Consider the following 60,948-nt stretch of genomic DNA (forward strand, 5'->3'; position numbering starts at 1 on the left):
ACTGTCACCCACTAAACTATGTCCCTAAGTACCACATCCAACCTTTCCTTGAACACCCCCAGGGACGGTGACTCCACCACCTCCCTGGGAAACCCATTCCAATGCCTCACTACTTTTTCTGAGAAGAAATGTCTCCTAATTTCCAACTTAAACCTCCCAGACTAGAACAGTAAGACAACCTAAAAACACCCATCCACCCTTTCCTACATCCTCTCCTACCTCCTCTCCCCCAAGTGGCACAGGAGAACAGAGAATGGGGGCTGTGGTCAGTCTGTAGCACTTCGTCTCCACCACTCCTTCACAGTCACTCTCTTTCCCTGCTCCACATGGGGTCCCTCCCACGGGATGCCATCCTTCCCAAACTGATCCTGCAGGGGCTTCCTGCAGGCAGCAGCTCTTCAAGAACTGCTCCCACATGACTCCGTACCACAGGGTTCATCCCCCAGGAGAAAACTGCTCCAGCACAGGTCCCCCACGGGCGGCAGCTCCCCCCAGACCCCCTGCTCCTGTGTGGGCTCCTCTCCACGGGCTGCAGCTCCGGCCCGGGGCCTGCTCCTGCGGGGGCTCTGCATGGGCCGCAGCCTCCTCCAGGCCACATCCACCTGCTCCACCGGGGGCTCCTCCACGGGCTGCAGCGTGGAGATCTGCTCCATGTGGGACCCATGGGCTGCAGGGGGACAGCCTGCTCCACCAGGGGCCTCTCCACGGGCCACAGGGGAACTTTTGCTCTGGTGCTTGGAGCACCTCCTGCCCTCCCTCTTCAATGACCTTGGTGTCTGCTGTTTCTTACTCCTCTCTCTCACATCTGCTGTTGCACAGCACTTTTTTCCTTTTCTTAAATTTGCTCTCACAGAGAGCTTATTGGCTTGGCCCTGGACAGCAGCAGGTCGCTTTGAAGCCGACTGAAACTGGCCCTTATCCAACATGGGGCAGCTTCTGGACTCCTCAGAGAGGCTACCCCTATAGGACCCTGCTACCAAAATTTTGCCACATAAACCCAATACACCAATATTATCTGTATTTAATGCATTCCATGGTTTTCTTTGTTTCCCTTTAGCTTTTAGTGGGATCTCTCTCCATTTCATGTAAGCATAGTTCTTTTTTTATTTTTCCAGAATAAAATATATTATGGTAGTGTGTATCTGTTAACAAGCTATAGCAATGCCCAGGTGTTGGGGCCAAGTCAACAGGATGATGAGCTTAGACACTAAAAATTATTGTGGAAAAACATACTTGAGGCCTACTATGTTACTCTTGACTGTGTCTAAACACTGTCTGAAAATTGTGTCCTGCTTGTATACATTGGTAATGGCACTTCCTTTGTCAGGAAGTGACCTTATACAGCTTTCTCCCATGTGTTTTTTCATTTCATAAGTGCATTTTTTCACTTCACAAAAACCTATAAGAAGCCTAAGTGATTTTTTTTTCTTTTTTTGTTCCCTTCCAAGGTAATTTCTGGAAGATTCAGAGTAGTCAAACACAGCTGAGGATAATTCTCTGTCTAAATAGATCCATCATTTTAGTCAGTTTTGTTTGCTTGTGTTTTTTTTTTTTAAATCACGATCATTCTTGACTTTGCCACTAGATAAGATGGAAGTAGACATTTAGTTTCAAATGTATGATTTCATCTGAGACAACCAAGCCCTCATGATGCTAAATCTACATGGATGAGATGTACTGGTTTTCAGTAATGGCTTCACAGACCATTCAAAAGGTTTTTGGTATTTGTAAAGAACTTCTGGGCACTTCATATCGTTTGTATGGTATATCCCAACTCCTGCAGATCCACATAGCAAGCTTCCTGGAAGCACTTGTCCACTGTTTGTAAACAGCCACAATCTATTCTGTTTGCAAATTGCTTTCTGTAAAATAAGAATCTTCAACAGCAACCTCCACAATAAATATTTTCAGAAACACTTCAGTGTGTTTACATGGAATATGTGAATGCAAAAGACTGTTTTCATTTAGCAGCCACCACCACAGATTTAAGCAGGGCAATGAAGTTCATTACAAGTCAGTGTGTTCACTGTTAACATGTCTATTGCAACTTCAGCTAGGAAGCAGCTTGATAATAAAGTTTTATTTCTAAGCTCCCTTGACTGGAATTCCATTTAAAGATTGTGTTTTATTATATCTAATTCTTGTCAACTCTCCTGCCATTCCTGCTCTCATACAAAAAGGAGGATGACAGCTTTGCAAATAACAAATGACTAGAACTAGACTTTTAACTGAATATTTTAAATATAAAGTGGTAATAAATACTTTTATTTCTTACAGAACTCTGCTGAAAACATAATTACATTGGGAAGGCTTAGTCAATACAAAGACTTCCTCTACTGTAAATCAAGAAACCTTCTCCTTTTGATAACACTGTAGCATGGGGACAGTAGTATGGGGCTCTTGCTTTCTAGAAGTCAGCTGAGTGTACAATGAAGACTTAGGCAAATTAAAACAGGATGAAAAAATGTAGACCTTGTTAACTCTGTGACACATCTGATGGCCTAAAAGGGTTAATGAAATCCATGAAGCTGCTAGGCTTCCTGCAGTCAGGTAGTAGTAGTCTGTTAATATTTTATTAACTGATCTTTGCAATGTGTGTGCAGAGTTTTGTGTCATATAAAATGTTGAGCCAGTCATTACAACTTGATAAGGAAAATGTGTAAATCTATGGTCTTTCTGGGGACATTTTTGTATGCAGTTTCTTTGTAAATGCCACAAGTATATTCTTGTTTCTTTTTAATTGTTTTGAGCTTTTCTTCTCATGCGTCCAGATATAGCTGCTTGGAAGATTCACTTTCACAACTGTCTCAAAACACTTGCAATCCCACTGCAAAGGTACTTAATCATGAGGCACCCAATGATTTTGGTGGGGTTTAGCTGCATTGTTCCTTCTAATAGGTACATTCACATCAATGCATAAATTCAGAAATAACACCTCTCTTTACATTTCCTGTAAATGTAGGTGTTTTTTTTTTTTTACCCCAGAAAAAAAAATAATAATTGAACAAAAATATCCCAGATGCGTGGACAGAAGGCAATACTCATAAGTCAGCATCAGAGAGGCATGTGTTAACAGAGGGATTTGGCATGAGCGGGAAGGACGCAGAGTTGTGCTGCCTATTCAACTAGAAAAGGTATGTGAGGAAAATAAACTGCTAATCTCAACATGAATGCAAAGTATATGAAGGGCTGGGGAATGCATTTAGTGATAACTTGGTTGGTATAGGTGAGGAAATGAAAATGCAAACTTCAAAGTAAATTGGATGGGCTCGTCAAAGCCAAACCAGACCAAATGTTGCCATGGTTATTGAATCACCCAAATAAAGAGAACACCACTCACTCTAAAGTACAAAGGCTCAGGATGTCTTTGTGGTCCCTCACAGGAACTGTGGGTAGAGATGAACATTCAGATTTGCTGCCTGCTATTATTAGGGAATGCAAATCAGACAACGAAAATGAAAGTATAGGGGTGACAAAGTACCTTAGGAATGACCTTTCCTGGTTGTTTCTGAAAAAGTTCTCATGGGAGTTCAGACTGATTAATTTATCATTGTCTATTCTGCATAATGGCTTCAGATTTTATTGATCTTCAGTTATTTTTCAATATTATGTGCTTCATTAGTCCAGGCAGCCAATGTACAGAGCCACAGGCCCATGAATAAGCCTCAAGGGCCAATGCAAACCTATATGCATGGTAAAGAATCTGTACTTTGTTTTTTAACAACAGACAAAGTCCAGTGTACTCAGTTTTAATACATCTGTGGAAAGATTTTGATGGATTATTGCACAGAATAAAATTGTATAGGGTACATTTATTATGTTTTTTAAAGTTTTTTCTTCCGTATTTTAAATAATATGAGAATAAGCTTCAGTGCTATTTTGAATTAAGGAAATGATTTTTCTGTGTGTTACAGCTACAGACGTGGCTTTAATCAGAATTCTTACGCTACTACTAATGAATCTGGAGTTGAGAGAGAGAGAAAAAAAAAGGGGGGGGGGGAGAGGGAGAGGGAGAGAGGGAGGAAGGAAGGGAGGATGGGAGGCAGAGAAGGAGAGAAGGAGAGAGGAAAGAAAACCAATACCATGACCTAGAAAGTTTCTGGCTCTTGGGGGAAAAATAGTGCCTATGAAGATGAGGAGCCAGCTTGAACGATTTAGTGGCAAGAGAAGCAAGGGCAAAGAAAGTTACATTAAAACAGAGATGCAATCTCTGGTGGGTCATTTGAATTTCATCTGCAGAGTAATTTTCATGCCATTTAGCCATAGCTGTAGCAGGAATAAAGAAGACTAAACACATTAAAATGACAAAATCATACAAGGGGGATTGCGGCACGTGGTCATTATGTTTGATAAAATTCAATGATATGGAAGGCTGAGTTAGTGCCATACCAAGGACTTTGAGTATTTACAGAAAAATATGGTATGCAACAGGAGAAAGGCCTGTAGCATACTCACTCAGGGTTCATGGTATATTGAGAATCCGTCGGGCATGAAAGCAAAAGGATTTCTGGCCTCAGAAAAAAATCTAAAAGAAAAATACAAGCAATAGCAAAACATTCCAACCTGTTAACGAGATTTGCAGTTGACCTTTATTACAGTGGCTCTATTTATCTCAGATCCTTTAAGGAAACATAGGATATTTTGTATGATTAATTATGTGCTGCAGGATCCATTAACAATTAATTAGTGGATTTAAGGCTTCAGAAAATAGGCTTTTATCTAAAGTTTTCATCTCCCTTGAAATTTTGATAAGTCTTTCAGAACAGAAAATGAGACTCTGACATGTAACCAACTAGCTAATGTAGGCAAAGAAATGATAAGAGGCTTTCTTTCAGATAACAGTGTTCAGAGAAAAAAGAAATGCAATAGGAAAACTTGGCCTGCAGTACGCTGTATCCGTTTCCCTAGGTCAAATAGACTTCATATTCCACAGCAGGATTAAACCAACATTAGAGCAGATGGTAAAATCACTGTTTGCCCTCCCTTGGGTTCTCCAGCATTTAAGAACAGTGTTAAATCTGAGGTCATGTTATGCATGATATGCTGCTGGTGTTTGCTGTTACAGGACACTTTGAATAACTTCCCTTCCCAACAAGATAAGCAACTCCACAGCTCAGCATAAGTTGAATCCTGGACACTGGCCTGGGCTCAAGCAGCTGGGCAGGAGGAGTCCTGGGCTAGGGCTGCTGGTCAAGGTGGCTGCTCTTAATATCCCTTAAGAATGAAGAATTAGTCTACCATCTAACAGTGAAAATATTTAATAAACTCAATGGGGGGGAAGGGGAGGGGGGGAACACAGAGAGAGAGCACTACAGTATATGTTCTTTTGTTTGACTTTACTGTAAAATTTTACTAGGACATAATTCCCAATTCATATACATTAGTAGTAGCATTTTGCTAGAATAAGTATGTAAAATTCAGTCATCTTATTTTTATCCACATGTATGTTCAAGCTGTTACTTTATGAGACAATGTGATCCACTATTGCATACAGGCAGTCATATGTGAAAATGTTGTTTTTTTATTGTATTGAGCCTTGGAAATCACATTTTGGATTATGCAGACCAAAGTTCATTTTATCTTGCCTTAACAGTTTGTGAATATGATGTAGAAACAAATAAAATCATAGATTTATAGAGTTCAAACTTGGAAAGGACTATTATGATTATCTCATTTAACATTTTGTACCTTATAGGCCAAAGTTTGTACAGCAAAATGTGCGTGAAGCCCATATAATCATGCTTACTCAAAAAAATGTCACCTAAGGAAAATCTCTCTGTGGTTCAAATGCTTCAAGCAATAGAAAGAGTCCACCAAATCCATTGTAATGTTTTTGCCATGACTAATTATATTCACTGGCAAAAATGACCACCTTATTTCTGATTTGAGTATATAAATATGCAACTTCTAAGTATTCCCTGTTTTATTTCTGCTAGACAAAAAAAAAAAAAGTACAGTTTGTTATCATACTGATTACATACAAAATTTTGCAATTGGATTCTCAAGGTATGTGGTCGATAACGTCAGGCAAAATGAAAAAAAAAAATATTTTTTTCCAAACAATATATACATGACTATCACTTGATACAATGAGCTACACAGTAACCCAACATCTGAATCATCAAATCTATCCATCACTTAGGCGTGCACTCAGGTTGTAAAGTGATCATCAACACCAGCTTTGATTTTTCTTGAGAACTGATTATCAGCTTCCTTGTGTAAGTATATTTATGCAATGTAAATGTAGAAAATAATTGTATTTGTGTTTCCCACTCATAGAAGGAGGATGCTTACTTCTCCCCTGTCCCCAGCCTGTGGACTCTTTATAGATGTGTACATGCTACACACAAGCAACTTGGAGGATCAGACACTTCAAATGCCAATGCCATTGCTTTGGTTACTTTCAGAAACTTATCGATGTGAAAGAAATGAAGTTTTTAAAGGCAAAGATAAATTTATATGCCAGTTGTTTCATTTGATGATTACTTTATACATTTATGAGTGGCTTAGGTACGATACAACAAGTAACCACTAAAGGTAGTGACTGGTGGATACTTGGCTGGTATAGAGCCAGCTGCCAGTCTCAGCCAGACTTCTTGACCATAATTTAATTCTAATAAAGCATTTCCAGTAATTACTCTGTCAGTGTACTTGTTGCTATTAATATTTTCAGCCTGAAAACTAAGTTTGTCTATTCCATCGATGACCAGATAGCCAGAGGCACGGGGACTAAATGATTCAATGGTATATTCAAAAACATACACCCCAAGATATGGAACATGGAACTTCCCACTTGCTGGGGCAAATGAAGCTCCGTAGTTGACATCCAGATTGTTAAATCTGATGGGTCCTGGAGTTGTCATCCCATATGTATGAGAGGCAAAAAAAGCTACCATAGGTGCATATCTGTATGATCCCTTTGAAAAATCTGGAAAGGAATAAAGAACAATTTCAGGTAACGTCCCTGGCATTTCCCTCTCATTCTTCCTGTTGTATTGTAGACAGAAAACTTGGATTAGTGAGAAGATCAGAAAAAGCTTTTCTGAAGTCACATAACTGAGTAATTTGAGCAACTAAAACAGTATTTCTACATAACCATGCAGTTTTTCTGTATTGTATAGAAAAACATTTTTCTTCACAATTAGGGGTACGTGTAACCACAAAAGAAGAAATTTAGAAAAAGCAAGGTAACTCTGTGATGGACTATACTAAATTAACAAGAAGAGAGATGCTATTTTTCTTTTCTTTCTTCTTTTCCCCTCTCTACCTCCAATTTATTCCCCACACCAGGATATCTTTCATTGTTCATCTGTGTGTGCTGAAGCCAAGAATTTTCTCCACAAATCTTAGACAAATAGCGGAGAGTTTTAGTACTCCTGACGTTAAATGAGGGAGTAAAAGTATATGTGTTTCTCTTCCAGCTGAGCATGCACACTGTGATTCCCTGCCACTGTAAAAATGATTTTATTCACTATTCATATGCTGTCATGAATGAGAATCAGCCAAATGGCTGCTGAAAGCTGCATTAAATTCTCATTCCATGCAGCCTGGATGTAAATTATTTATTTGTTTTCTGGGCTGAATAAGCACAGTTTGCACTTTTCTTCTTTGAAATATCTTTCAAGGGATGTATGGTTTGCTTCTGAAAATCAGGGGTATGCCTAAAATGACTCATCCAGGCTATAGTCCCATATATTATGGTAGCTAGTGTTATTTATAGGGCGTTTCGTGCAGTGTTGAAGCTAGTATTCCCAAGTGATGTGATTTCACCTCCCCCCTTGAATTCCATGATGTCATGTTCAACTACATCTATTGCATACCCTCCTTCAGCAGCCTTCTGCACAAGTCAGCAGGGAGCTTTCCAGCTATTATGGCTGGTCCCAGCCCAATTTAATCCTATTGTCTGGTCATATTAAAGAAAGAGATCAAGAGTCACCCACAGGAATTGATATCTTCAGCACCAAAACACAGGACATTACTTCTTGAGTTGGTACTCATTAAAGTGAAATGTGAGACCTTTGACCAGCAAATGCTCTCTAACTAGACCTTGGGGCAAATGCCCGTGCTGCTAGCATATTGCACTACTAAATTCTTTACTTGCCAACACTCAGAGAATTGTCGTTCACCAGCTTCGTACTGCAGTTGACTCCTCCAAAGGGGTGGCGACAAGCACAAATAAAATTCTCTCTGTCATTGATACAGGTTCCTCCATTCTGGCATGGGGAGCTGACACAAGCTGAATACTGCCCTGTAATAGAGAGGGAGGGAAACCAACAACCTTAAGTTTCAATGGCATGTACATACCCAAACAGTCGTTACAGTGACATTGCCCAAATTTTCAATATTTTGGATTTTGGATGGTCTCTTCATCAACTCATAAAGCTGGTGGCATTTCTGCTGAGGTTCTGTGTGAAAGCTAACTTCAGATCCTGTCCAGGTTGTTCAGCATCTCTGCTAATTCAGCCTGCCTCCTTGCCTGAACATAGCATATCCTGAGCTAGTTTCCAAATTATTCAGAAATATCTATAAAAGCTTAGTTCTGCTTGTCTCTGGGGGTCAGATACATGTAATAAGATGAAAGATATTACAAATCTACCTTCTTTGGAGCATCTTGCATGCTACACATGAGAAGCATTAAAAGACTGAGATACCTGAACAGCTGTGATTGTATAGTCCAAGAGAGTCCTGTCAAGAAATAGCAACCTTTCCTTGCTCATTTCTCCCCATTCCTTCCTCCTTAAATTTAATGACCTCCCTCCTTGTAATAAAAGTTTAAAGCCAGCAAAGCCTGGTTACAGCCGAGCATTAGGAAATGTTCCTTCTGCTGTTCCTGACACAAGTCTTTCTATAACAATTTAAGGCAGGGTGGACCTACAGATGGTCCTCGGGACAGGTTCAGTTTGGAAGATATTCATTCCCATAAGGAGGTGGAAGTGCTGAGAATCCACCCCTCCTGACACAGAGACTTGCAGTCTATTCAGCATCAACTGTCAGTTGACTTTCTCTGCTGACTATCACACAGCTGGCTCAGTCCTCATCCTCTCTTACTGTATTGTAGCTCTTAGACACTGCAGCAAAACAAGACACGGTGAAACTCAGGCAGTCTGTGATCGTGTGATTAAAGAAGTAGGCTGGATAAGCTTATTAATGGGAATGTGCCGAGAGGTTTGGAGCTGACTGCAGGAGCCCCTCAGAAACAAACAGCAAAACTTGGAGAGGCAATTTTATTTCCTTCGTTTGGTAAGACAAAGGAAATGATTATTTTTTTCTGTTGCTTCAAGCAAATCTGTGTCGTGATTTGGTTTCACTAGTGCAAGCACAGAAGGTTGTTCTCAAAGGGCAGATTCAATTCATTGTTGGGCATAGCAAAACACAGATTTTGTACTTCTGGTATAGAGGATAGGCTATCCTGTCTATGACATTATTCATCCAAATGTGTCACAACCACTGGGGGTGAGCAGCTACTGGAGATGAAAGATCTTAAAAGTTATCTAAACCACTTCCAGTACTGGTTCTTTGTCCATAAATAAACTCAGTTCCAGAATATCCACCAAAATTGCTGTAAAAAATTTATATTGCAAGCAATAAGAATTATACCAACCAGGTGATTTTGCAGAGCATCTTCACTGAGGATGTCCTTACCTCTCTTTCTATGTATGTGCTGGCCAAATCATGCACAACTGATATAGAGAAATCTGTAATTCCAGTGCTTCTGAGCTCTGAGGCAGTAATTACTGTGTGCAATTATATAACGTTTTGTCATAGCAGTTTGGAGGAACAATATTCAGGCTATGTTAAAAATTAAACATCACTATGAAAAATTTGGAACACAAAGTATTCCCAAACAATACATTTTTCTTTTCCTTTGCTTTGGTCAAATAAAAGTCAGATGTTTTAGAAAATGAAACTTTTCTTTGCCAGCAACTACCAGTAGAGCTGTGGAAAGAGACCTCCATATAGTCATCTGATAAATCTAGATTGTTAGGTGGGAACTGAAAAATCTTTTCATGAAAGGGTTTACTTATTGCCAAGGAAGTATTAAACTGGATCTTCACATACGTATTCCAGTAATGCCCACAGTTAGCTAAGATTCCTATCGAACTGTTTCATAGACTACTGCATTAAGGCAACTAAATTCCTTGGGAAATTTTAGTTCAGAGCGTAGAATGCTAAAGCACACTGTACTGTGCCACTTGAACTTGCACTGATGAACCATATAGACCTAAAAACACAAAAGTAATTTTTTTCACAGAAAATGATGTTCACCCTATAATGCCTAAAATAAAGTAATTCAGGTCTGTCATGACGGAGGTCACAGCACAGGCAACTGGACATGAGGAAATTACGTTTTTTCTTCCTAGATTATAGTTTTGCTGCAAATTTAATTGAAGTTATTTTTCACTCATATTTGCCAAGTATCCACAATGGTTTAGAAGTTGTGTGAAAGGAAAGCAGGAAAGGAAGGAAAACAGCTGATTGTGTCGACTGTATCATATTCCCAAAATACCACAGAATGCTTTGTATAGGAATACAGCAGATTCTCTGCTAATTGTCCTCCGCTTATCATAAGCAAGTATATCCAAGAAACAGGAAAAATATCACACAAAAGGAAATGATAATGAGATTGAGACCAATGTTTTAACAGTCTGCAGAGGGGTGATTTTGCCTGAATTTAACCTTGGAGTTAAACCAAATTCAGACATAGCTTTACCTTTGTAAATTAACCCTCATGGAGCAGCATTGCTGGGGCTTATGCTTTACTTTCTACAAGCTAGGAGAATCTGTGAAGACTCGAGTCAAATAAGTTTTAGAGTAAAAGGCCAATGCCCTAGACCTCCAAGGAATAAGCAATCTATATGTAACATCTGTGTGTTTTACAACAGCATATTTTTGCTGTCACTTCTGGCTGATGCTGCTCATCTCCCTTGCATTTTCTTTTTGTTCCTTGCTGAAGGGCATCCTGGAACACTATGTCCATGTGACATATACTCTAGTTGGGGTAAAGATGCCAAAAGTTTCAGATTAGGAAAAGATTTCTTACTATTGTACACATCCTATTTTTAATTAATCTTTCACAACTTAGTAGTGTAGATGAGGAAGAAGAAACACTTTAGAAATTAAATGAAAAACTTTAATTGCAGCTATGAATAGCGGAGAACAAATGAAATGCAGTTGTTATTTACACTTAGAACAGTATGAGTGGAGATAGCCTATTAATGCCAAGTTTTTCTACTCTTTGGGAGGGCAAGCAGCCAGAAACTCTTTTGGGAAATAGGCTGCCAATGCTGTACAAACAACTCTTCAAACAAATAATGAAGATTTGCCAGTACCTACTGCAGCATTGTTTAAAAGTAAATCAAATATTTAGCAATCTAATAGTCTCCCTATGGAAAGAAGTGACTCCAGTGGTTCAGTTTGGAAGTGTCTGAACAAGAAGTGACTTTCCAGTGCTTTCTCAATATTTAGTTATCTGTAACTGTCTCTGTGGAAGCCTTAAGAGATTGGAAATCTGAGAGTGATAAAAGCAGTGAACATCCTCAGTAGCCTGGAGGCAAGGAGTGACACGGGGCTGCAGGTGAGGGGCTGCCCACCAGGGCAGGCAGGCACGAGCAGAGGGTGACAGCAGAGCTAGAGCGTTACCTGGAGAGTTGACGAGCAGAGTGAGGCAGGTCGATCACATCAACCAGGATCAGCCACAGCCCAGCATGACTCACAAAAGACCAGATCATTAATCCTGGCCTGAGCTGGAATGGGGCTCCCAGGCACATGGGCAGGGGGTGCAGTGTGAGGGACAGGTCAGACTGCCTGGGGCAATCAAGGCTATTGGTGTCCTCGGGGCCTTGGTAGGGAATTCGGGTGCAAGTGCTCTATGAAGTGTCCATGTTACAAAAAGGCACACTCACCACACGATGATCTTGGACAAAAAGTGAGGACGACAGGAGGCCTTTTCCTCACTGCAGCTGTTCTCCCCAGCTTTAAGTAGAGGCAGTTTGTCAAACTTGACCTGAACTACTTAGACTCTGGCAACTCTGTTGAGGTGCTTCTTTGTTAAACAGAGATGTCTAAGACTTCAACCATGATGTTTTTCAGGTTTACTAAATTAAAAACAACAAAGCAGTTTCATCCACCTGTTAGTCTGAAGTATAATTATGCAAAATGGAGGTGCGTGTCATCAAACTGAACTAGAATAATCATCAAACTAGTGGAATTAAAACACAAGATCAGAATATTTAAATTGTGTAAATTCACTGCAGGATTTAATGAGAGAGTGGCAATGGAGGCTTGCATTTATGTCAGGAGTCAGAAATCATGAGAAACTAAAATCTGACAGAAAAAAAAATCCAAAATGATTTCCACATATACAACTGCAAACACTCTGACTTAGCCCTCAGTTTCAGTGTGTAGTCCCTGCTGAAACAAATGGGAGCTTGGATTAAAACTAAAAGGTAGAATGTAGCCTATTGAAAGTTAGGAGCATTGACCATTGTTTCAGTACAGTGAGTTGTCTTGCTTTGGTGAGTTTTTGACAGAAGCCAGAAGATAGGAGATAAAACATAACTATTATTGAAATCTTAAATACACTTTAACTCCTTTGGTACTCCATTCTCCAGTGTACTGAGAACACTGATTTTGGTCATTCCCATGTGAGTATACTAAGATATGTAAAATGAGTGTACTAAGATGAGTGTATTAAGATGTACTAAGAGTGTACTAGGATCAGGAACAAGATAAAAAGAAGATGAATGAAAAGAAATGACCTTTATCTTACAATGATGCACTGTTTTAAATACATAAATATAACACAGTTGCACTCTCAGTTATTCATGTTGATGGGAGGGCAGAATAATTTGAACAAGGCATAACCACAACTAACACAAGACATGCCACAAGAGTGCATTCAACTTTGAAAACTGTGACAGCCTCTAGGTTCTCTAGAGAACAAAACCAACACTAAATGGCAATGGGCAAATTGGAATTTAGCTAAGCTGCCCTTGCTCTGCATCGTGCATTTTTGCAGTAGAACAGTGTACTGGAGGGTAGGACCAGACATAATCCATAACCAAGGCTAATGAAGAGTTTACTACTTTTTTTTTTCTTTAAAGGATGTCTTTGCCCCTGTGTTAGATACTTGAAGATATCTTAAGATCCTAATTGCTTTTTTATCCATTCCACATAGCTATTAAGTTATTATCAGGTGAGAGAGATATTCTGTATTCCTCACACGTATTCCACCCTCTACCTGACAAAAAGCTTTTCTTTTGTTCAATCCACAACTTGAGAAGTCTTCAAACTTGCATGTACCTGCATACATAGTGGAAACTCACATTGTTTCTCCTTGACGTCAAATGATTGTTGTGGAAAGAGTTACCTCAGGGCCAAATCCTGAACACATTAAAGCCAATGAAAAATTTCAGTCTGTTAGAGTAGAATAGAATATTGAACATGTTAGAATCAATGAGAATTGACTTTCACCTTTGTACTGTTTATAGAATATGTTTCTAATCTTTGTGGATTAAAATGATGGTCTAAGAGCTAATGCATTTTATAATTAGCTGATTGTACCTTAGGATATCTTCTAGACACTTTAGTAGGGTCAGCACATATCTCTGGATGGTCTCCTGGAACTTAGAGAGAAAAAGCTTTCCTGGAGAAGTAAAATCTACTGATGTAGAAGATGGATATTTGTTAATTAAGACAATGGTCTTACTTTAACTTATGGAAATGTAATGTATGACTTTGCTAGGCAACAAACTTCACTGAGTGCAAAAGTTCATTACTGCTGGAAAACTGCATAAACACTGCTATGTAAAGACTTTGCTTAAAAATAGGGCTTTGCTATGTCTGCAAAGATCTGCACTTTTTGTAAGTGCAAACACATAGTTAATGTTATCAAGTAAGCTATTTGATAAATTTGACATGAGATAAATAATAAATAGGAAAGACAGTAATTCACTAATGCATGTGGCAGTTTCCTGTGCTCCAGGCAGGTGGCACTGGTGACAGTTTCCAAAACAGTAGAAGACTCAGGAGGGATCAAAGACATCAGATCTCATTTTCCCCTAGTTTTAATTGTAATCAAGGGTTTTGAATTTCCATCCTGTGCAGTGGTACGAACAGGCAGAAAACAAAAATGACCGAGAAAGAATTGCTGTTTCAATATATTAAAATAATCAAATTACTTTCTTGGTAGAAAGTGCACTTTTAAGGTGACTGCCTGTTGGAATAGCTGTGTGTTCCCTCTAAATGAAGTGTGTTAATCCTTCAGTGGGGATGGATTTCATCATAAAGCAGATACTTGTGGGATTAGGGCTTTAATGAGCATCCTTTCCATTGATTACTGAAAAGTGCTGTATATAGGACAGGAGGAAAAAAGGAGGGATGGAGGGCAAGACTGCACCATAACAAGAGCCGTAGCTCTTTCTACCACTACATCTGCTTACAATAGGGATGAAATATGCTTTCAGAAATGTTCATACATTTAAGAATGCTGTATAGAAAAGATTTAAGTCTGGACGTTCAAAAGTATCTGGACATTCACTTGTCATTTAGGAGTCTGTCTCACTTGTTTTAATGTGAATTAGTCTCCTCTAGGATTTCTAGTCATTTAGCCACTTTTTTTTTTTTCCAGAAACTATATTTCCATAAAACATCAGTTTGTGCTATTGATTTTCACTCAGATATGATGCCAAAAGGCATAACTTTTGTATTTCTATGAATTCATCCATATAAATTAATTTCATGTGATGATGTTTGAATTTAAGTAAGGAAGCCAATCACACTCAAAATGTCCTTTTTAAGAATGGCAGATTCTACTCAGCTGAGCCATTCTCTAGATGAATTCAAGAGTCAGACACACTTTATTAGCTGGACTACTGATTCTTCAAGAACACTGTTATTATTGTAACTAATCTCAGTGAATTCATGTAGGAGCTGGCAAAAGCTTCTTTGCAATCATTTGGTGTATTCACTTGCTTAGGTTTTTAATACCTTTCATCCCCATTGATGCTGCAAAGCACGGATGCAACTCCAGATATCTCTCCCAAGTTGCGCATTTCTAGTGAAATTGCTAATTGAGATGCAAGCACAAAATTATTGTAGTTTAGATTTTCTCTAAATTGACGGTTAGGTTTGAAAGGTCAGGTCCTCAGCTGAGTGTGTGCATACACATATATCTTAAACTGATTAGATGTGAATTTATTAAGGGAAAATTACATGGAGCTTCTGGGATGCCTTAATGCAAAGTCTCCTCACAAGAAAAATAAACCTTGTTGGAAGAGTAACCTCAAGTTCCTCCAAAACACTGTGGCATTCTTTGAGTTTTTATTCTCCTCCTTAAGTTCTTATGCCACCTGTTAAGTGTACACTCTGACTCAGTTCATCACACTGATTACATAACACCCTTTATTACAAAAGAGCCTAATTTTTCTTAGACTAAAACATGTTACCTGAATCTATAGTATTATCTGTGTTTCTCTGACTTCGGCTTGCCAGGCTCATGGTGATGTTTGTTGTCCCTTTTTTCACTGGAGCTGGTTTCTTTATAGTTGGTTTCACTTGCTTCTGAAGTTTGGTGATGTTGTTCATTGCACTTGCCACCAATACGTCAACATGCTCAGTTAAATTTGTCAGGATAGTCCCTGCTTTTATTTCAAGCACAGATTCAATGAGCTCTTTGAGGCCTCTTTGCAGTAGGGGAATATCTGGCTGAGCAAGTTTAATCAGTACAGGTATACTTGCATTCACTTTTTGGATGCTGCTGTTGGCATCCTGACACAGCCCCCAGACTTCATGAGCAGTCCTGTTCAGAAGTGGAATGCTGTTTGAGAAGCGGATTGACTTGGCTTCCAGGGCCTTAATCCTGGAATTCAGTGCCTGGAGCTGAAGTGAGATCATTTGTTCTTTCTCTGTTGAGGCAGCCTTGTTTTTCTTCAGTGAGACACAGTTATTTGCCAAAAACTTAGAAATTTTTGACTCCACACCCAGGAGGCGAACCTCATGGTCCCTAGATTCCTCCACAGAGTCATATAGTTTTTCTTCCAGTCGGGTGATATCTTTTTGTTGATTGTTCACTTTTGATGACGTTTCATTTAAAATATAGTAAATTCTTCTGAAATTGTGGAGCATAATCTTGTCAGACTCTACATACGGAAGATCAGAAATGGATGTAACTACTTGTGAAGTGAATTCCTGTTTCTTGCCAGTAAGCAGTGTCCAGAGGGTTTCATTCAACTGTTGCAACTGGGAAATGAAAGCCAGCAGGCTGTCCAGCTTCTCTGCTCTGCCACAGCAGACTTCAGTCTCATTTTTCAGGGCATGTAGCGTATGTTTCAGTACATAGTTATCTTGAATAGAATCAATAGCACTGTTTATTACCGTCATGGTCTTGTTTAATCCATCCTCTATTTCCATAGAGCATTCATTAATACGACTCTCAAAGAGTTCCTGATAAGCCTGAGATTCATTTTTAAGTCCTTCCTGAGTTTTAGAAAGTCCCTTAATTGTAGAACTCATTCTGTTAATGGCAGTTGTAAGGTTTTCAAGCTTTTCATTGATTGCTTCAGCTTGAATTTGGTGTTCATACTCTGAAGTCAGACTAAAAGGTGCCCCTTGTTCAATCAAGGGTTGCAGGATCTCCATGTCATAGCACAAATCATTAATTTGCTCATTCATTTTATCAATCTTACTGTCCAATGGAAGGACCATGTCAGAGAGACTTCTGTTTAGGATAAGCACATTCTCTTGGGTTGCTGCCAGCTGCATTTGGAAATCTTTTCTGCTCTCTGACAACATGCCATCACAGACTCTCAGAACAGAATCTCTCTGAATTTCCAGTTCAACACTGAGATTGCTGATTTTGCTGTCCTGGATTCTTAAGTCATCGTAAATCTGCAGCACCATCAGGCCCTGTTTCTTTACTTTCTCATTTAGTGTGAACATGTACTCTGTAATGTTGTACTCTGTGACTTGATCCGTTGAAGGGATGTTTTGATTTGAAGACTGTTCAACTGATAACAGTTGTTCATGAGCATCTTTCATTTCAGTAAGGGTCCTATTTAAAGATTCATAATAAATGACATTTCTTGACCGCTGATGTTCCAAGTTGTCTTCCAAGGATTTCTGCTTTTCCTGTAAAGCTTTCACGGGTTTGTCACAAATTAGGGTCATTTCCTCTTTCATCTGCACCATATGACTTTTTAGCTCCAGAATGTCAAGCTTTGTTGGCCCACTGTCTTTCTCTTGAGCAATTTTTTGTTGGGTTTCATTCAGATGTTTGACTAATTCTTTTGTATTTTCAAGATCTTCTGATAAACTAGACACAGTCTTGAAAATTTGAGCAATGCTCTCTTGCATTTCTCTTCGAAATCCTTCTAACTGTTCTCTGACAATGTCTTTGACTAACATATTAATACTCTTGGATTTGAGACCTTTGGGAGAAAGGATAAATATGGAAACAATCAAAACAATAGTCAGCAATATCTTTTTTTTTTTTTCTTTCCCCACAATGTGAGCACAGTGCTATAAGGAAGTGAAATGCCCACTTTGGTTACCCACCCCCAGAGGAAAATGTGCAGCTAAGGACCACAGAAGATGGCTACTTGTATTAAGTCTCATCCCTGCTTCTAGTGAAATCAGAGAGAATTTTGCCTAGATAAGCTGTCTCTGAGCACTGAAATTAGGAGAGTTATGTGTGCTTTTGTGGCTTGCTCAGAAGAAAACAAGGTGTCCTTTTTCCATTTGGAATGTAAGAAAAAAAAGTGGCTTTAACAACATTATGGTCAAGGAGAAGTAATAGCAGAGGTTATTATTACCTTCCTATTCTATCATGTATGATAAGTGATCATATGACACGCTATAGTGAGAAAGAAGAAAATAAAAATAATAGCCTTATTACATATCTAAAATTAAGGTATGATAAAAATGCTGCAAAAGACAGACTTTTAAGGTACACATTTTAAGTTAGTCTTGCATATGATAACTTTTTAAATAGCTCCTACGAATGCTGATCCTGAAAAGCAATGGTTAAAGGTAATTATGTGGGAATTCTGCTCCTGTGTAAAACATCAAAATATGACTCTTGTATAGCCTTAAGTGGGTAAAAGCAGTCATAAAACACTGTCCATCAAGACTGCTGCATAAAAATATTGAATTAATTAGAGCAATAATTCTGCTCCATTATGAGATTAGAAGGACTGTTTTTTTCTTTCTTTTTTTCTTTTCTCCAAAGGTAGCCCCCGTGTCCAGTTAAAGCACTGAAACACTCTTTGCACAAACACCATGGACCCTTGTAGCCAGCTTGCCATATAATGATTATACTCTTCAAGCTCTACAATACTTTGATGACTATCAGTTCTCAGATTAAATATTATTGATAAAGATAGAAACTCTTCCTTTGCCTTTTTCTGTTTTCCTCTAAATTACGTAGCCTGGAATGTATTGCTTCATCTCTAAAACAGCAAGGCAAACTCTGAAACCTTATTTGAAAATACATTCTCAGCAAGAGCAATATAAGTGGCAGGAAATCAGACCCATAAAACCTAAGGACAATAAATGCCAATACAGCTCTGGGCCCCAAGGGTGCAAAAGAAAGTCCCAATAAAAATGGTTTTGTTCAGAAAGCTAGAAACATAGTACTTTTTCTATTCAGGAAATCCATTTGAATTATGTGTGTCCTTCCAGCTGTAAACAGGCTAATGTAACTGATAATAGCTGCTTTCTATGAACTATAAATGAGTCTTAGTCTTCATTATGTCTGGTAAAATGGACAGTAAACATCTCTGATGCTTAGGGGAGAAATCTGTCACTTGTTCAAGTGTTTTTTTCAAGGTAGGATATAATAGGCAGGTACAGTAAATTCGATAGCATAGAAAAAAGCTACTTCAGAAATACAAAATGAAGTTTCCCAAGCAATACATTCAGTTACTGTCAACTGTGGTCACAGATTTTATAGCATTTTTTTTACATACAATATGCAGAACAACGAAGTGATAATATTGAGATTGCCTCTATTTTTTTCACTTTTTACTACCCAAAAAGCAAGTAAATGACTAGACAAATATATACACATGAATGTGCATTCCCATATGCAGAGTTTTGTCAATGAACTTCAGTAAAAGAAAAACAGCAACATATTTGAAAATGAGGATATTCTGGCAGCTGAGGGGAGGATCCAAGATATAAATGAAGAGTAAAATAATTGACATGTAGAGGAAACCATTATCACTGATCATTTGGTCGGGATACTTGAAGATGCTAGAAAATAGTTTGTGGTTTTAAGAGTCAGAAGGAGCTGTGAAGAGAAGTTTAATGGCTGTGGAAAAAAAAAAACAAAGTTACTCTATGCCTTCTATGAGGAATTCATCAAATTTCTTCATGTCAGCAACATATTTGGATGAAAATCCATCGTGCTGCAAGAATTCTTCTATGGGATCTACACTGGCCATTCATTTCTGTGACAGTCAAGAAACTGCCAGCCTCTCCTCTCCCATTCCTACTCTATTTAGCTGGATCGTGGGTGTTTTGTGGAGCTCAGCTCTGGTTTTCAGGTGTTCTTGTTATTATCAAGATGATGAAATCTGACAGAACGGACAACTTGGGGTTTCTCTCCCTTGTTTCCTGGCTAGGACAACTAGGTACTTGGTAAGCAAGTACTGTTATGAATTTATTGCTCCCTGGGGCTGTGGGAGCATACTTCTTCACAGGAAAACCTGAACAAAACTCCTGCTGTAGATGACAATCTTAAGCTTGAGATAAGAATACATGTGAGTACATTCATGGATGCAACTTGATCTTTCTGTTGCTCATTTTGAAATGGAAAGGTCCAAACTAAACTCACTAAAGATCTCTTGAACTTTTTATGAGATTATGAATTTTAATTTTAACTCCCTGGCTGAAATCCACAGTGTGTAATTACTCTGTGTCAACATATACTCCCTCTGCAGTTTCAATTACTATTTGAAGAATAGTGTGCAAAATAAATGTATGTACACAGGAGACTGAGCTGAGGTTATACATCCAGCTGTAAATGACATTTCTGACTTGGAAGTGATTAACTCTCCATTGCTGAGTTCATTTTTAAAGGAGTGTGCATTTTAATAATGAAGAGGAAAGGAGTATATAAAAGGGCTTGATGTGGATGAAAGAAGGAAATGAAAGGGAGAATGCCAAATTATTTTCTCAAAACAAGTAAAAAATAGGAAGAGTCTCCTGAGTATTGAAAGCAGTCTTTTTAAATGCATGGAAGACTTCAATAATCAAATTAGAGGAGCATATCAGTTACTACAGTGTCACCTTGTATCAACAGATGACAGATTTGTGGGACCAAAGTCTATTTATAGATGAAAACAAGAAATAAAGACTTTTTAAACTGTATTGAATTGTTTGTTCAAAGAAAAAGACTTCACTACAAACAAACCTTGATACAAATCTGGACAGCCATTAGAATTTCTGTGATATGAAAAAAGGTGAGTAATATATGTGAGAAAGGAGGTGGACATCATGCGAAGAAAATGGAAAGGCAGGAGGAAGAAGGAAGAAATCTGAATAACATGAAGGAAGTACAGTCTTAGCTATTCTTTGAAAGCATATTTCTTCAGCAAGCAGTGATAGTGGGGCAAGTTGTGAAGTGTTTTGCTTCAGGTGAGATTCTAACAGCAATTTTTAGCAACTCTGGTGTTTGTATGCTCTGTGTCTGTACTGAACTAGAGGACAGCATGGAACTGTTGACAGTTTCAGTTTCTTTAGAATATTCTTTGCCCACTTGGGATATGACGGAGTGATACTCCCTGGGCAGAAACTGCAGTTGCCCTTTAACGTTATTACATGAGCCAACAGAAACATGAAGCTTGTCCTCTCTCCCCTGTTCCATTCATTCCTGCTGTTTACCTATGTACAAGCCAAGAATAACCATTATTGGAGTGCCCATAATGAGAGTTAAGGAAAGTAGCTGATGGCAGCATTTTCATTAGAGCTACCTGATTAGGTGGTAGATCAAGAACATAAATCAAAAAAAAGGCCAGCAAGAGGGGATTTCATTGAAGCAGGTATAAAATAGAGCATGATAGATAAAAACAATAAAGACTTGAAACACATTTACAGACAAGTAGGAAATAATGTGTGTGTTTCGTTGTGTTGTTTTTTTACTGTGCGTTTTAATTAGGACTTGGGACCCTAAATATAGATAGGGAATGGAGAAGCAGGAGCACAGAAAATAACCTCTTGGAATAGCATCAAAGTGACAGCTAGAATGAGTGGAATATAAAAAAAGAATGAAGAGAAAGCAGAAGGGAAATGGGAAATATTCAAAGACAAATTAAATGTATGCCCAAGGGTCAAGAATGCCATCTAGCAATATGTGGAGAGGTGAAAGCAGGTCACAAAGTGAGAGATGGGATAAATGTGATCCAGGGTACAAGAGAGCCATCTAGCATTTGGCATGAGCAACCTGGGAAACAGAAGAGAACTGAAAATACATGAAATGGGACAACACCAGATAATTGTAAGGGAAATACGAAAGCACTTCTTGCTTCTTTTAGTTTTATCTCTGTGAAAAAGTTCCAATTCCCCCATGTTATTTTTAACCAATAGAAAGTTCTCTGGATTCTGAAACATATTATACAATCAGTTTGGGAAAAAATCCTGAAAAATTAGAAAACTATTGCATATCAAGGAAATGAAAGCTTCTGTCCCAGTCTGTTTCTTAAGCACTGTTTCTAGCTAAGTATCAAACAGATCTTGCTGTGGGATTTACAAAGAATGGATGCATAATTCTGCTGATAAAAATCTGCCCAACCTTCTGATCCCTGTCCATGTCTTTCTCATTCACCCAATAGAAGGATAATTTCTTACTTGATTTTTAACTCATGAGCACAGATCTTTATCAAAGTTAGCCTAATGTTATCCCAGAGGCAAATTATTCAGGGGGATGTTTGACATGTTATAAATGCAACTACAGAAATCCTTATATGTTTCCTCTGCATATGTGAATTATGTGTTAAAGAATATTGCTTGAACTTAGTATAAAAGCAAATACTACCTCCTTTAGCAGCTGTCAGGTAAATTAAAAACAGAGATAAGAAAATTTGCAGAAGATCTAAGTAAATGAAAATGCCTTGATAGTAGCTCAAGTTACCATATAGATGATGTAGTACATAAGAATGTAAGTTCTTTTTGTTACTATAAAAGACACCATAACAAATGCTTAAATAAAAAAAATCCTTCTGTTATGAAACAAGAGTTCTCTCTCCAAATGTTGAACAATAGAATAAGACAGCCTACAAATGTTTTTAGATTTTCTTTCTTTCTTTCTTTCTTTCTTTCTTTCTGGCACCTTTAACTGGGTGAGTGATTACATTAATTTATTTTTCTTACCTTTTAGAAAAGACTGGAAGTCTCTGCCCTTATTTTCATTGATTTTGCCTTCCAGAGAAGAAAGAGTCTTGCTTGCATCATTCATGGCAGCAGTAATGTTGTCAACCTTCTTCTGTAGAAAAGTCAGTTTCATCTCCTGGCTGCTAATCTTCTCATTCATTTTTTGTGTAAGTGCTTGTTCACAAAACAAAATGAGAAGAAAAAAAAAAAAAAAGTAACATTGCAAAATTGTGGGGGAAAAATAAAATGTAATTGACTTGAGAGACATTAGCTGAGAGTGCAGTGAAAAGTTTCTGAATTATTAGCCTGGAGTGAATCATCTTGATTTTTGTCATGTATCATGTATTAGTGACATTCAGCAGCACAGCAGTAAATAATTACTGAAGCATCTGTATCCATTATAAAGCATTTATAATTCTAGAAGAGTACTTTGAATGGTTAGCATATTTTAATCAGTATAATGCCGTTCTCCACCTAGCACCCTAAGGGTATTCAGTTAACTCTCATTTAGTCTACCTCCTTTAACACAATCACAAAAGCATTGATTTTTACTTTCCATTTATAACATAACTTCATGAATTTGCAAGGCTTGTGTCTGAAGAAACACATCATATTTTCAGTGTTGGGGTCAAAATAAAGACTTGTTCAACAGAGCAGCAAGCGAAAAAAACTATCAGAAAAACAGCTAATAGATAAATGACTTCAGAATAATTAGTCTGTCACTAAGAAAAGATGTCCAACCTGTTCAGTCAATTTTTTTCAAAACCTGCCCAAATTTTTCCTGGCATTTGTAGTCTCTTCAGGTGCAAAAAGGCCTCTCTGGTTGCTTTTAAAATAGTGGTAAAGAAGGCCTTGATCTTGCAAACTGAGACTTCATGGAACATCAGCTATCCACCAGCGTTTCACAGCTGACAGGAATGAGACTTAGTCTGAGATTTTCAGAAGATGTTGAGAAAATTAAATGATTTAATTCCTGTAAGCAAAGCTATAAAATCTCTTCAGGTCCTTCGACAATCAAGTTTAAATGGCCTATACACATACATTATACACATAATATACTACGCCACATTATCCAAACTATACCATGACTTAACAAATTGCCATGACTTAACAAATTGCTATGCAGAAGATTCTTAAGCAATACAGATAAATACTTATTAGTGCAAATTTACAGTATTGCTATTGATCTTTAGTCACTTTTCATTATGGGATCAGTGTCTTTTCTCATGGCAGTACACTTATAATCAGAAATCATGTAGGCACAGGCCTAGTGTAAAATACAGGCTGTAGGCACAGGGTCCTAAAGACTACAACAAGAAAAAGCAAGTTAAAAATCTGAATGTTCTGACTAGAATTTGATTCTTCAATATTCTAGCATGTAAAAAATAAATGTATCATATCTAACTCAATAGCATGTGGAAAAATACAGAGAATTCACCAAATGCATCGTCAGTGCAGATGAATTGTGCCAAAACCCACAAGAATGCTTTCCTGTAGAGATGCATTGACTGTAAAACTCTTAATAGGTACAGCTTGATGAATGAACCTGTTTTAGGTTAGAGTGTTAGCATCTCCAGCTGTTTTCTTTCCCACTTGGTGTCCACTTATACAGAAAACTGTGATTATATCTCAACTAAGTAGTTTAGAGTCTGGCAATTCTCCTCAGCTTTCCTCAGCATCATCGTGGAGACAAGCCATTGGTGGTTCTTTTTTGAATGCTCCTTGGCATAATACTACTCTGTGACAAAGACAGACGGACAAGTCTGGATACTTCTGCTCTTTGAAGAAGTATCTCTCTTACTTGAATTGCCACCATAATAAACTGAGTTGATTTCAGTACTGGCTCATGTGTAGTCATCAGATCTAATAACTGAATGATAATTAATTTGCAGAGTGCAACACTTTCTTCAGTTACATTTCTGTCAGTCCTACTAAAGGGAGTAGACAAGCTTCAAAAATTAACTTGAAACTGTGGTTTATAAATGCTATGGCAGATGGAAATAGAAGCTGGCTTGTAGAGTTCTGACAGCAGCTGATGGAGTGGTAGACCAGGGCAGTCAAATACTCCTGGCCTTAGGCTGTGTTTGCAGAGTTGGCAACCAGAACAGGTATCTCTTTATACCCTAAACTGATCCTATCAATTAACATGGAGCGCTGAGATTTCAGTTTTAGAGTTATTCTTCAGGCCAGAATTGCTACTAAGAGAAGTGGCTCTATTTAGCGCTATTGATCAGGCTCACTTTTTCATATGGGCCCTCTCTGTACATGCCCACAGAAGAAAACACTGATCAATATGTTCCAAAACATTATGGCTTAATGTGAACAAATGTGGGCAAAATGTGAACATAGTGAGCAAATGAGCAGTGCAATAAGACATGGTCTCAAACATTTGTGGTATAGAGTGGTATATTGTCCCTGTGTTGCTTAGTTATTTGATCATCATAGATGGAGTAGTTTAAATAACATGTAAACTGCCCTTGCCAAAATTCGAAGAGTCACTGTACTGATTTTGAATAGAGCAACAATTTTTATAAGCAAGTACGTAACAGAATTGTGTATTCAGGTAATACAGTTAACATCACTACATTTTCTTTCAAAGTGTAATGCTAGTCTTCACTACGAGATTTTTTTTGTTGTTGTTCTTCTGTTAATTCATCTAACTAACTCAGTAATGCAGTAGTTTAAATATTTTTTATTCAATGTTTTTTCTGGTTTTAGCTTTGTCATGGACATTCTATAGTGCTGTCCTGATTTCAGCTGGGATAGAGCTAATTTTCTTCCTAGAAGGAGGTATGGTGCTGTGTTTTGGACTTAAGATGAGAATAATGTTGATAACACACTGATGTTTTAGTTGTTGCAGTGCTTACACTAAGTCAAAGACTTTTCAGCTTCTCACACTGTCTCACCATGAAATTAGTTATAAGAACTGACCTGGACCACTGGGGTCCTGTGAAACTCCTGGTGTCCTCTCACTGAGAGTTCTGCTGCTTTCAGCCTGATTGCTGTGTAGAAACGATTGTTGTTCTTGAGCTAAAAGACAGACAAAAAGGAAAGGATGCAAGTGAAATACTGAATGTGACTAAATAAGGATTCTGAATCAATTGCTTTCAAAAAACAAACAAACAAAAAAAAAAAACCACTGCAGTTTACTCTTCTGCTTAGTACATATGTAACAGAGTGCAGAACCACATATTTATTAACATAGTGAACAGCTTTATAAATGGCTTCCTGACATTGGTGAGGGTTGGTGTTAATACTATAAGGTCAGAACTTGTCCTAGAATGAACAGAACATGGAAATATACAGGGCTAAAAATTCTAGGTGAAGATTTTAGATCAATATAAAACAGCAATACAAAAAAAATACAAAGACTGACAGCTATAAAATTATTTACTTGCCAGTTATAAAATTATTTTTTCCTAGCTGAAAGGGATAAAAGTAAAGTTTGTTGAAATTATTTTTTTTAATTATTTTTTATTTTTGGCAGATTACATAAATCTTCAAATTATAAAAAGCTTCTCATTAATGTGATGATTGCAGCACCTAAAAAAATGAAAACAATTACAAAATGTAATCAGATTCCAGATTCCAACAAATATTATCTGAGATTTTCAACTGGTACCTACATTAATAATGAAATTTGGTAAGTTTGTAAATACGTTCTCTGGTCATGGCAGATGAGGTTTTTCTGTGCTTATTTTACCTCTCAATCCAAAGATACAAAAGCACTTTGTAAAAAGCTGGACTAACATTATTATTTCAGTACTACAGTTGGGGAAACAGACATCCAGAAAAGTAGACCTTCACCCACAAAACGTAGGAAACAGCTGATGATTCTGGGAAATGAAATGAGATATCCACCTTCAGGACTTAATTCTCTTTCCATTCACTTTCATTTCATTGCAGTGGGGAAAAAATGAAATATGTACAAAGTAGGTTGTAAACTTGTTAGTGTAAATTCAGACCAATTTTTACATGTTTGTTAAGTTCATGAAGCATTTTGTATTGTTCCATCTTGAGCAGATCTGAGGAATGACACTTTAGCTGATGTGATTTCCAGCCTTTTAGTACAGTACAAGAAGAACTTGGGTATGGCAACATTATTCCCCAGTTCATATATTAAAAAAAAATCCGACCATAACGTGAGTTTCCAAGGAAACAGAACAAAATGCTGAATCAAGAAATTCTCTATTATCCGTTAGCCTTTTTGCAGTGTATATGAGGATCAATAGATTTCATTTAAGTATAAAGTGTTTGAGGTTGTAAATTAATGGGCGAAGTAACAATTAGAATGCAAAAACATCAAAGGAAATTATTAAATGGACTGAAATTTTCATAGAATCTGCTGAAATGATCTGATAAAAAATACAAAATCCTTAGTAACAATTTCAATAGCTTCTGTTATTTTTCTGTGGCATGATTATTGACAGGAGTTAAATACTTGCATTCATCCCAATTCATTACACAGCATTTATCAGTTGCTGATGTGTGTCCTGGTTTCAGGTAGGACAGAGTTAATTTTCCTCCTAGTAGCTGGTAGGGTGCTATGTTTTGGATTAGGATGAGAAGAGCGCTGATAACATGCTGATGTTTCAATTGTTGTAGAGCAGTGCTTACACCAAGCCAAGGACTTTTCAGCTTCTCCCTCTGTCCTGCCAGCGAGCAGGCTGGGGGTGCAGCAGGAGCTGGGAGGGGACAGGCCCAGGACAGCTGACCCAAACTGGCCAAAGGGGTATTCCATACCATCTGATGTCATGCTAAATAATATATAGGGATGGCTAGCCGGGGTGGGGGGGCCGGCTGCTCGGGGATAGGCTGGGCATCGGTCAGCGGGTGGTGAGCAATTGCATTGTGCATCACTTGTTTCGTACACATTATTATTATTAATACTATTATTATTATTATTATTATTATTATTATTGTTATTATTATTTTCCTGTCTTAATAAACTGTCTTTATCTCAACTCACAGGCTTCACTTTACCATTTCTCTCCCCCATCCCAGAGAGGGAGGGGGGAGGGTGAGCGAACGGCTGTGTGGTGTTTAGCTGCCAGCCGGGCTAAACCACAACAATGTGATAATATAATCTATGACAAGGGAGTCAGTTACTTGCCCGTGATAAAGACCAGCTGATCAATGTCCTTTTATTCTTTCATTTACTGATCCTTCTGTTGCTCTAAATGTATTCAGAACCACTGTTACTGCTACAGATATAAGATTTTTTATACTATATATCTTATCTTTCATTCTCCCTATTAAATCAAGTGCCTTACATTGAAGCATACCCAAATGCTTACAGTCAGTTTTATTTGCTTTTACAGTTTCAAGGACATATATTTATCGCTACATGATTGTTTTACTAATGCTTTGAGCTGTTCAGATAGCTTAATCCCTGTAAAACCCAGGACATAGATATCACCCTGTTGTAGTAAACCAGTAATAGAGCAAACCACTAATGCATTGTACTGTTTCTAACAGCAGCAAGGACTGTAGCCAGCAATTCACACACATACACACATAGAAAACCAAACCAGCTACCAATCGGGGAAAAAAAAAAAAAAAAAGGGAGGGAGAAAGAATTCCCTGTATCGTACATTTATGGAATTTCATCACTGTATAGGAAAGGCACTTCTCATTCAGCCCTAGAAATTCAGGAATTTTATTGGTGAAACAAATTCATAACAGTCAGTGGCAATATAACTTCTCCTACATGATTCCTCTAGTCTAGCTCAGCCATTTTCCAAAGGAACCACTCTGACAGATCACACAGTAATTAGGTCTTAGGTGCTGATTGGTCCCACAGCTGAGATCCCCATCCTAGATGCCAAACAGCAGCAGATGGGACAGGAGCACCAAACTGAAATATCAACACACATTCTGTAGGTTAGAAATAGCCATCAAATGACTTGAAATGGGATATGCTATGCTCAGTTTAAGCTAAAAGAGAAAATATAAATTCAAAATTAGACTTCCAGTCCACCCTATAGATGCCATTTACAATAAGAAGCTCAAGGAGCTTGAAGGTTCCTAGCACTTCCAAATGTCAGGTAATGCACAAAGGAATCCAACACTAGGTTCCTGTTGTTGACTATATTGGCCTAGATGTATAATTTTTAAATACATGGGACAAAATTATGTGCAAAATGATTTCAGGGAATATTAAAAATATGAAAATTGTATCTTTTTCTCTCAATATACTTTTGATGGAGCAGGAGCGTTTCAAGGGAAATCCCTGTGGGGAATTAGGTAGTTTCCTCCCACTCCCTCTCAGGGCACTCCTGTGTTTAAAGGTGAATTGCTACCTTTTGTGTCTGAATCTCACCCCATGCTGAGGACAGCGCTCGCTCCTGTGCAGAACATTTTACAGCCATCTACTGGAGAAATGACATCGTTACCAGGCAAGAGAATTCAGTGCTAACAATGGCTACTGTATTGTCAGCAATTTCAAGAACAAGCCCTTTGCTCTAAACCACAGTCATGGTAGATGGAAACAAATTACCACACATTAAGTTACCTCACTCCAAAGCAAAGCTGAATGCAGCATGACCTATATTTGAAGATGCATTTTCCAGTTCTTGAAATTATTTGTGACACATCATGTAGTATCCACTAACCATATGTCCAAGAATGAAATGAGATTTCCCTCCCACCCCAAAACATTACCACAGACAAATTGTTTTCTCCAACTTAAGGATAAATAGTTAAAATAAAGCTGTGCTTAGTAATAATGATATGTCACAATCTGTGTAACTCAGAACTGACAAGCTCTTTAATTTCGGCAGTTTTGCTCACAGTTAAACATTTGATATTTCTGAATTAAAATACTGATATTTTGTTTGTTGAATTGTCCATATTCTGCTGTTTCATTAGATTTATAATAAAGAATTAATGTCTATAGTTTTTCTTTATTAAACAACAATAACAACAAAAACCTTTCTTGTAAAGTTGCGCTGTCCATGCTGCACTAGGATACGTGTATTACCCAATTTAGGAATGTGTAGCCACATGGGAAGTAGAGCTGGAAATAGTGATATGAACACCAGTTTCTTTCCAGAGGCTCTTCTGTGTCACTCAATACTGTTACCTGCAGAAGTATCTGTAGCCAGTTATAATGAGGATACCAAGTACAGTTTACAGATGTCTAGAAATAGCTATCAGATGGAAACAAGTTTTTCTGGTGCCTAGAATGTTGTACTGAAATGATTATGTATGGCTTAACTTAGTTTGAGAGGGAAGCTAAAGCAGGAGTTTTGAATTAGCGTTTGCTACAACCAATCCACATCACACTAATGGTGCCTTCCCAAGATCTAAAACAAATCATCAGAATACCCCGATTCCCTTAGCACAGAAATCCTTCAATAAATGGTTCTGTTGTTAAGCAGATCAAGTGCAGACAGGCCACGTGGAGGCCTCAGGGACTCTGGAGAGTCACTGTCAGAGCTTACACCATCTCTCTCCCTACCATTGTAGTGATAGTGCCTGAAGACAGGGCTCTTGGACTTCCAGTTGTTCAAGTTCATTAGCTGATGTCCCTTCATGGGAATTGAATAATACAGGCAGGGCTTGTGCTGGTGGTCTGCCCCTCATGGGAGGGAGGATTCCAGTAGCAGGGAAGAGGAGCATTTCTGACATAACACCTTTCATCTCAGTTTCTTTAAACACTTCTACAAGCATTAATTAATTAAATATCCCAGTGCCCCTGTGAGATAAGTGTCATCTCAATTTTCTAGATGGGTAAACTTGGGTATGCAGATTATAAGTGGCTTCCCCAAGTTATTCAGTAAGTCAGAAGAGGCTTTAAAACAGTACCCAGGAGATATAATTTCAAACCCAGTCCTGTAACACTTGACAATGCATTCCTTTATTCTTGTTTTTATATAGATACCACTACAAATTGAATTAATAGCTTTTTTTCCTGGTCAGTGCTTCCATGTTGTTTTCATTTCTTTTCCATTTTATCAACTGTATTCTGACCCCTTTATAAGCATTTTTAAAATTTATTCTTGCTAATGTTTGAGGTTTTTAAATGCAAATTTTTAAAACATCTGATCCGTGCTCATTGGACAGCCTTGCTGACCGACTGTGTCCCCTGTTAATATCTGACTCCATGCTCAGCTACACAGAAGAGAGTTCTGTGCCTGCTGAGCTTCTGGCTCTTCAGCATTAAAATTTCCCTCCTGGACGTGAATAACAGTGATTTCTCTTCATTCCTGTACATTAATTTTTAATCACAGCCCCTACTTTACCACCGCTGATTGAATTCCCTACCACATCTAATGGCCTTTCTTGTAATATTCATTCATTTAAAATATGTGTGCTGATGCCAGATCTTATTTTTCAAGGGCAGCTTGTTTAAGGCCAGCAGCAAAGAAATAGCTATTACACAGATGTTAAACTACAGTATATTGCCATATGTTTGATCACCAGGGCAGGGGTAAAATGTTCTATTTTGTTGAAAAAGGGCACAGTTATACATGGATCACGCATAATACTGAGTAAAATTCAGTCACCATTGAACTGAACAAAATTCCTGCTCAATTCAGGGAGAAACAAAGTTGGTACATTATTTTATCATATGTGTGAAACATATTCTTAGATACTGAAACTGAAAGCCAAAGGGTCACAGTGCTGCAGATGAATTTTATGGTAAGCATTCAATACAGGACCTGGGTTTAATATCCTAGCACTGTAATACTCAATAATTGAAAGGTTGAAAACAGAGAAGCACTGAATGCAAACTCCGTATTTCAGCAAAATGGAATCAGGCTGAAGATTTTGTGAGTTTTAGAGGGGAAGAAAGAAAACGATGTTCTGCTTAAGCTGATCTGGAAATTAGTACAGCTCTCACCTACCTGTGGATTGGCAGTTTTGCCCACTGTACCCAGGACAGCACTTCCATTCCAGCGATGTTACTATTTTATGCTTGATTCTGTAGGCCACGTGCGTTGTTGTCTGGGACCTGCAAAGCAAAAAACTTTTTAAACCTGTTTTAGGTGACCAAGCAGGAGTTGTAGGATACCTGTACATCAACAATATGTTTTCTTATGTATTGTTTCATTAACCCATTGAAACTGAAAGTGAATCCTAACTAGGATTTGGTGTTTCAATAGCAATCAGTGTTAGAATTGCACCCTTCAGATCATCTGCATAGGTTTTAAAGGAAACTGATGTCTAATTAGGGCTGTCAGGTTTCTTCCCTGAACATCTTATTCAGGAGTCAAATATTAATAACTGTTATGTTATTATAATTAATACATACTACACTGGACAGAGTGGGTCAAAAATAAAATTGTGAAATCCTGTTTACTTTGAAATCAGTGACAAAAAGTACTTATGATGAATCTATGCCATGCCAGTTCATATTAAGTACATACCAGAAGCCTTCCATTCTGATTATTTTTTGTAGGTTTATAGACGCATTATTCTGATAAAATATGAAAATTTCCACTCTGTAAGTTGATGAAAGGAGGGTATAGCTATGTAGTTGTGATGCCTCTGTTTTTACTGTAGGTAACTGCAGAGTCAGCAGCAATTTTGTTTCTGTGTTCCATCACATTCTGTATGTCCTGGCTACACCATCACTTCTTTTAGCTTTCTGAAGTTCAGAGAAGTTAGTTTAGAATGAGCATGCTGCAACAAAAAGAAACAAACTACAACAACTCCACTTGTCTATTTTAAATACAAAGTTTGAGTAAAAAGAGTATCAAACGGTTCTGCTAGTTGCTAAACACTACCATGAAGAATAATTCAAATCTCAGAAAATACAGAAATATAATGTCTACAGAATTCTTGGACATACAATCCCTGTCTAAATCATGCCAGAAAGGGGGCATATTTGAAGACTGTCAGACCAAAAATGCCTTCCCATTGAATTAAAAAAAACATGCCATCATGTTTTATACAGTAGTTAATCTTGTCAACCTTTCACAAGGAATGCAATATTATATATTAAAACTTGTATCAACCGTCAGGAGCTTTGCATGTGTCCCCAAACACCTTTGCCTCTGAAAAAAGGCTTTTCAGCTGCAAGAACTCAATAAAGATTAAGGTGAACTGAAATCAAGGGATTTCTTCTCAATTCTTTCACCGTATGGATGCTCCTATTTTATGGTATGACTGCTTTATTCTGCATTAGCATAACTGATTCCTGAAAGCAACCTTAAAAACAAATGTCCCTGAAAGAAGTTAATCGGGAATAGATACTACAAAAATAACTTTCCATGTAGACAAGACCCAGAAGTGTATATAGCAGAGACATTTACAGGAACAGCCCAATGAGCTCATTTTCCTTAAAATAATAATAATAATAATAATAATAATAATAATAATCAGAGTTATTGTGAATCTTCCAGATTGAATTAGAAAAAAGCTGGCAACATTGCAACCACAGGGCTCGTCCCACAGTTTTGTGATGCAATTCATTATATTTCAGAGTACACAAATCCTAAGGACACTTCTGTTCCAGGTTTCACCTCAAAGCTTTAAGCATGTTCAATCATACCACCTAGAGGGCAATTCTCAGAACAAGCTGGTTTGTAAGAAGCTTCTGAAGTTTTTCAAGGGAAAAAATATATTACAACCTCACTTTTGCTGGTGCTATTTCAGGATGCCATTTTCCAGTCTCATGCACTAAAATCAAACTTCATTTACTATTGAAAGCTAATGCGTGAGAATCCAATGAGGCACTCAAATCACAAAGGACAATCTGAATATGTTTAGTAGTTGTTATTTACACATTGCATCCAGGCCAGTTACTTTTCTAGGTTCACTGCCTGAGCAACAAAGCTGTGCCACAAATAAGCACCCAGCAAAGATAGTAACAAAAATATTTATGCCATTCAGAGAAAGCCTTTTGCTCCAACAATGCACAAGCCTGGAAAACTGCACATAAAAGATTTTCTTTCCCAGACATGCTTTAAAGCCTTGTACCTTCTCCTGTAGTACTTCAGAAGAGAGGAGAAGGCAGTGGGCTTACTTGAAGGCTTTGAACAGATCAGAGGATTCCAGAGTGAGGGTGTACCAAGCCCATATGGCAGAGCTCAACGATACTTCCAGTCGTGAGCTTTTTTACTTGCTATGTTGTTTACTTGCTATGTTTACTTACTTTACTAGCAACATGTTAAGATGAGAACTCAGAACACACTATCTGCTCCCTCCTGTGTTTGGTGTTTTTTTTTTTGTTTTGTTTTTTTCTTTTGGTTTTTCGTTTGGTTGGTTGGTTGGTTTTGTTTGTTTTTTTTTTTTTTTTTTTTTTTTGTGTGTGTGTGTGTTTTGTGAGTGCGTGGGTGTTTCTTTATTGCTGATGTTGTGTTGTTTTGTTTTGTTTTTAAATTTCTGAAGTTGTGGTTGTATTCATTAGGCATATGTGTCACTCTCAATCTCAAGTACTCTTTCTTCCATTGTCTACACACCTCTGAGCACAGGATCCTATAAGCCAAGTGCAAGGCTTTGCTCTGCCTGATGAGAAGGTTTCCAGGTTGTCCACTACCACTGTAGGCAACAGTCTGGTATGGACATAAGCACACCAGTTTCTGTAAGAGAGAAAATGTAAATATAATTAAAGTACAAATAGCATTTCACACAATATGATGAGATATGATACTTAAAGGGGAAGTCAAACTCATAATTTAGGGATAGGATTAAGTTATGAAAATAAAATTTGTTTTCCCTCAGACTGACAGTGTAGTCTTAGGCAAATTACTTAGTTTTTGTGCTTCAGCTACTCATTAGCAAAGAAAGCAATCATTTTTACACCTCTACATCTATTTATATGGTATAACAGATTTTTTCTTTGTAAATGTTTTTGGAACACCAAAGCAAAGAAGCCTTTCTGGACTGCAGTAATAACAGATCTCATAATACACCTACATTTCCAACCATAGAAAACTGTCTCTCCAGTAGTCAAAGGATTGTTTAACAAGGTTCCTAATCACCTATAGGTTCCATTTTGTGGATAGATATTTCAACTCTTCCTCCCTTTCTCTAGAAATATTGTCAGTACAATTAGACTGTGTTTTTGAGTGCACTTTGAGGTCGAACACACACACAACTATATTGTGCCATAGCTCTGCCTTTGCCTGTGCCTTTTTTTCCACACCCTTTCCTAGAGGGAAATAACATATGAAACAACCAAACTGCTAACTGCAGTACAGAATTATGGGAGCTGAAAAGTGTAAGGCCACTTTCTTTTAAAAGTAATTTCAGGTAATATCAGTAATTTCTCTGCCAGACTTCAGGACACATTTGGAGAACACTCTCAGACATATGGTTTGATTTTTGGGTGGTTCTGTGTTGACCACAAACGGGTTGGATATGATGATCCTTGTAGTTCACTCAGGATGTTCTATGATTCTGTACAGGTATGAAACCTCCTCCATTTCATAGCTGTAGTAAGGGTTCTGCATATTCATACCTGAGATTAAAAAACATAATTTTCTCTGAATTGCAGCACTGAGATTTAAATTAAAAAACAAACAAGCAAACAACACAGAAATCTATCAACACATGAATGTCATAGTAAACAATTCTTAACAGATGGGTAAAGTGATGCTGGTCCAGACTGCCAGTGTTCTATTCAGGGGGACCTCTGACTAAAGGTGGTGATTTGCTTACGATTTGCTTATGATTTAAATTCAATATACAGAATATAAACATCTAAGTTTCTGAATAACTTTCAGCAATTAACTGATAGCATATAAAGTCTGATCAGAAGACATCTGAAGTGATAAACACACCTCAGTTCAGTACCACACCTCTTTTACTGTAGCAAGTTATCTGTCTAGAAAAAGAGTAAACAGCAGAAAGGTGTCTTATCACGTCTGCAAATCAAGACTCAAAAATAGGAGTCAGGTTTTAAAATCTGGGCAGAAGTGGATCATCCCAACCTACAGTGAGCCAGTGTTATGGGTAGGACTTGAGCTCCTGGCTCCCTCACCTGCACTCTACTCTCACATGCAGACCTGACAGCTCACCAGAGCTGGACTAATAAGACGAAATACAGCAATGTTGTCAGTGTTGGTCTTTTATACAGTGTATGTGGAGGTACAGGTTTTAGTAACTGGATTCCATTTCACATCAAAGTAAATGTGATCAATGAAAAGATAAAACAATGAAAACAGGCATAAAAAGCAGCTACAAAATATATGAAAGTCCTGGAATACAGAGAGGTCAGTTTAAAACATAATCTACTTTTTAAAATTCATAATGTAAATCCAACAATTATCATTACTATTGAAAGCAGCCAACTTCAAGGTAACAGCTACTGGAACATGCCCATTTGGAGATGCCCTCAAGGAAAGATCAGTACAATACATTTCAAACTTAACAGTTAAGGATTGCTGTTTGTTTTTTAAAATAGCCTAAACTCAGTCTCTGATTTCCACCAAAAATTTAACTCAACTTGAACAGATCGTTTCTGTTTAAAATATTTAACTCATTCTTAAGCTCTGTGAGTACAATGTCTGTAGCTGTTCTCACATGACCCAGCAATCTTTGATCAGGCTAAATTGCAGGAAATACCCACAGAGCCCCTGGTGTGACTTATAATTAGGTTTATGCTACCAATGAAATAAGCTCATTAAGAGATGTTAAGAACGCAAATATAATTTTGAAGTCAAACTGTCTGAAAAAATGTAGGTTTGAAAATAGAAGATGAAGCATGGCGGAAGAACTATGACAAGCTGTGTTAATGCAAAGGCAGAATAGAAAACAACTCTTTTGCATAACAGGAACTTAAACATGAAAATCTTCTTTACCCTCCATGGAATAATATATTTCAGATCAGCAACACAAGCTTCTGACATGTAGATTTTATTGAAAGCTGCAGGAGCCTCTTGTTTGTTTTGTGTTCGGTCTGATTTCAATAAGGAAAACTGTACTTAAAGCCAAAACAACATCTTCATGGTGTACAACAGAAATCCAGCCTGGAGAGCGTAGTGCAAGTCTTGACTGGCATAAAGACAATCTGACAGATTTCATCCTTTTCTGTCATGTGCTGACCAGCAAAACTCGCTCATAGCAAGGTGTCAAAGAATATCTTTCAGTCCTCAGACTTCTGAAATAGCCTCTTTGTTTGTGATATTTGCAGCAGTATTTCCAGCTCAAATATAAATATTGCTACACTAAATCTACATCAAGTGCTGTTTGACCCTATCTGAGAAGTTGGGCATAATATGAAGAGCAACATTTTTTTCTTGTGCAAGCAACAAGCATGCACGCTCTACAACTCCAGCTGGCCTGAATCTTGGGGATTTTATGGACATTGCAAATTCAAGGTCTGTGTAGCTTACAACCTGTGGAGCCTGCACATATGGCTGGAGTAAAATACCTACAACTGACAGTGCTAATGGAACCTAGATGGTGCCTATAAGCCTCTCTTTGCCTTTTGGGATCTTGCATGTCCTGTAAAGCTCATTTGGATCTTGTATTAATACCCTATTGGATAAGTTCTCTTCTCTTTTGCTTACACCAGTCCTATTTCTTTTTCAACAGAGAAAACATTCCTGTGAGGCATTCCTTCCTTTCCACAACTGGTCAGAAAATAGGATGTAGGTTGGAGATAACTGTGAAATAGAAGATTTTTCAGAGCAATTGTAAGGAAGGTGTGTTTCCTCCACGTCAAGAAGCCCCATGTCCAGTCTACACGAGTATGTATTAGTACATATCTTTCTGTCAGCTGGGAAAAAAAAAAAAAAAAAAAAAGGAATTTCTGAAATATAGGACAAATTAGTGGAGTGTTTCCCTGTGTTTAGCTGACTCATCCTTGGTGATTTACATCAGTCTCCTGTTATGAAGCTATACAGCCTGAAATACTGGACAACATTTTGCAACTGAATGGGACTTGATTCTCAGCAAAGAGCAACTTCCTTGTCTGTGTAATAAAACTGTGGAGCCTGCGGAGGTCTGCCCTTTGGTGCACAGCTAAGAGACAAATTATAAGTAATGTCTCACTAGTAATTTACTTATTTTTGTTTAAGTTTTCATAACTGGCAAATATTGTTTCTTAATTTACTACACAGATTTCCAAAGCTTGACTTGATGGTATATGAAGAAAAATACCCCAGCTGGTCTGAAGCAATTGTATGGCCATGTTCTCTTACATGTATTTCTGGGCCCTGAATCAGGGGACTGGTAGTCACGCCTGACTGCAAACAAGGGCCCCTAAACTCATTACTGCTTCGTTAGCGTATTGCCAGCGCTCTTAAACCCTCTCAAATTTTAATTTTTAATTAGCAAAGCCTATACTCCGCTTCGACAGCAGCACGGGAGCCCTGCCCGAGCGGCCCGCTCCCCCCGGGAGGAGCTGCGTGAGGCGAGGCGAGGCGAGGTGGGGTGGGCAGCGCTGCCGGGTGGGGCCGGCAGGTGGCGGCCATTGCCCGCAGAGGCGGGGAAGTTGTGGCCGTTAACGCCTCTGTGCGAGCTCCCGAGGCTGCTGAGGGAGAGCAGAGAGCCTGCTGACAGGAAAGTGGCCAAAGAAGGAAATAAATTTATGTTCGCTTCCAAATCCTGAAGAATGAGAGTGCTATGACTTTTATCCCTTTCTCTTTTTTTGTCCCTGAGGATGTGCTCTTCATTCACTTTTTAGTTGAAAATAAATTCTCTGGTTTTGAGAAATTAGATGATGAGGATATGCTAGCCTGCTGGTAGAGTTATCCAGTCTATAAAAGGATTGTTGTTAATACATTTGCAGTCAGTGGAAATATTTCCACAGCAGCAGGCTTGATGTTGGTAAAAGGGGAAGTACAACTTACACTATCATTGAAAAATGATAATTTCCTGAAGGTGACAGGATGAGTGGAAGTTATGAGACTTCAGTGCTGCACACTGATGGTTTAAGCTGTTCTTTAGGTAATTGAAAAACAACAAACTGCTGGCTAGAGATCATCAAGTGTAGCTGTACACAATTTCTTCCCTCTGGTTCTAAGCACAGATCATACTTTCAAACAATCCTTGTAAATGGTCCTAAAGCCATATAGAAGGAACACCAGTGGTAGTCGGGACATGAAGGGTAGAGATTTCATTCTGTACCTTTCATATTATATCTGAAAATGAGTTATTTTTATCCATAAATAAATTAGATTACCTGACTTTTAATAGAAATGCTATTGAATCAGCACAGCTGAACGTCACTGAATCATGAAAATGAGATTATTATGTTGCTGAAGGAAGACAGCAGGATGCAGAGCTGTAGACATTGTTAAAGCCAGAGCATGTCTTGCTGGCCATGCCTCATTCAGATTATATGCAGCTGATGGGTATTTCATAGAACGGTTAATGAAATACAAATCCCAATTCTACACCTGTTTTCATTTACTGTCTTCCTTTACACCTAGGCAAGGAGAATGTAGAAAGATGCTATGAACATCTGGAGGCGGTGCCTTGGAAGGAAAGGCTGAGGAACTGTGGCATGTTCAGTTGGAGGAAGGAAGGCCTTCAGGGGCAGCCAACAGCAGCTCTGCCCCAACTCCACCCCAAGGACCTACAGGGACCTTATTGAGAGGTTGGACCTAGAGAAATGTGTGGCAGGAGAACGAGAGGCAAACTGCACAAATTCAAACAAGAGATGGTCAGACTGAGTATAAGAAGCTTGCTCCCCACAAGGACAACCAGGCTTTGGAGCAGGGCCTAAAGGTTGTGCAGTCACCAACCTTGAATAGCTGAGCCTTGGAACAGAAGACCTGACTAGATCAGGCTCTGAGTAACCTGGTCTGATCTCATACCTCACCCACGTGTGAGCAGGAGGTTGGACTAGAGACCTCCCAAGGTCTTTTCCAACCTGACTGATACTATGATTCTGTGAACCTATGCTCTTTGCTTATATACAAATATAGTTTAGGTGGTATGATTGTTCTTCTGAATATAGTACTGTACAAACATTCATATGGAAGAACACGTACTGACATTGTGTGGAAGAAGCCAGTCTTTTTCTACTTTTTCTTAAGATAGGACATTTCCCACTATGAAAGAGTGTTACACAGAGGCCCTGGATTTAGGTCGTATAAACGTACATTGCTGTCATATATTTTCAGCTTCCTTTAACTATCCTGCCAAGTTTTGGTGAGGAGAGATAATGTTAATTGACAAAATGTAAACACTTGGATTAAAAGGATAGAAAACACCCTTGCAAGCTTTGTGTTTCTTTGTTTGGTTTGCTGCTATTGCATGGGAGACCTGATTTTGGCTTCAGCAACTTCTTTTGAACTCTATTAGGTGACAAATGAGACCTCTCACCTTTCAGATACTAGCCAATCATACCCTTTTGGCTACATCAAAAGAAGTGCAGCTAACAAGTTGAAGGAGGTGATTCTCCCCTTCTCAGGGAGACCCCACCTGGAGTGCTGCATTCAGCCTAGGGCTCACAGCATAAGTGAGACATGGACCTGTTGGAACGAGTCCAGAGGAGGGCCACAAAGATGTTCAGAGGGTTGGAGCATCTCTCCTATGAAGAGAGGCTGAGACAGTTGGGCTTGTTTAGCTTAGAGAAGAGAATGCTGTGGGAGACCCTATAGCGGACTTCCAGTCCATAAAAGCGGCATACAGGAAAGATGGGGAGAGACTCCATCAGGGAGTGTACTGACAGGACAAGGAGTAATGGTTTTAAAATGAAAGAGGATAGATATAGACTAGGTATTAGGAAAAAATTATTTACTGTGAGGGTGGTGAGGCAGTGGAACAGGTTGCCCAAAGAAGCTGTGGATGCCCCAACAAGTGTTCAAGGCCAGGTTGGATGAGACCCTAAGCAACCTGATCTAGTGAGAGGTGTCCCTGCCCACTGCAGGGGTTGGAATTAGATGATCCCTTCCAACCCAAGCCATTCTGTGATTCTGATTCTACAGCAAATTCTGTATCTTTAAATGAATGTCAGACGTCTTTCTGAAATATAAGCTCTACTTCCAACAGAAGTTATAAACCTGAGTCAAAATTGGCTAATTTTCTCTGTTGTCTGCTCAGCTTCCTTAGTTTTGAAATGTATGAGTTTACTAATCTCAGTTGAAATGAAAATTCATTACTCACTAGGAACTGAGCATAAACAAAAATCAGGTTGGGAAATCTGTTTGATGTCCTGATTGGAATGACAAGCCTGGATGGCCTCTGAAAAGTGCATATTTGATAGACAATACAGTATAGTAAGTGATGGTAAAATATTTTATAGAATATGGTTTTTGGCCCTGAGAAACAGTTGACTTGTTGACACTGAAGTATCAGCTGGGGTGTTGTACCATTTATTTCATGTTTTTTGCAGGATTTGGGGTCTTGACATTTTGTCCTGCCTGTTACAAAATACAAATTCTACTGTCATCATTCATTTCCTTTTTTTGTATGTACTGTGCTGAAACCTTGGACTGTGAATAGCCTCTTTGTCTCACTCAAATTTTATTTACTGTTGTGACCAATTGCGTGTTTTGTCTTGTGCTGCAAAAAAATAGTTCACAATTTCCACTTAGCTAGCATTTTACCCATCAGTTTTAGCATTAAAAAGATGTCTTGCTGCATACCACATTAGGTCTTTCAGAACTTATTTCACTGTGTTTGAAGCCCCTCAAAATAATCAAACTTTTCTAAAGATGGAATTTAAAATTTTAAGAAGATATCCATTAGTCTAGATTGAGAATCGTCTAGTAAAACACATTTGAAAATCCAGTCAAATAATTTTATTTTGTTTTTGTTTGTTTGTTTAAGTATCTTAATTCCTTTTTTTTTTCTTTTTTTTTCTTTTTTTTTTCTTTCTTCCCCCCTCTGGATTTATTTTCCATCATCTACCTGGCCCAGACTACAGAATTCATTAGGCTAATTCTGGTCTAATTTACTGACACTGCTTCTCAGATGACCTTCAGTGGTACAGTTTTTTTCTGTTTTGTTAGTCCTTTTCTAATCTACAGAAAAGGAGATTGCAGTAAGTCAGTAATGACTTCACTCTGAGAAATGCTGACAAAGAAAAAGTGACACAAAATGAAAATGTTAAAATAGAAGATCCCGTCCCAGTTCTCAGGACAAATGTTTTTCTTCTTTAATCTGTTTAGAGTGTTTGGGCAGCTTTTCTTTTCTTATTTACCTTCATTAAATGGTTAAATTGCCTCACTGGTTGCTTTGTACTTGATTTGCCACTTTCTCACGCAGAACTGTGTCTTTACTCACTAATTTATGCAGAGCTCATGAACAAAAAGAATCCGAGCAGAAGTCCATGAAATTTAAGGTGATTTTTTTCTTGTGTTTTTCCTCATGACCTATGGTATTACTTACTAGAAGTATAATAGAGCATAGATGTTTTGAGATTTGGCACGAAAATTATCTTCTGAATCACTTACATTCTCTAACTAGCAACACAAATAATGCTTTTGGAAAACATCCAGGGACACCTTGCCACTGTTCTTTTCCTTGCTACATCTACTCCAGGAATTAGAGTGTCAGTTTCCTAAAATCTTAATAATATTTGGGTTTGTGATAATGCAAATTTTATGTGGAATCTGGTATACCTTAGATGATGATATGTTTAAAAATAATAATAGTAATAAAGTTTGCAGTGACTGGGAGCTAAATCCTAACACCCTGTCCAGTTGTTAAAGTAATTCTGATCTATTCAATGAGATGGAGAGATATAAATAGGGATGGAAAGCATTCTCTTCTTATTCCTCACTGTTTCCATGGCAGATGAAGCAAAGAGCAACAGCAAGGATAAGCATGAGCATTGATGCGGTAGTTAGTGTAAAGAGATTAATGGATACCTTTATTAACTTCATTAAAGTATTTCAGAAGACATATGCATAGTAGTGCTTTATCTAATTCTGATCATAGAAAAACTAAGTAACCAAACTCTGAGGAAGCTAAGAGGTAAGGGACTAAAGGGCTGGGACTCTCTCTGTCTTATAAGTACCACGTGAGTGTCTCAAAAGCAGGGTGGGTGGAGATATGTTTTTTCTTTTCCAGCTCTATATTTCCTGTGCTACTGAGAAGTCTGTCATGATTCTGCAAAGCCATCATTGCTGAAAGACTGCCTGAGAAAACCAAAACTACGGATTTTGTTACTTCAGAATTTTTGTCTAGTCTTTAGAAATGACAATTTTGTCACATATTGTCCAGAATTGCATGGGCATATATTTACCATTTCTTCTCTCCCTGAAAGACAAAATATCCTATAAGGTCACCCTGGGAGGCAGTAGAAGCTGGGTCTCCCTCGATGATTCCTTTCAGGTACTGGAACTACTTGAAATGTGAGCATTGCAAAGTTTCACATTTAAACAGACTCTTTAATTCTTTCTGTGCATGGGACATCACCAGTGGGAAAGATTTCCTCAGTGCATGGGATATTTGATATAAAGTGATATAAAGAAAATGTATGTGAATTGCATGAACCCTCTGCACCTGTTGCCCTATACCAGTGTTGCTGTACAGCTTGCAGTAGTATGTGATCTGCATGATGTGGTAAGGCACTTGGCTACTTCACACCAGCACCCTCAGTCACCTGTTAATCACCAATCTCTAAATACTTGTGTTAAAATTCTCTTTGGAGTTACATTTTCTTGGTGCCATGCCTCATGCATCATTATGGAAGTGCATAATTATGTATTTTGCTCCTCTGTACTGAATACCAGTGCCTGGATTACTGATTTCGTTGTTTATTATTATTATTATTATTATTATTATTATTATTATTATTATTTTATTATTACTATTACTATTTTTCCAGGAGTGCAATGGGAGTAATGCTGTGTTCAGCATATGAAGGGAAATTAGATTGTGGACTCATAGCCATTCTTAAGAAGTACATTCAAGATGCTGCTGGAGAAGAAGGCATCATTGTAAATGTCTTCTGCATGGCTGGAGTACAACATTGTGAGGGCAAAGCACTGTCAAACATTTTCTGACATTTAGCCACCAAGGCAGCCTAAGTAGTTGTGTGAGGGGTTCTTTCTTCCAAGTCCTAGTGAATACACCTAATGAGGCAGAAACTTAAGTCATACGTGAGTTTTATTTATTGTAAATGCACAGTGATGCAAAATCCTAAGAAATCCATTTAAGAATTGTTCTCTCTGCTCCATTAAAAAGTGACATGATCAAAAGAGACGGTGGACCTTACATTAGCCAGGCAGTTAAATCAGTTTCTATGTTTCTTCTGTATTTGAAACATCTGCTGAACTTAACCATTCATTTCAATTCACCAGTACACTAGAAATTCTACCAAGCCAGTAAAAGCAACAGCAATTTCTGGGGAGAAATCCAGAGCTCTGGTCTTGAGAATGAAATATTTCAGCACTCCTATCACATGTGACAGCTAAGTAAATCTGTCCCTGGTGCTGACTTTATTAAATCCTTCTGTGTTCAGTAATAAAATACTGTCACCTCACCACTACCCATGGTAATGGCAGGGGAAGTCAGTGAAGACCCTCAGTGGATTCATGATAATTGGAAAATATGAAATATACACATACTAAGAGAAATGAGTAATACAGAGCCATCCAACAGTGTGGAGGTAGTATGGTTAATTTACAGCCTGAATGAATGTCTCGTATTCAGGAGCTGCCTTGAATAATAATTAATAAAATTGGCTTCAGAATGGAAGGAGACTGTGCTCGTCCCAAGACTCAGCCTCAAACTCGCTCCAGAGTCCCACAGTTACTTGGTCTGTTTCATACAGTGAAATACTTCAATTAAGTCCTTTCTGCAGGCTTAAAAAGATGTATCTCACATGAAGTCAGTTGCAAACAATGTATCATCAATTCTCTTCTTTGACACCAAATTGGTACTCACATTTAATTTCACTCAACTCTGGCAAAAAAAAACCTCTCTGCTCCTGAAGCACAGCTTTAGTTTTCCAGCATTACTCATCCTAGAGGGGTGCCCAAGTAGTAAACAATTGGAATAGGGAAGTTTTTAGGAGCTAGCATATTTAGATTCCTCTGAGATACTTTTTTGTTTGTTTGTTTTCTCTGTAAATTCTGCAATAATAAGTCACCATCACCAGGCCTGATCCGGACTCACTGAATTGCCTTCCTGGCTTGATGTCTGCCTTGCAGCATCACCACAGCAGCACTTTGTGATTTAGCCTCTGGGCTGATGCTAGTTGCCGTATCTGGGTCTGCCCTGCCTGCATTTGTTTGTCAGTTGTCAGAAATATTCTTCAGGTGCAGACTTTGAAAATCCATAAAATATTTCCAAATCATACTATTTTGACATTTTCATGGGAATTTTGCCAAAATAGAATGAACCAGAAGAACTTTTATTTTTATATCTAGTTCTAGCATGTGCATGATATATGTACATAGTCTTATCCTCAGATAATATAGGGCAGAGACAACTGAGGGAATTCTGTTTATAATTAAGCCAACAGAGTACACAACCTCCTTCAGAAAGAGGGTATTTTAGTAATTAATCTTGTACAATGAGCCCATACTGTATCTTTTGGGTAACCTGGCAGCCCTGGAGACTCTCCAATAAAGTATATTACTTTCTTATTTTTTTTAAACTATAAATATATTTTTATAAAATGGCTTTCCTTTATTTTTCTTACTCTTGTCTCTCTCTGACCTCTTTGTTTTGTTCCTTCTATATGGAATCTTTTAACATCAGCATTTCTGCACATATGTTAGCACAATGGGTTGCCATAAAGGACAACAGAATCATGCAGTTTCTACAAAGTCACCTCAAAATTCAGGCTGGAATAGGGACTATCACTACACAGTTGCTTCAATTCAAAATAAAACCAAAAAGCAAATTGTGCTTCCAAATTTCCTCAGAGGTAGTGTGCTTTACAATTGTGAAATCTGCTACTGACTCATTCAAGATGCACTCAGGAATTAGATAAGTAAACCTCAAAGGAAGCTGCATGTATTTATTGGAAGTTTTACTGCATCTCTTTCACTTTATTTGCAATAGAGATGGAAAAGGAAAAAAAAAATAGGAAATGTGCTAGAAATTAATGTAATGTGTAGTCAATAACACCTGCACATAATAAATATAAATAGTTGTTTTCCTATGCATAGTTTCTCAGCAGTAGTTTTCCAGATGCTTCACAGCAGTGATTGGTAACATTGAGCACACCAGACGTTTTTTTCATGACTTTACTGAAAAAAGTCGAATTGCAAAAGACTTTCTTATTTATCCAGGTCTAATTCATAGGGAAAGGGAGAAAGAACAGTGAAGTGACTCAAGTCACAGTCTAGGTCAGTGACAAAACAGCAAGATAAGCTCAAATCACCATATCTGGCTGCAAAAGCACTTGTATGCAGTAGGACGACTAGACTTGTAAGGCAAGAATCTTAATGCGAGAAGGATCAAACAACTCCTAGAACAGGTTAAAAAAGAGAGTGGGGATTTAGCATTCAGTTTTATGCTGGGGTTTCACACTGTTACTCAACCCTGTAACATCATATGTAAACCTTGCTTTGTGTCTAACTTGCTTAATGCACTCAAACAAAATAGGACCTTTATGCATGTTGCACAGCAGGTTGCTCCTCAACCACTCATGAAATAAGGTGGTAGCCCATACAAAATTGCTTTTTTTCCTCTCTGCAGATGCAACCACATCCCATTGTGATAAGTAAAATGTGAGATCTTCTTCACCAGAGACTGATTTTTCACTTTCTGCTTTTATATCTTATGTAAAGGGTAGAAACAATATTTGCCAATTCACAGAGTTTTTCTGAAGATTAATTCCACTGGAATATTATTCTCGAGAGAAAGTTAAAGTCTCTAGCTTAGTATATTCTAAGACTTATTTAAATGGCGTTGAAGGTATAGGCTCTAACAAATAAAGAGAGCCCACGTAAGCCAGGTTATCTCAGACACTGCCAAAAACTGTGATAAGGTGTTGTAACAGATGACATTCACTTCTAAAGGAGTGTGCTAGGAAAGCAGCCTGGGAAGCATTGCTTCTTACTGGGTATCTCTTCTGCGCTATGGTGAAGAACTCCTTTGCTTTGCATCTTTCTGGCATCACTTCATTTATGCATGATCCAAAAGACATTCAGGACAATGGGAATCTTTTCTTTGTCTTGGAGGAATATCAGCTCACAGCCTCACATTGCAACATAATTGTCGGAGTGTTTCTAAGGAGTGCCTTATTCCCTTTTTGTGAATTTAAGAGAGTTTCTCCACATTTTGGATATTAGCATTTGTCAACTGCTATCAAAAGAAGGAATCTATATTCTGAAATCCCTCTATCCTTAAATATGACAGAAAACCACCAGTCTTTTGTGTCTTCCATTTACATCAGTATCTGAATATATATCAGCAATTAAGTGAAGCTTGCAATAACTCCAAAGTCAGTATTAACATCCCCATTTGAGCTGAAGATATTGGAGCTCAAAGAAAATAACTGAGTGTTTAGAGCTATAAAGCTAGCCAGTACAAGTTGATATACTCCATTAAGCGTAGCTATTATGTATTAAGCTATACAATTCTGAATGCACATTCACCTGCAGCACTATTTGCTATAAGTTTTTATCACAGAATAAAATGTTGCAATTGTCATACACTGTTGTATCTTTAATTGTTTGTAATTTCAGGTTAGTGGGGAAGTTTAGAAACACAATCATTTTTGATAGAATGAAATCTTGCATTTAAAATTTCTTTTACCCACAACAAAGAAAACAACAAAAGTTTAGTATGCACAAAACAGGGAGGCATCTATTGTAGTCCTTTCTTATCCGTATGTGTTAATGACTTTCCTGCTGGTTTTGAGATAAACACCATGAGGAAATAAATATTTCAGTCTTTACTCTGTCACAATGGTTTTGACTGAGTAAATAGTGTAGGTTTGGTCCCTTGCTTGTGTTTTCATGAACTTCCTAAAGCTCAGAAAACAGTTTTACTTGAAATTACTAGGACATTTGCCAATTATTTCACTGGAAATTAACGAATAGCATTGCTATACACTACATAGAAAAAGAAAAAATAAAGTTTAGTTTTCCTTACTTTCCCCTGGTAGTTTGAAAGCCAGATGCTTTAGAGTTGGCATCCCTTTGGGTGTTGGTGATATCAGTGCTGTAGGATGACTGCTTGAGAGCTCTGTTCCCTGCTGCTCTATCCTGGCTTGGAGTGACCTCTTGCTGGAGAGGGGCCTTTCTTGCATTGCTCTGTAGAGATGTCATTTCGCTGCTAGACGAGCTTCTCATCTTATCTTTGTCAGAGTCCCCATCACTGTGTCCATTTGACTGGCTTGTAGGGATGGAGGTTGTAGAATTGGAAGTTTTCTTCACTGCTTTCATTCCCAGAGTCTTGCCTGAAGATGCAGAAGTGGGTGCCTGTGATGCACTCTCCTTGGCAACTTGTATCTCAGAATAGGGTGACCCTGCAGTTGTCACTGCATTCACAGAGCCATGCACTGCAGTTGGAGATGGGGTCATGTCTGAGTAAGTTGTTGGGCTTTCACCACCCTCCTCTGTGGTCCAAAGCTTTCCTGGAGTGTTAAATCCAAGGTTGCCACTCTGGAAGTGCAAAAGGAACAGCAAGAAGATAACCTCCTTCATTCTGCTAGTTTGTAAATGCTACAGGATGTCTCACATTTATTTCCCAAGCAAGAACCCTGTAGCTTTTCTCTCCTCCTGAGCTGCTACTCATACAGCAAAGAGCCTACCCAGAGAATGTCCTGCTGGGGTTTATTTTTTGTAGAAAGGAAGCAGGTTTTGGTGTTTCAAAACTGACAGAGGAAGCCTGGTTTCCTGTTTCTGTGGATTCCTCTGCAACCTGTGACCCTTTAGAGAGCAGGAGCCTGGCAGCCTGTGTAGAAGGAAAAAAGAAGTTTTTGTGGAAGGCACAGGATAAAGATTAATGGCACAATAGAAATGTGGAAAAATATGTACTGTGAAGTAATCCTGAGGGATAAAAACTGAAATTGGTAGGTAATTTTCCTTTCACATGTATATGTGCAGAGAGCAGAAGTGACTTGTCACATGCACTTTGAATGATTTGTACTTGTGACCTTGTTATTGAAAAACGACTTGGAAAAACTGGTGTGCTACATAAAGCTCAAAGTTTGCTGTGTCGTCTCTTTTGCTTTGAATAATTAAGCACACTGCTGCCAAACGTTGGGAAGTGTTGAAAAATAGGATCATGCTGTACTCATTATAGTAGTACAAGCTTTTGTATGTAATCACTTACCTGTAGGTCATTGGCTATATATGCCACATCCTGGTCCTATAGCATTGCTCCCACCACTGAAAACAACCTGACACCGTCCCCTAAGGTATTTATACATATTGATGTGATCCCTCCTGAGCCATCTTTTCTCTTGCCTGAAGAGTCCCAGCTCTCTCAGCTTTTCCTCACAGCAGAGATGTTTCAGTCCCTCTATTATTTTTGTGGACCTTCACTGGGCTCCCACCAGTAGCTTCGTAGCTCTCTTGTACTGGGGAGCCTAGAACTGGTGCCAGAACTCCTGGTGTGGCCTCACCAGTGCTGAATAGAGGGGAAAGATCACCTCATTCAACCTGCTGGTAACTCTCCTCCTAAGACAGCCCAAGATATTGTTAGCTTACTTTGCATCAAGGGCATATTGCTGGCTCATGGTCAACTTGGCATTCACCAGAACTCCCAGGTACTTCTGTGCAAAGCTGCTTTCCAGCCAGCCGACCCCAGCATGTACTGGTTCTTCCCCAGATGCTGGACTTTGCAGTTCCCCTCATGGAACTTCACATGCCCTTGTGGACATTCCTATCATCTCATTTCTCCAGCCTGTTGAGTTCCGTCTGGATAGCAGCATGATCCTCTGGTGTATCAGGGACTCTTCCCAGTTTTTTATCATCTGCAGACTTGCTGAGGGCACACTCTGTCTCATTATCCAGGTCATTAATGAAGATGGACCTTATAGAACTACCTGACTAAATGGAGGCTCCTATTTTAGGATGATCAAAAGAGCTCTTTAGATTCATTGGCTTATTGACTGTCTTGATTAGGGCTTGATTGTTTTGCTGCTTACACACAAGTGTAAGCTTGGATGCCATCCTGCACAATGTGCTCTAGGTGATCCTGCTCTGCAGAGGGGTTGGGCTAGATGATCTTCAGAGGTCCCTTCCAACCTCAGCCATTCTGTGATTCTGTGATTCTGTGTCTGGTGTCATTTCAGATCGTCTTGGATGGAAAAGACATCTACACGGTCCTGGCAGAGACAGTGTATAATCTATGGGACATATGTGTCCTTCAGGGGCAGGATATTTGAGAGCATTTCAAATGGTCTTAGAAGCTTACAAACTGGAGTTTAGACCCCTAGTTCAAATGCAGACTCATATTTACGGACATCTAAATCCATATTTCTAATTCTGCTAGCTCAATCCCACATACAGACAAGACTTAAATGAATATCCTGAATCAATGGATAAAAAGGAATTCCTTCCCTTTTATTGCACACTTGAAATTCCTGTAACCTCTTTCATAAAACTTTCAAGGTTGATCTTAAAATTAAGGTTGTTTTGGTATCTTTTTTCCTACATCTTTTACTTGTAAGTAAAATTTCAATACCTCACAGGGCATGAAGTTATTTTCACAACAGAGTCTGAGTAATACAAGGTACTATTCTAAACCAGCATTAATTGCAGCCTAAGCATGATATTGGGAACTTTACATAAATGATCAAAGAGAGATGGTGGATGTTCAATATAAAGAGTGAAAATATGTATATATATATATTTATTTTTTTTACACCAGAAAGGTAAACAACTACTGAATCAGATTACCCAGAGAAGTTGTGGGATCTCTGTGCCTCGATATATTCAAAACTCAACTAGTTCTTATTGAAGTCAATTAAATTTCTGTAATAGCGGCTCATGTTTTGTGGTGTTTGGATTAACAGTGTCTTGCTTTCAGTTTCCAGTTGATAGTCTGGCCTTTTAGGTGTGCCAAAAGTTTGGGTTTTCCATTTGATACCATTTTATTTTACTGTTTTATTGTATCTTTAATGTGTAGGATTCTACTGTACAAGTGAAACCCCTGCCATTTTGTGATATAACATGTTAAAGAAGAAATGCAGCTGTGCTCCCTTTCAGAGACTTTATTTCCCTCTTCTTCTCATTCATAATAAAAGCCTGTAAAACCTTTTGTATGTAGACCACAGTCTAATGAGCAATCTCATTGAAAGGCTAACATAAACTATTTCATGTGAGTGCTTCTCTTTCTGAGCTCTACATATGAGATTTTTGAATTAATACCATTACCTGAATTAGCATCTGTCATTCCATATTTTTAGAAATCCCAAGATAAAAAGGGAGGTAAATTACTCTTGACCATATTTGCAAATTAAATGCAAGCTGGCTTTAAAAAAAATAGTTGCAGCTGGTATATACTGTGTTTATTTATACAATCAACTTGCCTAATAACAAAAAAAAAGCTTGTATTCCTCCTTCTATTACCACACTGCAAGTGTTAATTATGCCTCTGCAGTCAATGCAGCAACTGCAGATTTCCACCAGTTCAGAGAAAAGCAATGTAGAAGAATCTGGCTTTTGGTGGTTGGAAAATTTCATTACAACAGTGCTTTTCCCCTCTTTGAATACTCTTAAATGAACATTGATTATTAATATAATTTTATTAATAAATGTCTTGGCTGTTGATCACAAGTTAAAATTAGTTGAAGTTGTTTTTATTTAGCAGAATAACCTTGGACTGTAAGAAACACTGGGTATCAGTTTTCAGATTGCTGCATGCTGGATCTAAATCCCAAGTTCATCATAAATAGTATTTCAGCATTAGTTCACATCCAAGTGCTGCTTGTCTCAGTGCAAACTGAAGATAGGGGAAGATAAGCGCTTAGACGCATTTGGTAAAACTTAGGTAGAAAAAGGTTCAAAATTATCCTGAAAACTCCCACTCAACACACTGCTTACTCCCTTATGCATAAATCCACAGATGCTACTGTTTTTTCACTAGTTGTATTAAAATGTTACTGAAATCCCTCAATATTGGGCTAGCCTCATGGATTTTTTTTGTAAAATTTAAATGTTAGCATTGGAGCAGAAACCAAACCTCAGGTTCCGAGTCCATGGATTATTAAGTGACTCCTCCTGGAGTCTACATTCATTACTGTTGCACACATATTCTTCCATTCAATGAATCTTAAATTTAATATATATTGGCACATTGAGCAGGAGGGATGGAGGAGTCGCTTCGTCTCCTATGAGAACACAGAGTGGTAAAAAACACTTTGCTGGGAGGTGGAAGATACGGTCTGAAGATGTAGCTGACCTCCTGGTGGGCATTCAAATCAACAGTCTACATTACTTTTAAAGAGCAGTACCCTTCTCCTCACAGAAGAGCTATCACTTCTTGGTTCTCTAAAAGAAAGAGAACAGCCTTCGTCTTCAGGGTCTCAGCTGTAGCTCTCCAGATGGGGCAAGCACTTTACAGAAGCCTGAGTAAGCTGAGCAAAGCTGGGATTTTAGAAACACTTTTGTACTTAATATCTGCTAATGGCGCACACTCAGTTCTGTGACTTTAGACAAATCCTTGCTCATCTCATTGAATAATTTTAGTCATCTCTGGGGACTTTAAACTCTCCCCAAGCAAAGTGAATGGGAGTATCAGGTTTGCTCTGTTCTGCGGTTAGACGGCACATTCACTTCAGCAGAGCTACTGTTGATTCTTCAGATTATTAAACAACTTCTATAAGCTCACCTCTGCTACACTGCTGTGGTCTGTCTCACTGCTTTTTATCATCCTCACTCTTGAAGGTTTACTAGTAGTAAGGCTGTCCTTACCCTTAGAGTAGTCTGAAACTGCCAGAATCCGTAGGGGCTGGCCAGCCAAGAATGAGTGAGGTCAAGGACTTCACAGCCAGATCATTTTCTCTGACTATGCCGGCAGCTAAAGCATCTGTAAAACACCGCTCAGCCCATGGGCTGTATGTCTGCTTAGCATGCAGTGTCAAAAGCAAAATGGGTAGAAAATATGAGTTTCTATATGAGAAAGCTGCCATTTGGTAGCATTTTATTCCACTAGCATGGCTACTGCTGGGAGAATTTAGCTTTCCTGTCTCTCAGATAAATTACATTTGTGTTGAGATAGTATTTCACATTACTTCCAGTACCTGGTCCAGTGGAACAACCACTTTGCTTTCTTCTCTCGTATACAGACAGGATAGGGCAGCACTAAGATCATGAAAATAGACATAGAATCAGGAAGAAGAAATAACTTATGTAACTCTGCCATGGTGGAAAAAGTTCTCATCAACTTATATAAGCTCTAAACCCCCTCTATATAAGAAGAGAAAGTGAAGTCTCTTTTTCTTCTCATAATATTTTCCCTATCGGCTCCCAAAGTAAGCACTAGGCTTCTGAGCAGTTCTGAATTCCCATATTCATTGTTTTAAAAGTTAACAGCATGTATCCAATGTATATGGCTGGTTAGCATGAATTGATAGGACATGGTATAAGAGATGCCATCATGTTCTAAGTGGCTACATATAGAATCATAGAAATCATAGAATGGCCTGGGCTGGAAGGGACCTCAGAGATCATCCAGTTCCAACTCCCCTGCCATAGGCAGGGACACCACCCACTAGATCAGTCTTGAACACCTCCAGGAATGGGGCATCCAAGACCTCTCTGGGCAACTTGTTCCAGTGCCTCACCAACCTCGGAGTGAAAAATTTCCTTCTAACCTCTAATCTAAATCTCCCCTCTTTTAGTTTAAAACCATTCCCCCTTGTCCTATCATTTTATAATAACCCTTTATGTATTGAAAGGCCACAATGTGATGTCCGCAGAGCCTTCTCTTCTCCAGGCTGAACATCCCCAGCTCTCTCAGCCTATCTTCGTAGGAGAGGTGCTTCTATATAACTGATATAAGCATTGTGTAGAACATTTCTCCAGAAAAATCAACATTGTATGTTCACATTGTAAATCTAAAATAAAATTCAGTGAATAAATAAGATTCCTTTAGGTTTATTTTGACTGCGAAACACCACTATATCCCTCTCAAAAACAACTCCTTTGAATCTTTGCTTAGAACATTAGTAACAGGAAAAATCATCACCTTATGTGGAAAGGAGATAACAGCACAGGGATTTTCAAATTAAAGGTCAGTATGTGCAGTTTGCATGGTTACTGCATGAGTTCTTCTTGGTTTTGGTGACTCAGCTACAATCTAGGTGCTAAGGCAAAGAGTCATATTCCATCTTTAGCATCATCCTTGATCAAACTAAACAATAGCCTATAGTATCTCAGCAAACCTTTCCTATAATATCATGTCACAGCTGTGATTTGAAAGTGATTCCAATACATTCTTCTTCTTTGACTGTGAGCAAGTTTTTAGCCCAAAATGGCACATTTTTAGGCATAAATATATATTTTTTCATATTGAAAATATCTTTATGTGGGAACTGTGGCAGCTGATTGCTCTCTGCTTTGCCCTCTCTAACTTCAGCCTATCCTTAAGGCAAAGGTGATATCAAGCAAGTAGGAATTGGTGTGGTCTGGCTTCTAGAGTTTTCTTTCCAAAATTGGTTTTAATATGCAAATAAAGCAAACAAGCACTAGGATTTCCTAGAACAAAATAAATAACTTGCTGCAGAGCTCTGATCTTGGCCATTTCCTTCCCTGTATTACTTCCCAAGTATGATGGAGACAGTGATCTTTGGTGAGCGTCATGGCCTCTTTTAGCAGCCTCCACCAGATTCAGATAAAAGTCGGTTTAGCTTAGGAAATGCCTGCAATATTCTGGAGATCAAACCATTTGCATGGGCCTAGAAATCAGTGAAGACAAAGGAAAACAACAGTTACTTTTATAGCTTTCAGAACCAACACTAAGAAAAGCTTGGCTAACCCCCAGTGTCAAGGCTTTGCCTTTCTTGCATTTAATTCAGGAGAGTGTGGCAAGCTGTGGAATAAATAATCATTTCTGAAGGACAGAAATTTCCTGGATGCACTTTTAATCTGTCTGGTGGTGTGACATTCCCACGCATATCTGCTAGTGAGAAAGCTTCGTTAGCAACACTCTGTGAAAAACAAGCCGTGCTGCTAGAGATAAGCCCCAAGAAGCTCCCATGCTAGTTCATTTCCTAGTATATTGATCAATAATATTCTGTGGAAACCAGGGCTGTGACAAAAAATAAAAATAAAATAAAAAGGGGTAAGAAATTCCTCTGTTGGTACCATCCATTTAAATCTACAGTGGGCTGCTTTCTCACAGTGGAGGATAGCACCACAAAGAGAGATCATTAGGAACCTCATGAACATTAGAGCTGCAGGTGCCTGGAAGAATGACATTCACCTGAAAACTAGAAGTAACTGAACCCCTTTCTTACAATGGCAGGTCATCAAATAGTGCTAATTCCTCCAGGACATGAATTATCTCTGTTTTGCAAGTTGCATTCAGCATGTGTTTCTCTTCCCTTTGGCAAAAATGGTCACTGGGTTTGCATGTATTTTTGCTTTACATTGGTGAAAATGAGAAGAGAGATCAGGATGCTTCCATATGGCTTTTGCTGCAAAAAGAAGGGAACAGGTAAGGGACAGGTGACTGAAGAGGAACAAGGCATCAAGCAGAAAGGAAACTGAAAGAGGCAAAGAACAAAGAGGTGACAATTAAGGAGATAGTGACAGTCCTAGAAAGGGAATCCTTTACTAAATTTTGGATTTGCATCTTTGATTAGGCTGACTTAGACCTCAGAGTTTCTTTTAATTCCAAGCTTTTCCTGACAAGGATGAAACAAGAAATTTCAACAAGTAGAACACCAGAATGAGCCCTACACTGCTTTGTCTCCTGGTGGTCTCCATAGAGGTCCCTCTCTTTCCTTATACTGCATGCCACTGCCAGGATGTATAGAAACAGACAGATGAAACTTGATAAATGAAATGTGCATTGGATCTTTTGCCAGCCTCACAAACATGAGCAGAGTGTCCAATGTCCAGTGAGAGGCCTTCTCAACTTTGTTTCCTCCTTTCCATTTAATTCTTTGTATTTCCTGAATATAATAAAGGATACCTAGGGCGTTTCAAAAGTTGCAGCCAGAAACAACCCAAAATTACCAAGTTACTGGTGGGTCTGTCAGACTGTGTAAGGAGCAACCCGCAGTTGCTTATGCCTGCATGCTGGAATAATCAGATTGAAGCAATAGTTGATATTCCTCCCATCACTGTGTTTCTTTTAACTGCTGTTTCCATGACAAATATACAGTCTTGGCTTTCTACAAGCACACTCTTTTATCACTTCTCTTGTAGATATGTATTTCAAGGAAAAATAGATTTTTTTCTCCCTCTTGAGCACCTCAATCTGGAGTGAGAGTCTCAGCTACTTAAAGGGACAGTGAAAGGCCCTTTGCTTTTTTTAAGCATAATTCATGTTGTACAAGATACACAAAGAGCAAGTCTAAATGAATGCAATCAATGAAAAATGCTCTATGAAAATCTGCATGTGATTTCCTAAGACCGTAAGCGTTCTGATCATTATGTTTTATTTTTCTACATTTTGCTTATTTGATTCACCTATGGGTCAATTTTATTCTCTTTATTTTATGCACAGAATCAACCTGTTTCCATTTTCCAGCACTGAGGCCCCAGTCTTGCAGATGGAAGTGCAGATAGATGTGAAGGCCCTCCATCACGCATGTGTCTCAGTGCCAAACTGCCTGGGGCATTAGTGGAGTAGTCCTCTAAAAAGGAAAGTGAGAATACAGCTGTGGGCCCTTCAGTCTACATAAATTTAAATCCAAGTTTATCCATAATCCTGCCTCCTAATTTTTGCTGCTGTGCCTGATGTTTGCTCAGCTTTGGCTGGATACGTGGCTGAAGCTTGTTGCTACTCGTAGCAAAACTACATGTACAAACTGCACAGGAATAAACATGGCAGTCTCTATTTTTTGAAATGAGCTTTGGTTTGATAATGACATTGTAGTTCAGTAGGGAAAGAACTGATTTGCCTGGTGTTTCCCAACTGGCATCTCTGTGACTTGAAGTATCTCCAGAAGTCCCTTCCAACCCCTATGATTCTGTGATCCTGTGAAGTACATTAGGTCAAGATATAGTAGTGTCGTAATTTCACTCACCTGTGACTCAGGGGTAAGCTGAGTATCCCTGATCTACACGTTACAGGGGAATCTGTAAAAGGAGCTATCTCCAGATCAGAGCAGTCCTGAGGCAGAGAGGTGTTTTGTCTAGCTGGATCTGTAAGCAGGTTTTTATATGAATAAGCTTGGTAGAAGAGATGAAGATGCTGAATGCCTTCACAAGAGATTAATATGATTTGCAATGACTGGCTGGAGCCAGTTTCCAACACTGGTTTTGATTTAAGCTGCTCAGTTTCTTTCACAGAATTTATCATGTTTTTCTCCATTTTTCTCTACTTATAAAAATACTTGGGGATCTATGTTCCTTACAACTGGGCATTTGAGGATAGGGCAAATTACCTCTGGATGTGTCCAGTGAGATCATATTTTAAGTTTCCAGTCAGAAAATGGTTTATGGCCACAGGGAAAGCCTAAAAACCTGGATTTATTTTGTCAGAAAAGAGATGACAAACCAGCTGAAACTTACCCTTCATCGTAGCCTTTGATGAAAGATTTTGAAAATATCTTTCATATCCAGATTTTAAACCTTACATTCTGTCACTCTGTGCATTGCTACTATTTAAGGCTGTGCTTTGTTTTTCCAGAAACCTTAGTTATGTGTGAAGCTTGTGTATGCTGAAGGCTTTTCAAAGCGCTCTGCTTTTTCAAGGAGAAGGTTACTGTTCCAAGACCTAGGAACAAGCCCTCTGTTATTTACAGAGAAGCTTTCACCATCATATGGAAAATAGATTTGTGAGACTTTTCCCTGGCCCATACCATCAACTCTGTTCCTAGAAAATTAGCTAGCAGACCTGACATGCCCTGAGAGAAAAAATGAAAGAGGGCAAGAGGAACCTCTGTGTGTAATCTCCAGTTTGAACAATTGTTGATCTGTCATAGTGCCTAATTTTTTCCCTGGAACCAAAAAGCAAAGGAGGGGTGACTAATGTACTGTGCAACAGTTGCTGCAGCTGGGAGTTTAGATTTGGATTGGAGCCTGAAGAAGCTTAATTTAGAAAATAATGAGCTTTGGGAGTAAGTGTTATATCTAAATATATGTATGTATGCTCATGTATAGTAGCCATGACACAGTAAGTACACGAGTGCTTGGATTTCAAAGGTCTCTCTTTCCCAGCTGTATCAATAAGAGGAAAATGGGAGGTTAAGAGAGAGTCAAAGGAGATAGGAGCAAGTAGTAATGGCCACCAGCTACTAATTTCAAATGAAAGAGCTGGAAAACCTTGTACTAAGTGAATAAGCATGATTTCTAATTTCACATCTGGCTTCTTGGTTTTGTTTACACTTTCAGATTGAATCACCAGCAGCGTGCCAGTAAATCTACAGAAAAGGTGTATTTATTTTTAAAAAATAGAAATAATAATAACATCTCATTTCATCAAAATGCTTTTCCTTTTCTGATGTTAGAAAATCCACAAATTAATAACTGTGTATTTTTCATTTCCACATCAGTCACCAGTGGTGAAAATATGAAAGGGAAATAGAAAGAAGAGAAACAAATTGAGTAACTGAGAAAAGGCTTTCAAAATAAAAATTCCTCACAGAATAAAACAAAAGTGAATGTAAAATTGCTCCACTTTATCCGCTAAGGAATTTAAATTTCAAAGCTTCTTGTGAAACCCCTTTTCTCTCTTCTATCAACTCTGCTTAGAGCTAGACTGGAGATGAATTGAACCCAAAATGTTTTATCATTTGTAGCTGAAAGGTAAGACCTGCTACCACCTCTTTTAGCAACTGAGGAATGTAAGGTCTCAGTGTGACACTGAGCACGGTGTTCCTACAGGAGGTACAGCAATATGGGCCTGTCTGATCTATATTCTAAGAGTGCCTTTAAATCCTTCTGAAAAGATCAGGCAGCCTCCCTGATCCTTGGCAGGAAGGCACTGAGATTTGCTCAAGCCATCTACATCATATTCAGACATTGAAAAAGAAAAGGAAAAGACGTTTTCCAAGTGTTGAGCAATTGGATTATTCAAACCTGGTGCAGGCATAGCAAAAGGGCTTTGGGAACATGGCCTGTTAGAGTGCCCAAGGTGAACCCATTTGGGAATGAATACCCAGAGGAATTAGGAGTGACCAAGGCTTCACGTTCCCTTTAAGAAGTTAAATGGTTGATCCATCATTTCCATTTCTCAAGGGAACAGGAAGCATCTATTATGGAAAACCCTGGGGTTTTCATTGGAAGTCACATTGTTGGGCCATAGTGCCAGGATCCTTCAGAGACCTAGAAACAACAAAGCAGCCACTAATTTGACCAGCTGCTTCATGGCCTGGGAGGAAGTTGACCTTGAGTTCATATATTGTATTGCAGTGAATATCACTGGTAGGAAAGGCTCTGTAAAATTTCTACATGACTTTAAGCTCTTCCAATCTAATTTTGATGGAGAGAGAAATCCTGCTCTTTCAACATCTGCAGAACTTCTTTCTCCAGCTGATCCCACTGCATGTGCATGTTACTTTCCACTCCTGGGGAATATCAGAGCTCTGAGCCCTTTGGAGGCTGATTATTTTTATCTCCCCCAGCTCTTTTCTATTTAGAGGAAGGGGAGTGGTGTAGATGCTTCTCCTTTCCCTATTTGTACCAAACAGCCTTTCTGAAATGTCTGGACTTGTTCTGGCTTCCCTGAAGCTTTGTTTTAGACTGTTTGGTTGCAACAATTGCCTAATGACCAGGTAACTATAGCCAACCTGATTTTAGTGTTTGCTAGCTTTGTAAAATTGTGTGATGTAACACTGACTGTTATCTGTAATTAACACACAGCAATAGCAAGTAGATATTATGTATAGAATGAATTATCTGTGGTCCTCAAATAAAATGCAGCATAAAGGACAACAGGCATGGGATTAGAGTGGAAAATTTAAAGGATCGGCACAGGATATCAGAGGCCCCAGGACTGTGAACAACTCAGCTCTGGTCAGTTATTGGTTTTACACATAAGGTGTGTTCCCCTTTCTGCTCATGACAGGATTTGAAGTATATCAACCTGATGGAGAATTCAAGTAATCTGGTCTTTAATTTGGATGCAACACACTGGTAACATGCGGAACAGAGTCTGTAGTGCTAGTAGCAAACTGGAAGTAGCAGGAGAAAAAAAATAAATCTGTATGTGCTGCAGTGCAGCACAAGGCTTGCCAGTAACCAGTGCCGTTAATCAGGGGTGTTTCCAACTGCTGGAGGGGCAGTCTCATTTCTTGTAAAAGGACTCTCTGTTAATGACATGAGTTGTGGATGAAAACCCAAAGAAAATGTAACAGAACAGAGTGGGTGACACTGTGCCTGGCTGCCTGGGAAGCTCTCTGGGTTTATGGAATGGGTTGCAAGGTCTTCTGGGAAGTGCAGGCTTGGCAAATTTACGAGGCATAGTAAAATGAAATGACAATGGCTAATTACTGGCTTTGCAAACTACTTGAACTGAACAGCATATTTTACTGTCATGTGGCAGGAGGGGCCCCAAGATATTTGTTTACAATTGAGTGTGAGCCACGCTTACCCCTTGCAACAATAAAATTTTCCCTATGAGCCCCGTTTCAATTTCTACATGTTCTGCTTCACTGTTGGTTTGCCACAGCCACATTTGCTGAGTTTCAGTCGGTCCTAACTGATAAATTTGTGAGACAGAGGGGTAGAAAAGACAGCAGTACTTCAGGATGGTAGCTGTTGCTGTGCGACAAAATATACTTACCTAAAGCAGTAGGCAACAGCCTTCCTGAAGTCATTCAGGGAATCTCCGCAGGCTATATAAAAGAATACAGGAACACCTGACTGAAGGGGCATCATGATGTTGAATAACCCACAGTAGAAGGCGTATAATACATTTAGAGGAATGACAGGCTCTGTGTGCACTGTCTGCAGCATGCCTCAGCATTCAGTCCTGCTGTTGTCTGGATCAGGTGTGGGGTGGCAGAGTATATGCATGGATCCATTAGCCTGAGAACTGTCCTTCCTAGGGCCACCAGCAAACTGGTGGAGAGGCTGGGAGGTGAGTAGGGGCCCCCAGTTTGATATTTTGATGTCTTTTTCCCTTTTCCCAGAAATAACTTTATTCTGGTGAAGCAGCTGTGCCTTGTGCACCCTTGTAAATCTGGAGGTATTACAGAGCTTAGATATCGAAATGAAATTGCATACTGAAGATGGTGATGGCTAGAGTGTACACAAAGAAAATTACATATTCTAGCATGCAGCATTGACCTGAGTGCTAATGGTGCAGTCAGGCTAACCTGTAATGCAGGGTTTGAGACTTTTTTCATCTGCTGTTGTGATTACAGATCACAGACAGTCTGTGGTTACAGACAGCCTATTGATGGCAGAGAAAGAAAATTGGGAGAACCAGAGCCGATTGAGAGACCAGGACTACTTGAGAGAGCAATGCATTTAGCAGTCATGATAGAAACAATAGAATAAGGTTAAGCAAGTTGCAGTATTTTTTTGTAATTGTAAGGAGAGAACAAGGTATTTCTTGCAATAAAACTGTTAGTATAAGTCCACAAAGGCAATGCTTTCCATCTGAGAAACTGATGAAGATCAAATGTGTTTTTATCAACATGCCTGCATAGGCACACGTAGAAAGACTTGAATGTGTTGGAGTGAGGAAACT

General features: G+C 38.6%; 1 protein-coding gene across 1 annotated transcript; it reads right to left on the reverse strand.

Moving 5' to 3' along the window:
* Nucleotides 1-6,506: 6,506 nt before the first annotated feature.
* Nucleotides 6,507-47,831, reverse strand: MMRN1 (multimerin 1). The gene is made up of 8 exons (XM_035541327.1): nt 47,278-47,831; nt 33,780-33,899; nt 31,221-31,327; nt 25,300-25,398; nt 22,369-22,542; nt 15,447-17,426; nt 8,102-8,248; nt 6,507-6,928 (listed from the first exon to the last, which is right to left on the reverse strand). The coding sequence occupies exons 1-8, from the start codon at nt 47,829-47,831 to the stop codon at nt 6,507-6,509; spliced, it is 3,603 nt and encodes a 1,200-aa protein (XP_035397220.1).
* Nucleotides 47,832-60,948: the final 13,117 nt, after the last annotated feature.

This window comes from Cygnus atratus, chromosome 4 (assembly GCF_013377495.2).
Source record: "Cygnus atratus isolate AKBS03 ecotype Queensland, Australia chromosome 4, CAtr_DNAZoo_HiC_assembly, whole genome shotgun sequence".
NCBI lineage: Eukaryota > Metazoa > Chordata > Aves > Anseriformes > Anatidae > Cygnus > Cygnus atratus.

Excerpts from the sequence above, each read along its gene's own strand:
- MMRN1 (XM_035541327.1), bottom strand. The coding sequence starts at position 47,831 with ATGAAGGAGGTTATCTTCTTGCTGTTCCTTTTGCACTTCCAGAGTGGC. Across the intron at positions 33,900-47,277 it reads TTTCAAACTACCAGGGGAAA|AAACTGGTGTGCTTATGTCC; the intron begins GTAAGGAAAACT and ends TCTCTCTTACAG. Across the intron at positions 31,328-33,779 it reads ATAGGATCCTGTGCTCAGAG|GTCCCAGACAACAACGCACG; the intron begins GTGTGTAGACAA and ends TTTGCTTTGCAG.